At 36.4% G+C, this 71,268-nt stretch overlaps 2 protein-coding genes and 1 non-coding gene across 13 annotated transcripts; all 3 read left to right on the top strand.

Annotated features, from left to right (window-relative positions):
- The first annotated feature begins 29,783 nt into the window (after positions 1 to 29,783).
- LOC142619695 (mediator of RNA polymerase II transcription subunit 19a) lies at positions 29,784 to 44,518 on the top strand. Of its 11 annotated transcripts, none has more exons than XM_075792923.1 (8): positions 29,784 to 30,053; positions 32,895 to 32,961; positions 36,204 to 36,493; positions 36,656 to 36,907; positions 41,681 to 41,735; positions 41,894 to 42,033; positions 43,407 to 43,471; positions 44,142 to 44,518. In XM_075792923.1, exons 2-6 carry the CDS (start codon positions 32,931 to 32,933, stop codon positions 41,896 to 41,898), a joined length of 633 nt encoding a protein of 210 aa, XP_075649038.1. In that variant the 5' UTR covers positions 29,784 to 30,053; positions 32,895 to 32,930; the 3' UTR covers positions 41,899 to 42,033; positions 43,407 to 43,471; positions 44,142 to 44,518. The 11 variants fall into 11 exon arrangements, with proteins under 11 accessions (XP_075649038.1, XP_075649032.1, XP_075649030.1 ...); XM_075792917.1 differs by having other exon boundaries at positions 41,681 to 41,740; positions 43,412 to 43,471; positions 44,142 to 44,272; XM_075792915.1 differs by having other exon boundaries at positions 41,681 to 41,740; positions 44,142 to 44,272.
- On the top strand, positions 33,968 to 34,055 carry LOC142621423 (small nucleolar RNA snoR136). Its single transcript, XR_012841802.1, has one exon. It is a non-coding gene; the product is annotated as a small nucleolar RNA snoR136 (small nucleolar RNA).
- An 18,506-nt stretch (positions 44,519 to 63,024) lies between the features above and the next one.
- LOC142619554 (uncharacterized) lies at positions 63,025 to 68,433 on the top strand. The gene is made up of 4 exons (XM_075792692.1): positions 63,025 to 65,310; positions 65,502 to 65,701; positions 66,660 to 66,904; positions 67,430 to 68,433. Exons 1-4 carry the CDS (start codon positions 63,248 to 63,250, stop codon positions 68,231 to 68,233), a joined length of 3,312 nt encoding a protein of 1,103 aa, XP_075648807.1. The 5' UTR covers positions 63,025 to 63,247; the 3' UTR covers positions 68,234 to 68,433.
- Positions 68,434 to 71,268: the final 2,835 nt, after the last annotated feature.

Genomic DNA, 71,268 nt, shown 5'->3' with positions numbered 1-71,268 from the left:
AAATGGGTAATGAAGCTACATGCCCGGTTATTGGAATTGGTACCACAAAGATGAAGATGTTTGATGGAATTGTGAAAGTTTTTAGTAATGTCAGACATGTTCCAGATCTTAGAAAGAATTTAATTTCTTTAGGAGTATTGGATGATTTGGGCTATTCATACTCATCAAAGGGTGGAATCATGAAGATTACCAAAGGTGCTTTGATGGTGATGAAGGGACAGAAAGTAAGCACGCTTTACAGATTGATTGGGAACACAGTTGTAGTAAGAGTTGCAGTCACCAATCTAGTGGAGTTTAGCACTGACGACACAAAATTATGGCATATGCGACTTGGCCATATTGGTGAACGTGGTATGTTAGAGTTGCACAAAAGAAATTTATTAAAGGGGGTGAAGACATGCAAACTAGACTTCTGCAAGTATTGTATGTATGGGAAGTAGCACAGAGACAGTTTCAAGACAAACTCTCATACAAGTAAGGGTGTTCTTGACTACATTCATTCATATGTTTGGAGTCCAATATCAATTCCTTCTCATAGTGGTGCTCATTATTTCATTTGTTTCATTGATGATTACTCTAGAAAGGTATGGATTTATTTTTTTTAAGCATATTTAAAAAGTGGTGGAGACATAGACAATCTGATGTGTTTGGCATATTTAAAAAGTGGAAAGCACAAGTTGAGAATTAGACTGGCAGGAAAATAAAATACCTTAGAACAAATAATGGACTAGAGTATAGAGATAAAGAATTCATAAGATTTTGTGAATTAGAAGGCATTACTCGTCACTTCACAGTTAAAGGAACTCCACCGTAGAATGGGGTTGCAGAAAGAATGAACAGAACCTTAGCAGAAAGAGCCAGATGCATGAGTTTGAATGCAAGGTTACCTAAGGTGTTCTGGGCAGAGACAGTTAACACAACAAACTTCATTATTAATAGATCTCTATCATCAGTCATAGATTTTAAGATTCTAGAAGAGGTTTGGTCAGGTAGACCAGTTGATTATTCGGGTCTAAAAATTTTTGGTTGTCCAGCTTATGTGCATGTGCAGAGTGGAGAGCGTTCTAAATTGGATTCGAAGTCGAGAAAATGCGTATTTCTTGGTTTTGAAAAAGGTGTTAAAGGCTACAGGCTTTGGGATCCAATCTCAAAGAAAATGGTGATCAGCAGATATGTCATATGTGATGGAGCCTTTATGTTGAAACAGAATGAAGCAAAAACATGTGATGATAGTCCATAGGAGAAATTAACTGTTGAGGTGGAGTTTGACGAGAATAGTTCACTTAGTGATAAGGGTGATGCTGAGATTGATCCACAATAGCAATAAGAAGAGTCTTATTCAATTCCTAAAGGTAGAGAGAAACAGGTTCACAAAGCACCACAGAGATATGGCTTTGAAGATATGGTTAGTTTTGCTCTTGTAACTAGTGGTGGAGATCCATTCACTTTCAAGGAGGCTACAAATAGGAAAGACAATGATAAATGGCCTATAGCAATGTTAGAAGAGATGGAGTCACTACAAAAGAATAAGACTTGGGAATTAGTGCAATTGCCAAAGGAAAGAAGGCTATTGGTTCCAAGTGGATATTCAGCAAGAAAGAAGCATTGTCAGAAAGGGAAGGTGAAAAATTCAAGGCACGATTAGTGGCTAAGGGTTACTCACTGAGAGAAGGAATTGATTATAATGAGATCTTTTTCACTAGTTGTGAAGCACACCTCAATTCGAGTAAGCCTAGGGTTTGTGACAATGCATGACATGGAGTTAGAGCAGTTAGATATGAAGACCGCATTCCTCCATGGAGATTTAGAAGAAGAGATTTACATGCAACAGCCCGAAGGCTTCAAAGAACCTGACAAGGAAGATTATGTTTGTTTGTTGAAGAGATTATTATATGGCTTGAAGCAGTCTCCCAGGCAGTGGTACAAACGGTTTGATTCATTCATGGTCACACATGGGTACATGTGCTGTGAGTATGACTGTTGTATTTATTTTAGAGTACTTGCTGATGGCTTTTATATATTTCTTGCTCTATATGTTGATGATATGTTAGTAGTTGCAAAGAGTAAGCAAGAAATTGTAAAGTTGAAGTCTTTGTTGAGTAGTGAATTTGACGTGAAGGATATTGGAGCTGCCAAGAAGATCCTTGGGATAGAAATTCACCGAGATAGAGGGGCTTGTAAATTATGGTTATCTTAGAAGGGACATCTTAAGAAAGTGTTAGAAAGGTTAAGTATGCTTGATGCAAAACCTGTTAGTACACCACTTTATGCCCATTTTAAATTGTCCTCACAGTTGTGTCCAAGTTCGGATGAGGAATTAAAGTAGATGTCTAAAGTGCCATATGCGAATGCAGTTGGATATCTCATGTATTTGAAGGTGTGTACTAGGCCTAATATTTCTCATGCAGTTAGTGTGGTCAGTAGGTATATGGCAGATCCAGGCAAAGAGCATTAGAATGTAGTAAAGTGGATCTTTAGATATCTTATAGGCACTCGTAATTTCGGTATCCTTTTTTATCAGAGAGCTAGTATAGAAGCTGTGGGTTATGTGGATTCTGACTATGCAGGGGACCTTGATTCTAGGAAGTCCATGACAAGTTATGTGTTTAGGTTTGCTGGTAGCCCAATTTGCTGGAAGTCTACACTACAAAATGTGGTTGCTTTATCCATTACATAAGTAGAATATATGGCGATGACATAGGCAGGAAAAGAAGTCATTTAGCTTAATGGACTGATTAATGAGCTTGGTTTCAAGTAGGATAGCATGGTGCTACATTGTGATAATTAGAGTGCAATTCATTTGACAAAGAATCAGGTATATCATGCAAGAACAAAGCATATTGTTGTGCGGTATCACAAGATCAAAGAATGGGTTTCGTCTGGTGATATTTCTTTTTCGAAGATTCTCACTAGTGAGAATGCCTCTGATATGTTAACAAAGCCAGTTCCAACAGACAAGTTCAAGCACTGCTTGGACTTGATTGGTGTTTCCAGCTTGTAAGCCCTTAAGGGCTAAGGTGGAGGAGATGGAGGAGTTTGCTCGTGTAGCTTCATCAATTCAAGCCAAGGTGGAGATTTGTTGACGTGGGTTCAATTTGTGGCTTGAATTACCACTGAAGCCCACAAGCCCATTGCTTGTATGTCAATCAAGTATGACCGAATACAACTAGGAATATAATTCCTAGTACAATCGACCTATAACACACACACACACACACACACACACATATATATATATATTAGGCTTGTGCTAAACAGCATATATAGAGAATTCCAATAACCGATTAGGCATAGCCGCATAAGAGAAAAATAGAGAAAAAGAGAGGCAATTAGCTTCTATTCTTATTGTTTCTGTGAGAGAGTGCTAGGATGTAATTGAGATTTGGGTTTCTTGAGAATGTTCTTGTGAACTATTGTATCTCATTATTTTTATAGCGAAATTTCTCCGTCGTCACCATGGACGTAAGCAATTTGCCGAACCACGTAAATTCTTGTGCTCTTTGTGTGTGCTCGTTATTTAATTTCCACTTATTTACTGTTATTGATTTGAGTTCTGTGGTGCTACTTGCACAACAATACACACACACACACTAGCCTCTAAACACGCGCATGACACTCTTCTATTTTTTTTCTAAAGGTTTTAATAATTTTCATTTATCATAAGTAGTAATTGTTATATTTTCCAATAACAAAAATATCTAAGGGCATAATGAGATTTGTACAAAAAAATTATTTTACCCACAAACACATAAATCTCATCACACCCCTAGATACTTCTATGATTGGAAAATGTAGAAACTCCGTATTCTGATTTATGGTGAATAAAAATTATTAACCTTTAGAAGATGAAAAATAGAAGAGTCTTTGTTGGGTATACACTTTTAAGTGAAGTCTCACATTGAAGAATATGTTGTTAATATAGCATAGTTAAGCTTATACTCATTGAGTTTAGGCCTTTTGTGTTAAATGTGTTTCTATATATTATATTAACTACTAAAGGAGTCTCTCCTATGGTGTACATTTCCTCAACAATCTCTGTACGGTACATTACTCCTCTGTAAGCCCAATACCCACGAAGCCCATCATAATAATGCCACAATTACAAAGCCCAGAAGCCTTTGGACCTCAAACCCTAAAGTATCGAGCGTGAACACTCTATTGGGCCCCGAGCATGGCCTGGGTGATCCCTCGACACCCCACCAAAAAGCTGGGAATCACTATGAAGCCAATTACAACATGAACCACGACAGTGAAATCTTGCTTGGTCGAGGAATGCAATCTCCCGAGGAGATGAGTCCTAGTGAGCTCAGTGAAGCCTAGGGAATATCGTTGCCAGGCAGTCCATCCAGATGTGGAACCAAGTCCAATGCCACTCTCACCACCTCCCACTCCCAACTAAACACCCACTTAAAGGTAATAGCATTGAACCTTTCCTCCCACTTACCATAAAAGCAATCATAACCCTCCCACTAGCCTTGGGCTATAAATAAGAGATGGAAATTTGAGAAAGGGGGTTGGCAATTGATGAGTAAACACTGAGAAAAGAGAATGGTTATTCTGGAAAAAATAATGAGAACAATTCTGAGAGGACAGGGAACAAGGGTATTTGGATTGCCAAGCATGGGACCGCCCATTGTAGGAAATCCAAAAGCCCACAAAACAAATAGATTGTGAGCCCAAAACAGAGTCGGGTCCAACAGCTCCTTTTGGGCGCACACAATTGGCATCGTCTGTGGGGAACTCCTACGTAGCTGTGGTTCTATTAAAGCACGCACAGGAAAATGTCTGGAAGTCGACTAGGAAGTTATGCTGAAAGTGGCTCTAGAGGGTCATCGTCGGGGTCTACATGGCGAGAAAGAAGGCAGAAAAGGCAGGAAGACAGGTGGCATGAGAAAGTAGAAGAGTCCAAGCTCGGAAAGGGATCGTTTCAAACTCTCTAGATAGTATTTGACGCCTCAAGGCGCAACCGCTTCGACAGAAGAGACCAGGATCTTGAACGGAGGGATCAGGAGCTCGAGCGTCTACGCGGGATGGAAGCAAGGGGCAGACGTCAAAGAAGGGACCATGGGGAGCGAAGAGAAAGGTCAGCTAGTGTAGGGAACCACCGTGCGGCAGGGTCCCATTAATCCCGGTCTCATCGGCACCGCGATCGTTCACGGGAGTATGCAGATCGCGATTCAACTTCCTCGGAAAAGGGACGACCTCGAAATGTGGCCATGGACGCAATGAGCCGGGTGTTATGCCAAGCTACCCGATCGCCATTTTGAGATATTGAAGGCGCACTCGGCCGCCGTTCAACTCCTATAATGGAAAGATAGACCCAGTAGAACACATAAGCCACTACATTTAAATGATGTCCTTGCACGCTCAAAATGACGCGTTGATGTGTAAAGTCTTCCCTTCGAGCCTCAACCCCACTACTTTGAGATGGTTCAATGGATTAAGGAATGGCTCAATCCACAGTTTTTCCGAATTAATCCAAGAATTTGGTGTACGATTCATGACTTGCAGCCGAGTTCCGCAGACCATGGACGCGTTATTGTCAATGAAAGTGGGGGCTGGGGAGACCCTTTGCAACTATGCTAACCGGTATTAGGAGCTGTATAACGAGATCGTCAGGGGCAATGAAAAGATTGCGGCGAGTACTTTTAGAATGGGGTTGCCCAAGGAATCTGGACTGAGAAAATCACTGACGAGAAGGCCTCCCGAGGATATGAGGTAGTTGATGAGGCGTATCGAGGAGTATAAGCAGTTGGAAGATGATTGGTTGCAAAGAAGGGGAAGGTTCCGGTCATAAATCATCCTCGGAATATCAATTTCCAACCCAGACCCTAGAAGGATCTGAGGATTCAAGAGCCAGGGTTGGGAATGAGAGAAGTGAATGTAACCTTCAAGGAACTGGTACACAGGATTGTCGATCGAATGAAAAACGAGTCGTACTTTAGGTGGCTGAACAAGATGGGGGCGACCCATCGAGAAGAAACTAGAATTTGTTTTGTACATACCACAAAGATAGAGGGCACACCACCGAGCAGTGTAGGGTATTGAAAGAACATCTGGAACAGTTGGTGAAAGCGGGGCATCTGAAAGAGTTCGTGGCGGCAACGAGGAATCAAGAGTCTGGGCAAGCAGATCGGTTGCACGAGAATCCTCTCCCACCCCCTTTAGGAGTGATAGAAGTCATCCATGCAGTTCCAAAGGGCACTCCAGCATTTAGGACAAGGGGGATATTGGCCGTGGTACCGATAGAAAGTTGCGCGGGTGAGCATTCTCCAGGGAAGAAATTGAGGTACACTAAACAACCCATTGCTTTTGATGATGACAATATGGAAGGCACCATTCAGCCGCACGGCGATGCTTTGGAAGTCACGGCCCGCATAAGAGGTTTCGTAGTAAAAAGGATAATGATAAATCGGGGGAGCGGTGCAGATGTGATGTACCCCAACTTGTACAGAGGTCTCGGGCTGAAGAAGAAAGACTTATCCAAGTATGATATACCATTGATGGGGTTTTACGGCCATATGATAATTCCAGAAGGGCAGATTTCACTTCCCGTCAGTATAGAGGGTAAGGAGGTAAATGTAATGTTCATAGTGGTCGCTTCTTTCTCACTGTACACTGCGATCCTCGGAAGGCCATGGATTCATGACATAGGGGTTGTACCTTCCACCCTGCATGTAAATGTCAAGTTTTGCACCGAGGATGGAATCGCAGTGATAAGGGGCAATCAACAGGTAGCTAGACAATGCCTAATGGCTGCAGCTAGCTAAGAAACCGTGCAAAAGGAGCCCATCAAGAAAACCCCCTTATAGCAACTACAGCAACCCCAAGAGGAAGTGAGGCCAGCTGTGCCGAGGACCTGGTGAAAGTGAAGATTCTGTCAGATTGTGAAAGGAGTTTTCTGATAAGGGCAAGCTTGAAGGACGAAGAGAAGGTGGAGTTGTTGCTTTTTCTTGTACAAAACGTGGACGTATTCACTTGGAGTCCATACGAGGTGCCCGGAGTTAACCCCGAATTTATAGTTCACAAGCTTAATGTGAATCCTTTATATCATCCTAAGAAGCAAAGGCTGAAGAGATCGGCTAAAGAACATGTCGAAACTGTCAGACAAGAGGTTGGGAAGTTGAAGGAAACTGGGGCCATAAAAGAAACGTTCTTTCCAGAATGGCTTGTGAACACCGTGGTAGTAAGGAAGAAGAACGGTAAATGGAGGGTCTGTGTTGACTTTATTGATTTAAATCGAGCATGCCCAAAGGATCCGTTCCCATTGCCGAAGATTGATCAATTGGTAGATGCAACGAACGGGCAACCAAGGATGAGCTTTCTGGATGCTTTATAGGGTTATCACCAAATTGCCATAGTCGCCGAGGATCAAGAAAAGACTGTATTCATAACGCCTGATACTAACTATCATTACATCGTGATGCCGTTCGGATTGAAAAACGCGGGAGCCACATATCAACAAATGATGACGAGGATGTTTAGGGATAAGATTGGGCATACAGTCGAGGTATACATTGATGACATGGTGGTAAAAAGCAAGCAGGCAGGGCAACATATTGACAACCTTAAAGAAGTGTTTGAAATACTTCGGCGACACCAACTGCATCTCAATGCCAATAAATGCGCTTTCGGCGTAGGGGCTGGCAAGTTCTTGGGCTATTTAATCACCAAACAGGGAATTGAGATTAAACCCGACCAAATTGAAGCCGTGAAACATCTTAAACTGCCAAGCATTCTGAAAGAGGTTCAAAAACTGACCGGTATGCTAGCTACTCTTAACTAATTTATTTCCAAGTTCGCTAATTGGTGCCGACCATTTTATCAACTTTTGAAGAAGTGGAAGGGTTCTAGTGGGACAAAGAATGTGATAAGGCCTTCCAAGACCTTAAGGACTATCTTGGGCGGGCACCAATGTTAACAGCCCCAGAACCCGGAGAAGATTTGTATATGTATCTTGTTAGGACATATGTGGTTCACTTGTTAAAAACATATGCCATTCTTTTATGTAATTGGCTAATCCTTTGACAAAACGCACTTTACTTGTATTTTGGTAGATCTAGGATGTTTTAATACGTCAAGAAACAAAGTTTCAAGATCAAGTGTTAAAGCCATGCAAGTTTGTCCAATAAACAAGTTAAAGAAGTGTCTGTCATTAAAGCTCGACAGCTACATCTATCGAGCTTTAAGAAGTTGTTTCAGCCCTGAGGCTCGACAGTTGCTCGATAGCATCTCGACACCTCTAGCTGTTGAGGTTTAAGAAAAACAGTTTTTTAGATCTATTTTGAATCCAATCTGTGAATATGTCTTTGGGCCTTCTTTTCTCATAACCATAGACATATAAAAGGATTATTTAAGGACCGTCAACTTAGACACAAGTTGCACAAGTATTGAGCAAAGTCTATTCAAGCAATTTGTGACCAGAGACAAAGTTTGCCCTAGTTCATCTCTTTGTGAAGAAGCTGTTATGTCTTTGCACCATAGGGTTTTGTAACCCAGCATCTTTTTGTTCTTCATTGTGAGGATGAACTGAAGAACATTGCAACCAACATCTTTCTCAAGTTGGTGGTTGAAGTCACATACTGGGATCCACGCAATTGGTTAGTCACGTACTTGGAGCCGTGCATTGAAAATGAGAGATTGTCACTACAGAACAAGTCCAATTGGGTATTGGGGTAAGGGTTCAACTGTAAGTTAGTATAAGGTACTGAGATTCCTTTACTTGTAACCGCTTGTTGTGATAAAAGTGGATTCTCGGGAGTGGTGACCTTAAAATCACTTGGTGGGGTTTTTGCCTTAGAGGTTTTCCCCATTCGTAAACAAATCACTGTGTCAATTTATTTTTCGCTGCACTTTAGTTTATTGGTGATTTTTTTTGTGCTACCACGCGTTTGCATGTTAATTTGATTAATTAATAAATTTGGCTAATTAATCAACTTAATCCATTACAATGGGTCAATACGTTTTTGGCTTATCATATCTCTTGGTATCCGAGCATGCCGCGAGTGCAGTGTTGCTGAAGGATAATGGTGTACAGCTACCAATTTACTATATAAGCAAAACATTTGTTGACGCAGAGACGGGGTATTTGCCACTGGAGAAATTGGTGCTAGCACTTGTGCACTCTACCCGAAAATTGCCCCATTATTTTCAGGCTCACATCGTCCACATTCTGACTCTGTATCCTCTGCAGTCATTATTGAGGAGATCTAACTTTACGGGGAGGATAGCTAAGTGGGGGACTCGGCTGGGTTCTTTTGACATTAGATACAGGTCGAGGAACTCGCAGACTTCATTGCTGAGTTTTCACCGAAAAGTATGGAGATGGTTTGCCTTGTAGAAGTTAACCCGTGGAAGGTATTCGTGGATGGCACATCCAATGCGGCAGGGGCAGGAGCTGGAATTGTGGTCATCACCCCGAAAGGAATAAAACTGGAGCATTAATTCAGATTAGGCTTTAGAGCCTCTAATAATGAGGCCGAGTATGAGGCTGTGCTGGCCGGACTGAGAGTTGTCTTAGACTTGGGAGCCAAGGAGGTGGAAATCTACTCGAATTCCCAGCTGGTAGTTAACCAAGTGCAAGGGAGTTTCGAGGCCAAGGATCCCCGGATGGTTGAGTATCTACAGATAGTGAAGCAGACTATGGGCTACTTCTCAAGTGTGAAAATGGAACAAGTTGCCAGAGGGCAGAACCGTCACGCCGATTCCCTGGCTACGTTAGCATCATCAATAGCTCATGATGTGCCTCGATTAATCAGGGTGGAATTGGTGGCTGAACCGAGCATCAACGCTAGGACGGGAGTTTCACAAGTCACCACTGCCGGGAAGTGTTGGATGGATCCTATAGTTAAATTTTTAGCCGAGAACCAAGTACCGGAGGATGAAAAGGAAGAGGCCAGAGTGCGACGGAATGCTTCTCGGTACTGGCTATCTATAAGATCAGAAGTTATATCGAAGGTCTTTTGAGGGCCCGTACCTACAATATTTGCACCCTAGTATGACTGAAGAACTGCTGGCCGAACTGTATGAAGGCGCGTGTGGCAATCACGTTGGTGGACGTTCATTGGCTCATCGAGCAATGACTTAAGGATTTTGGTGGCCACAAATGCGGAGGGACACCATCGAATATGCACGGAGATGCGAGCAATGTCAAAGGCACGCTCTAACGATCCACCAACCTGCTAGGAACCTAAATCCTGTTAGTAGCCCGTGACCCTTTGCTCAGTGGGGGTTGGACATAGTTGGACCTTTTCCTCGGGTAACGGGCAACCGAAGATTTGTATTGGTAGCAGTGGATTACTTCACAAAGTGGGCAGAAGTGGAGGCGCTGGCAAACATCCGAGATGTTGATGTCAAGAAGTTTGTATGAAAAAGCATTATAACGAGATTTGGGGTGCCAGAGTCCCTCATATCGGACAATGGGATGCAATTCGATAGCAAAGCTTTCCGCGAATTCTGTAGCAACCGAGGCATCAGGAACCAGTATTCTAACCCGGCATACCTGCAAAGTAACGGCCAAGCTGAAGCCACTAATAAAGCCATCGTTAACGGATTGAAGAAAAGGTTGGAGGGCGCCAAAAGTAAATGGGCCGAGGAACTGCCAAGCGTCCTATGGGCATACCGGACAACCCCGAGGAGATCCACGGGAGAGACACCATTTTTTCTAACTTTTAGAGCAGAGGCTGTCATTCCAGCTGAGGTAAACCTGTGCAGCGCCCGAGTCGCAGGGTTCGCTCCAGTCAAGAATGAAAAATTGATGTTCGGACAGCTAAATTTGTTGGAGGAGCACCGTGAAGCGGTGACCATTCGGCTAGCAGAGTATCAGCAAAAGCTTGCCCAAAGATACAACAGAAGCGTGAGGAGAAGGGAGTTTACCGCGGGAGATCTAGTGCTTCGTAAGGTTGTTGGGAATACACGAGACATCAATGTAGGGAAACTAGCCCCATCCTGGGAAGGGCCTTCTAGAGTGACTGCCATTGGAGGTGCAGGAGCATACTACTTGGAAGATTTGGAGGAAAAACCGCTTTCTCGGCCATGGAACATTCACAACTTAAAGAAATTTTATCACTGACCGGCTGTACACCAGGGTGCAAATTGAATGTAATTGTGCATATATATTTTACGTGTTAATATGATGGTATTTATTCATGCAGGTGCATTTAACTCCATTGCTCTTAATTTTTTATTGCTGGTCAACAAATACGGAGAAAGTTGAGTAGGCTAAGGCAACTCGTTCTATTCTAAGGACAGAAACCTGTCCTCGGTTCGATCTTCATCATCGAGCAAGTGGAAACCTTAAGCTATTATATTCCAAGGACAGAAACCTGTCCTCGGTTCAATCTTCATCACCGAGCAGGTGAAAACCTTGAGCTATTATATTCTAAGGACATAAACTTGTCCTCGATTCGATCTTCATCACCGAGTGGGTGGAAACCTTACGCTATAATATTCCAAGGACAGAAACCGATCATCGGTTAGATCTTCATCACCGAGTAGGTGGAAACCTTAAGCTATAATATTCTAAGGACAAAAACCTATCCTCGGTTAGATCTTCATCACCGAGCAGGTGGAAATCTTAAGCTATAATATTCTATGGACAGAAACCTGTCCGGTCTTCATCACGGAGCAAGTGGAAACCTTAAGAAACTTCTCATCGGGTCAATCTTCATCACCAAACAGATAAAAACCCTAAGTCGGAATATCCTAAGGACAGAAAACTGCTCACGGTACAATCCTTATTACCATACAGGTGGGTTTTATGAATGGAACAGGGCAAAATCCAATACGGGTTCCCAGCCACCATGAGTGAGAGAGTAAGGTATGATGAGCAACTTAACTGTAATCATGTGTAAACTCAGCAGTCATTAAGCAAGCATGGATGCATTTAAAGGCAGGGAGAGGGGAGAAGGAGTAAAAACACACAAGTTTCCATCTCAATAAGATTAATTAAAACCATCAAAAGGTTAAAGAAATTGTTTTATCGCCACAACCCAATGATCTAGGCCTACCAAGCATAAAACCAGCAAAATAATAAATAAAAATTTAAAAAAAAAGTTAAAAAGAACTAAAAGTCTTCACGCAGTAGGGTCGGTAGGTGGACTCTGAGTAGCATGTTGCCCGGGTATATCCTTGGTTGACTGAGCTGTAGGGGGGGTCTGGTTTTGAACATCCCCGACTCCAATATGAATATTACTTGTGACCTCTAGGTCGACCATTTCTACATGGGAATCAATCGCCCGCACAAGATCCCTCATGCTTGGCGTATCCTCCTTATCTTCAGCACCAGCTTGACTCTGAACGGGAGGAGGAGGGGCCGGATAGGGAATCTGCTTGGGATTCCATAGTAGAGAATCCTCAACCACTCCCATTGCTTGAAGGACGACCAACCACCCTTCCCCAAACCCATGATGCCGGGCTTGATGGATAATAGGCTCCACAGAATTTTTCGCCTCCGTGAAGCCTACGTTATACCATTTATCCTCGCAGGCCTCAAAATCATCTTTTAAGCCAGCAATCTGGTCAACTTGGGCCAAATTTAAGCTATTTACCATTGCTAGTTTGAGCTCGGTCTCTCCCAGTTTGGTCATCATAGCTGTTAGCTTCTTCTCTGCCGCCAATTGGGCTTTCTCAGCATCTATTACTTTTCTTTCAGAAGCATCGGCAGCTTCGCCCTTCTCCTTGGCCGTAGTCTCGGCAACAGCCTTCAGCGCCTTCTCCCGATCAATGACCTCGGCCGCCTCTTTTAGTGTCCCATCAATGACGTAAGTCAATTGCGTGGCCTGAGGACATAACAATAATAGGGCGATGAGACAAAAAAAATACCTAAGTATTACAACTCATGAAAAAAAGGAGACAAGAAATTACCGCGATGGTGTGCTATTGCAACTGCCTAGTAAGCGACTCGTTGTCACCGTCCGAGAAGAAGTGAGCATCCTCGGGCAGATTGAGGCCTTACGCCAGACTCTAAGCAACCCGCCCTCCTTCGGCCTGTGCCCATAACCGAATGGTGGCGGTCGCCAGCAAAGGTTTATCGCCCAATCTAAAGACGAGTTGCCAACCAACCTCGGGCTGGGAAGAAGATGCCACATTGGTCTCGATCTGGGCCGCTAGTTGAATAACGGCCGTTGTCTCTTAAGTCTTAGGACCACCTTTTGCACGGGGCGGGGTCTTCGGTGGAGCGTCACCTGGGACGGGAGTGGTTTTCTTGGCAGCTTGCTTTCTCTTTTTGTTTTCACCAGCGGGAAGAGCCTGCCCCTTTCCTTGGGGGGATTGAGGTTGAGCCACGAGGCTGGCCCCGGGAAAAAACCAAGTGAGGGTCATCGTTCTCTGCTTCACCATTTTCTCAGCTAGGCCGGATTTGGCGCTCGAAATGCCGATCGGCTCAACTACTTCTACTTCGGCTGCCTAGACTTGGGCTTCGTTCCCCTCAACGGGAATGTGTCCCTGCTTTCTGAGAGCCCAGGAAACTCGTTCGGCTGACTCATCCCTCACCGGGGCAAGGTCTTCAGCAGTTATGTAGCGAGGACCAAGATCTCGGGCTTCGTTGGTAGTCAACGAGGGGGGGAGGAAGTTGGCGAGTCGAACGTCGATATAAGACAACAACAGGCTATCTACTAAAAGGGCTTGGCTGAAAGATTGCCAAGTCTTGTACACGAGGGTGCAGCCGAGTATAAGGTGCAATGCCTAGAGCTGCCTATTGGTGTGAACATATATCTCGGACCTTAGCACAAAAATTAGGTATTTTATATTCACCACTTTGAGATACGGGGTAAATACTTTACCGTCTGCAATAAAGAGATACAGTGAGTTAATATCTAGATTAAAAAAAAAAAAAAAAAGAAGAAGAAGAGGGAAGAAAGGAAACACGAATTAGTAATCGATATGAACCAACTTCGCAACGCGAGAGGGGGCAAGGGATGTCACCGGCAAACCAGTTGTCGCGCACCCGAACGAACTCCCCGGCGGAATTCTTGTTAGAATCAAGCAGGCATAAAATTAGCCATACCTGCGTATCTTTGACTTTCAAATAATAATTGGTGTCCTTATTCCCACACAGACTGTACATATAGTTTATATCGTGATGGTTCAATTTTAGACCGTATATTTGATTCAACCTACTGACGCAATTAACTACCTGGTAAAAATTGGGAGGGAGTTGGTCTGGGCACAAACCATAAAACCTTAGGGTATCGAGTAAGAAAGCATCCACGGGGAACCTAACCCCACCTTCAAAGATTGACATTAAAGGGAAAAAAGCGGTGTTAGAATCTCTATAGAGAGCAATTTCGCTCTCATGACAGTACGCCACATTCATATCCTCAGAAATGTTGAATGTTTGCCTAAAGGTGGCTAAGGACGCCTCAGTGTTTAGAAGGTGAGCATAACCCATCCTAGACTCCAAGATCGAAGAAAGAAACTAAAGTAAAGTAGAGAGGTAGAAGACTTACTTTGGGCTCTAAGAGAGAGGGGTATTCTAGGCTGAAGGATTAACGCGTAGGTGAATGCTCGACAGAGAGGAAACACAGAGAATGGGGATTGTAAAAGTGAAAGAAGGATTCAAAGTGACTTATTTATAGGAGCCAAGAGGGGAAAGGTTAACGCTGATTAATAAATGAGAAACGGGAAACCCTGCGAATCCCCACATCAACTGCCACGTGTGTGTCGCCTCGGTTCACGAACCATCAAGCAATGATGACAGCTGAGCCAGCGGTCACGTACCACATGCCTTTTTAGGAGTGCATTAATGAGTCTTCTAAACCACCCTATGCTTGTCCATTGAGTCTCTTGGATAGCGCTTGACTCTAATCCTTGACTCATGCCCGGGGGCTAGGCATGAGTCATGGGGGGGCTATTGTACGGTACATTACTCCTCTGTATGCCCAATACCCACGAAGCCCATCATAATAATGCCACAATTACAGAGCCCAGAACTCTTTGGACCTCAAACCCTAAAGTATCAAAGCGCGAATACACACTCTATTGGGCCACGAACATGGCCCGGGTGATCCTTGGCACCCCACCAAAAAGCCGAGAATCACTATGAAGCCAATTACAACATGAACCACGGCGGTGAAATCCTACTTGGTCCGGGAATGCAATCTCCCAAGGAGATGAGTCCCAGTGAGCTCGGTGAAGCTTAGGGAGAATTGCTGCCGGGCAGTCCATCCAACGTTGGAACCAGTTCCAATGCCACTCTCACCAACTCCCACTCCCAACTAAACACCTACTTAAGGGTAATAGCATTGGACCTCTCCTCCCACTTACCCTGAAAGCAATCATAACCCTCCCACTAGTCTTGGGCTATAAATAAGAGATGGGAATTTGAGAAAGGGGGTTGGCAATTGATGAGTAAACACTGAGAAAAGAGAGTGATTATTCTGGAAAAAATAGGGAGAACAATTTTGAGAGGACAAGGAACAAGGGTATTTAGGTTGCCGAGCATAGGACCGCCCATTGTAGGAAATCCAAAAGCCCACAAAACAAATAGATTGTAAGCCCAAAACAGAGTCGGGTCCAATAGCTCCTTTTGGGTGCACACAATCTCTAAGTCTAGTTTGTTATAATTATCATCCATTTTTTGCAATTTTTTTAATGTGATAATCAATGTTTTAAGTGATTGGAATATGATACTATAATTTGATATTAACTATTAGAAAAAAAAAAATAATAGAAGAGCATCTTAAAATTTTACATAAAGTAAAAATACATAATAAAATTGTAACTATAAAACTAATTAAAATTGCATGTGAAAATATTTATGAAAGCTATTATGAATAAGTTGATGGATCAATGTAAAAACTTGAAATTTTTACATCAAGTAAAATTATAAAATAATAAACTGTGTTAGTAACATAGAACAAGTCATCTTATTAAAATTATACAGGCTATGGTGGAGAAGTTGGTGGAATAATGTTTTTGGGCCGTTTGGTAAGAGATTTATAGTAATGTTGTTGTTGTTTTATGGAAATATGTGTGTGTAAAAATACATGTAATGTTGTTTAAATACTGAAAACTGTTGTTTAAACAACAATACCAAACACCCCCAAATTTGTGTTCTCCTTTCTAATTGCTTTCCAACAACATTTGCCATTAACATATTTTCAAACTAATAAATGTGCTATTTGTTTTTGTTTAAAACTAACAAATGTGCTACTTGTTTCTAAAAAAAAAAAGTGCTACTTTTGTGCTATTAATAAACAATTTCATATATCAAGATTTATTAGGATAGGTTTGTACAACTGCCCTTTTTTTTTTTTTGCTAAATAAAAATCCTAATTTTTTGACTTTATTGTGCAAACTTTTTTTATTTTTTTTTTAACACGATGGAGTTTTTTTTATTTTTTATTTTTATCATATACTATGATGGAGCTTAACTCTAAGAATTTGTGAACAAAACATTTAGAACAGTTTCAAATAACATTTTTTTTTTCACTTTTTTATTCTTTATTAGAAAAACCAATTGAATTCAAAGCTAGAATGATTCTAAGATCCCATTAAAGATGGACATCAAAACACATAATCTGTGAGAATAATATAGAAACAGATTAGCATGGAAGTCTTTTATTTCTTTGTTTTTTGAGATAGACACACTTTATTTTCTCTACCCCTTTTTTGTCTTTTCACTCCTCATTTCTTCATGCTTGTAAAAAATAGATTAGAATTAGGATAATAACTATCTGACTCTATTATGAAAGAGTCAATGACTATCATCCTATCTCATACTAAACAAAGAGCCTCAGAGCACGCATGAAGTATGTGCGATGAGGCTAGTTGTCATTTATTACATTTGGTTGGATCCTATGCACGAAGTTGAATAATGTATACAGAATCCATATGGACCGACCTTCATCTAATTGAGTTTTTCTAGGACAACATATTTAGCTACACACTTTATCACAACTTTCATAGATGTCAATTTGTGATTGGATTACACCACTCTAAGCCGTGACAAAGTGTGTTGTAAAGTGTATGTCCTTAAACTCTTTGTATCCAACTTGGCCTAAACTTGTCTGCTGTTTCGTTAGTAGAACCTTGTTCTTATTTTTTCAAGAATAGGAGAAGAAGGTAGCATTTAAACTCATGATTTATATTTTCAGCCATTGTTGCATCTTTATGGTTTATCCCATAAAATGTCGAAATGTTCAAGATATATTCTTCTTTAACAAAATATCTCCACACAAAATGACATTGATAACTAAATATGACTTTATTGAAATAAAAGTACAAAATAACAGTTTGTAACTTTGAAATTGTTAAAAGAAATTAGTAGCCAACCACTTCATTTGAAAAACTCCTATAGGCCAACATCATGAAGCTAACCACGAATTCAACCAAATTTAATAATAAAAAAATACAATGTAAACTAATAAGTTAAAAGAATTGACAATGTTAACTATAATAACACGTAATAGTGAAAATATGCATTGCCCTTTTTGTGACTAGAAAGCATAAAATGGTTAAGAATCTTTTAATTTGAAGGATCAAATTTAAAAGGTTTTTGAATAGAATATTTCAAAACTTGTTTTCGTGCTCCTTAAATAAAAATTTGGGTTGCAAATTTGCAATGCTCTCTTCTATAAGGTTTCAATCAATATTGCCATGTTACTTTGTTGGGACCTAAAAACAATGAAAATTAAACTCAAAATTCAAAAAACTAACAAAAAACAAATGATAATTAAAACAAAACCATAAATTTGTGCAAGTAGCTTCTCAACTTCATGGTCAATGGAAGCCAAGTTTATAATACCGTAAAAGTTTACACTTTACATGCAATCTTGAATAGAGGTGAGAATTTAGGATAAATATTAAAGTGGAAAAAGAGTTACCGTTATTTTTCAATCCAAAACGTAGCAAAGACTGAGACCATGCAAGAGAGAGAGGCAAAGAAAAAGAATAAACATGGTATATTAGGAGAAAAAACAAGAACTTAACCAATATATCTTTGAAGTTATTAACCCAACCAAATTATGGAAGGAGGAAAAACCCATATATATTGCACAGAGTGAGCAATTTGAGAGAGCCTAGCTTTGTATTTATATATTTGTGAAGTTGAGAGGAATTAAATCCTTCACCCTTCATAGAAGATCAAGCATTGAACAATGTTTGGTTTGAAAGGCTTGCGTGCCTCTACTCAATGTACATGAGATCAATGGAAGGAAATTAATGGTTGAAAGATTCAAATAGTTTTAAACTTCGGAAGTGGCTGGATAAACTATTCCCAAATAGATTGAATTTGGCCTTTTGTTTTTTGTTTAATTTTTGGATTTTTTATTGAACATGGGTGGAGAGATTATAATTGATAACTGTATTTGGGCTTTTGTTTTTTCAATCACAAAATTACTTAGGGGTGTGATGAGTGTTATGCGTTTATGAGTGAAATAATTTTTGGGTAAATTACAAAGTTGGTCCTTATTCTTTACATCATATTTCAATTTGATCCCTAACTTTTTTAATTTGGTCAATTTAGTCTCTAATCTTTTCAATGCCGTGTTAATTTAGTCTCTGCCGTTATCTTTTGAATAGAAAAAGCTGATGTGTCAAATAAAACAATAAAAAATTATTTTTCATACCACATTAGTTGCCAACTATATTGCGACATCAGATTAAAAAACAACCACATCAACAACCACGTGTCCTTATTTATTTAAAAACAAAAACAAAAGACTGACTTTTCTCCCCCAAATCTGAAACCTCTCCCTCCCAATCTCTTTGGCCGACGCACCTTCATCCTCTCCAAGCCCTTTCCTTCCTCTGCTCCCTATTCTTAATAAAACAATGTCCTATTCTTAATAATAAAACCATAATGAGAGCACTAACGGTAATGAAGCCAAAAAAAAACCCACAATCACAAAAATAGAATATCGATCTACATCATATGAAGGTTCTAACCCAAATCTGCAGTGGAAATAAAAAGATACAAACTTTTTCTAAAAAAAAAAGAAAAGAAAAGATCCAATCTTTAGTTGGGATTGGGAGAGAATAGTCTGCCAGCACACCCATTGTGTGATCTTCTGGCTGGTTTTTCCTCTTAAACTGCAGCTCTAAAAAGTTACCCTGATTGTAATTTGTAAAAATTTGTCATATTCGCCTCCAAATCCTTTATCACAAACATATGCAGCAACTACTTGATTGTTTACGTCGACTGTCCAGATTCATGGAGCAGGACCCTAATCATCGTCAAACAAGCAAGGCTGTTACAACTTACAACCATTGATATTCATGGTACAATGTTCACAAGTGATACCAATTAGACAAATGCTATTATTTAAACCTCTGATTTCTTTTTATTTATTTATTTAAATAAATTAAGGACGTGTGGCTATTGATGTGCTAGCTCAATTGGCAAAAATATTAATATTTTAATATCACCGTTAGCCACGTTAGTATTTTCCATCCGTTATCTAACAACATGGACTATTTTGACACAATAGCAAAAGCTTAAGGACTAAACTGACACATTTGAAACGTTAGGACTAAATTGACATATAGTGTAAAGGATAGAGACCAAATATGTAATTTACCCATAATTTTTTTTATCACATCCCTATGTATTTTTATGATTGAAAAATGTAATAATCTCAAATTATAATTAATACAAATTATTAACCTTTACCAAAAAAATATAAAATCGTGTGTAGTTTTGGATAAAGTTTCTTCTAAAATTGTGTAATTATCTTAAATATTGAAAAGTTGAGTGTGCTAAAAACTTGGGGAGTTAGTTGTTTTAAGTTTTGCTAAAAAATATATAATTAACATTTAAAGAATTGGACATTTTAGTGTAATTTCCCAAAAAAATTGGTGCTATAAAATTTTGGTGAGAGAATATGGTTTTTCCAATTAAAAGACTAGAAAAGAATGATAGTTGTACACGTGTTATTGGGATGTAAACTCCCTAAGCAATTGTGGGTTAGTGGGGCGGTTAAAGTTTAGGGGTTTTATTTTAGATATTTATCTCTCATTAGTTGAAAACTTGTAAGTAAGCAGGATGATAATATTTTGGGCATTCAAAAGTAAGAGTCTAAATAAGAGAAGCCCCCTTAAATTGCAATAAAGAAGTATAGATTTTTTTTTTTTGGAGAAACTTATAGATATATTTTTAGAATCCACATAAAATATGAAGTATTGTTCATCTATCTATACTACTATTTAAGGGGTTTTTCCTGTTTGGATCGGATTTTTTTTGTTAAAAATACCCCTACAACTTACCTTTAAGCAGGGGCAAAACTTGAGGATAATATTGTAAAAATATATCTCTAACTCTGGATAAACATTAGGATGTTTAACTATACGTGGGGTTATTTAACTTTTTATTCATTTATTTATTGTGTTTAAATGTCTGATTCTTATTTGTATTTGTTATTTATTTGAATTCAAATACTTCATTTATCTTTAAAAAAAATTCAAAATTACTTCTTCCAAAAAAATTTTAAAAGAATAATATTATCTCACGTACAAAAAAAAAAATCCTAAATTTTAGATAAATTTGAAAACATATTTCTTACAAAATAGGAACACTCCTACTAACCCACTTATTCTAAACGACCGTACCTTTTTTTTTTCTTTAAAACAAAATTAGAAAAACAAGTTAAATAACACACGTTTCCTCTCTTCTCTTCCACTAATCCATTTATCTTATATGTTTTTTTTTCCCTTTTCACCCCGTTATCATCACATGTCTCACCATTCTTAATTGAAATTTAAAATTTAAAATTAACCAAAACTACTCAAGGATAACTTCAGCAAATTGAAGATTTATCCCATAAAAAAGTCACCAACCCCACACACATTGATCTATTTCTTTTTTGTTTTATATGGACATCTTTTCTCTTTCTGTACAAAGAACCGCCTACAAATATACTTATGGGGCTTACATCTCCAATCCAGGTTGATACCTTCAAAAAATAAAAATAAAAATGATTATTCACTTTCTCCTCTGATATGAAGTTGGTGTTTATTTGAATCTCTTTCAGTGGTTTTCAATGATGAATTTCATTTGGTTTGGTGGAAAGGCTGTGATCGAAGACAGCAGTTTGCAACCAGTATCACATCTCTTTCTTTCTCTCTCACACACTCTTTCTTTTACTTTTTCGTTCCTGTACAAGATAAAATTCTCACTCTCAATATCCGTAGGGGCATTGGGCCCAGTAATTTACCAAGGATGACCCAACAAAGTCTTTTGGGTTAAAAACCCAAATCCGAGGACATCAAATGATCTAGGAGTACATGAATGTACCTCATATAGAAAATGCCAAGTAAAGATATGATAAACGAGTGACCAATTACGTCCGAGGAATAGATTTGTCCTCGGGTTTTTAAGCCGAGGTCATAAGAAGAGAGGTTTAGTGTCCCCGGGCTATGTTATAAGAAATCTTATGACTATGAGAAGACACGGTACACGTGGAGGAAAATAGGAAGAGCAGTGGAATATCTAAGGTAAAGCTGCTATCACCGCCCATACATTAAAAGCTTTGTAATTGATATACTGACTGCATAGATGAAAAGATGGGATATGGGCATGAGGTTTGGAACTTGGTCCCTGACCCCAGCGAACTTTGGGGAAGAATTGATGGGACAAGTATCCCAAGCCAGTGTTACAACCATGAGGTGGAAGATGATAAAGAGAAGAAGAGGAAGTATAAATAAAGAGAAAGACTTTCGGATCAAGGGGAGGGCTTTTTTCTGTAAAGGAGAAAGACAATAGTATATGATAATTTACAATTGTAACCAACCTTAGGAAGCAATATTATAAACTATCCTCGGATTGTGTCCGAGGAGGAGCTTTTAGTTATACTCTTACAAATAACTCTTTATTTCGTGCCATTGGGCCCGGAGCCCGTTATTTTCTATGTTATTTAAAACCATCTTTGAGAACTAGATTACAAACCCACTCTTTACAAATTTATTGTAAAAGGGTCTTTCAAGCCCATTTCCAACCTTAGATTGAGAGTTTGAATTGTGTTCTTACAATTGGCGTCGTCTGTGGGAATTTAGTCATTGAGGAAGTTTAGAACATCATGGTGGGCTCAAGACCACAACGCAGTGCGAAGTCCGTAGGCTCCCAACATGAGGATCACTCCTTGCATCCTAATCACGGAGAGAACTGGGAAGGTAGTGTACATACTACGCACACTATCAGAAATACGAGTCATTCACAAGGAGGAAGTAGAGGTCCTTACGAGAGGAATACCAAGGCCATACAGAAAGAGATTGACGGCCTGAAAAGAAAGTTACGTCACGAAAGGCGAAGGCGAACTCTTTCGGTCTCCGACCCCTCTTCGGAGGGATCCGAGGATGACAATTACAGGCAAAGGTCCAGGACTCCCTTGGGTGAATCTTTTTCTTTCGAGGAGGACAACCTGCATGGGAGGCATGGCAGGGACTTCTCCTCTAAGGGCTTGGGAAATGATGCGATGGGTAGGGCGTTGCACCAAATCTCCAAGTCACCCTTCATGCGCAGACTGGAGGAAGGGAGGTTACCTCGGTGCTTCACACAACCGGCCTTCACTATTTACAATGGCCGGATGGATCCTGTGGAGCACGTGAGCCATTTCAGCCAAAGAATGGCAGTACATTCCAAGAATGAGACCTTGATATGCAAGATCTTCCCCTCTAGCCTGGGGCATGTGGCCATGAGATGGTTTGATGGCTTGAGGGCAGGCTCTATTAGCTCTTTCAAAGAGCTTACTAGAGCATTTGGTTCTCGCTTCATCACATGTAGTAGAGTTCCTCGGCCATTGGATTCATTATTATCCATGGCCATGAGGGATGGGGAAACCCTAAGAACGTATTCGGATAGGTATTGGGAGATGTTCAATGAAATTGACGGGGACTTCGATGATGTGGCGATAAGGACCTTCAAGGTCGGCCTACCGACGGAGCATGACTTAAGGAAGTCTTTGACAAAAAAGCCTGTCAGAAGCGTGCACCGGCTCATGGATAGCATCGGCGAGTACAAAAGGGTTGAGAAAGATCAGCAGCTGGGAAAGGGTAAGGCGAAGGTTATCCCACAGGAAAGGAGGGATTTTAGGTCGGACAAATACAACAATAATAGGCCTGCAAGAGATTTTTCCAGACAAGCTAGTCATATGCCCCCACAGGTGGTCAACACCGTTTTCAAAGAACCAGTGCAGTAGCTGTTGGAGAAAATCAGGCATGAGCCTTTCTTCAAATGGCCAAATAAGATGGCAGGGGACCCTCTGACAGTAGGTTTAGTCTTTCAATGAGTGTTATGCATGGAGAAATGCATGGAGAAAATGAGTGTTATGCGTGGAGAAATGCATAACATCCATCACACTCCTAGATTTTTTTGTGATTGAAAAATGTGTAGTAATCCCAATTTATAATGGACGAAAATTATTAACATTTACCCAAAATAAAAATAGAAGAGCCTTTTGAGCATGCGCGTGTTCAAAGGCTAGTGTTCCTCTACAAATTACTTGTTCCATTCTATTTCTTTTTGGACTCCCAAACGAAGTATAAAAGTTAATAATTTTCATCCATCATAATTCGGAGTTACAATATTTACTAATCACAAAAATACTTAGGGGTGTGATGAGATGTTTGAGTTAGTGGGTAAAATAACTTTTTCATATATATCTCATCACACCTCTAGGTATTTTTGCGATTGAAAAACATAGCAACCTTGAATTAAGATAAATAGGAAGTGTTAACCTCTAAAAAAATTTGAAGAGTCTCTAAGCACACGAAATAATCTTATAAACTTTAATATGTATTTTATTTTATTTTTCAAACCTTCTATAAAAAAAAGTTTTATATTTGAAATTTCAAATGAAAAAGAAGGTCCAAGAATTAATTTGAGTAGCAAAACAAACTTTCACAAACTCACTATCTTAGCACCATGCACTATATCAACATCCATTATAAACATCTTCAACACTATGCACTATCCCTCCATCATATCCAGAATTGACGACAATAACATCAAGAAGTTGAATGCCCACCACCATAGAGTGTGATTTGGTGATAGGAGTTCTTGTATCATTTGACGTAATACTTGGCAAAAATTGAGCGATTAGAGTAGTACTTCAATGAATGTGTTGTGCTTACAATGATAGCTCCATCAAGTCCAAATGGTATACATGGTATTACTCATTGTTGTCATGCAGCATGAGGTTGATGAGTCCACACCAAAGACCCTCTTTTTATTCAGGAAAAAAGAAAAGAAAAAATCGAATGCCCAATTGTTTCACTAAATGACATTTGAATGTCTGTACATGGCCATATCTTAGTAGTTACAAAGTTTGCTTATAGTTGCAGGATTAATTGGACCGACCTAACAAAAATTGATTTTAGTTTATAATTACTTGACCAATTAGATTAATCAATCCAAATAGCTTCAAATCTGAATCATCTAAGACTAAGGGTCTGTTCGGTTGGAGGAATGGAAAAATGGGAGGATGGAAAATTGTGAGATGATGGAAAAGTGGGAAGATGAAAAATATTTAGTTTTCTCTCTTGTGTGTTCGGTTGGAGAGGTGGAAAAGTGGGAAGATGAAAAATGTAATTTATATAAATTGACTATTATACCTTTATTACATGTAAGATGTTGAAAAAAAAAACGTTCAGATATTGAAAAAAATAAAACTTTCAGACAATAACGTTGAAAAAAAAAAGAAAAAAAGAAAAGAAAAGAAAAGAAAAGAAAAGAAAAGAAAGTTCTCAATAACGTTGAAAAAAAAAAACGTTTAGGTAGTAACGTTGAAAAAAAAAAAAAACGTTCTTAGTAACGTTGAAAAAAGAAAAAAGAACACGTCAGGTGGGATGGGGGTTTTTTAGTAAAAGCCCTCATCCCAATGTTTTCTCCCACCATTTTCCTCCCAAATTGGGAGGAAAATTTTCCTCCCGGTTTTCCACCCTCCATTTCTTTTCTCTCCAAACGAACAGTGAAAAATGCCTTTTTTCCTCCTTTAGTTTTCCATCCTCCGTATTTTCACTCCAAATGGACGGGGCGTAAGTGTACGTTTGGATAGTGTTTTGCGCATCCAAATGTCCAGTGTTTCCCTAGTTTTTTTTTTAAAATTTTTATATATATTGAGAAGCGCTCCATTACGTGGGTTTTGTCTGTTAGTGGGTCCCGTGCACAGTGCACGAGACCCACTACCTCTTTGACCACAAAATTTACATTGGAATTGCACTGTTCAGTAGGTCCTGTGCACTATTTACGGGACCCACAAACTTCTTATTTCACCAAAACTTTCATTAAAAGTGGATCCCACAGCACTATTTACACATTTACAAATAATTTTGCTATAGTGTTTTCAGTTTTTAGCAAAATAAGCGGTATTCAAATACACCCTGAGAGAAATGAAAAGGCAAATATGTCTGCATTCAATCAAAAATAACTTATATATATATATATATATATCATAAAAATTTCTTGTCAAACCAAGTGTGGTTCTACAACTTGACAAACGCATCATTGTTTTTGACTAAAATGTTTTTCTATTTCCATATCCTTCTAGTTAAAGAAAATAGGATAAACAATTACACAATTTTATACAAAAAAATGATAATATTGATGCAAAACGGCCATCTAGATTACTACTTGCATATTTCCAAAAACCACTCACAATACTTCCATTCTACTAACATTTACATTAATTAATTAATCAATAAATTAGCCCAACAACCCCACTCCAAAAAATAAAAAAAGAAATTAAATTTTTGAAAAACTAAACCACATCTTGCCTTTATAAACAATATGATTTCCACGCCTAGCTTCAGTGGTTTGTTGTTTTTCCTAGTCTTTCGATCCTTTTCTTAGGAGTCGGGTTATGCGGCTTTGCATACATTGATGAATTGCTAGAGATAATCGAGATACATCACCTCTGTTCTCGAGGATGCCACACTTAATAGTCCTTGCTTCATAAACAAAATATTAGATACATTTATCTATTAGTTTACAAAGTAGAAGAAACTATTCAAGAATTAAAGGAAAAAAAAAACTCAAAACAGATTAGATTTACTTTTTCAAGTGTGGTATAGATAAAGTAAAAAAAAAAAAACCAAAACATATGAAATTTCACATCTTCATCTATTTTTTTTTATATATGATTTATTAAACCCATAAAAGAAAGTTAGACCTAATAGCAGCTTTGGACCTTTGGTTATGATCGGACAACGCAAGAAATTACAGCGGTGCCATCTATTGGAAATTCCCTTTGAATTATGAAAGCCAAGTTTTTTCCTACGTATTGGCTAAAAAATATATGAACCCCTAAATTGGTATTAAAAAATTAAAGAAGATCTACTGTAAAAAAAAAAAAAAAAAAAAAAAAATATATATATATATATATATATATATATATATATATATATATATATATATATATATATATATATCAAATGAGTATAAAGTATATGTTAATGCAATTCAATAATTAGAAGGAAGAAATGGATTTAGGGCAACATACCATTGGACAAAGAAACAAAAGGAATCCAAAGATGATTCCTAAACACAACACTTCTAAAACCAACATTGTACTATGGTTCATTCATTGTGTTTGAAACGTGATTTAAGTATTTTAGTAATCGAATTTGAAAGAGTTATAGCAATTTAAATCTCTAATAGATATCAAGTTGAGTTTGAAAACCACCAGGATAGTTGTCCTATTTTGTAGGCCATGCTTCAGGTGGGAGTTAAAGGTGTATTATTACCATGTTATCCTCAAATTTTGTTTTTGATAAATTTTAGGGTAGAGGGGTCTTTTTGGAACAAAAAAAATTATGTCCAAACAGGGGAAGCCCCTAAAATAATAGTATAAATAATTTGATCTTTTGAAAAATGGTTTAAAATCACATAGCTTTGGTTCAATGTGAGATATTCTTAAAAAAAACAAAAACAAAAACAAAAAAAGAGAAGAAAAGAAGAAGAAGATAAAGTTACCATTGAATGTGAGTTACCAAGTTGTTGTCAATGCTTGTCAAAAGTGACAAACAAATGTAAAAATTAAAAAAAAAAAAAAAAGGTTAGCATGTGACATTACAGAGTAGAGGATTAATATATAACTGCCACCTTATCACATTGCCTATGCCCATGAGTGTTTTGGTTTAAAGGGACATGACTAGGAAAGTAGTTGAGTTAAAGTGGCATGAAGACGAAGGGAAGATGTATGGTAGATTATAGATTTCATGCTTGCCCTAGTGGGATTCATGAGCACTCTAAGAGTATGGCATGAAGGTTGCTACATTACCATGTTCGTAGGGATGAATTTGGTTTTGAGTTTGTTAAACTCATAAGGGATTAAGTGATGCCCGATCATACATGACTACTTACATTATTCAAGTTTTTATGGAGCTTAGACATAGCATCCCTACCTTGCAGGTTTGGTGTAACGGTTACACAAACCCTTTCCTATTCTATGCAAAAAACAAAGAAAAATATTATGTTTATAATATTTTCACAACTCTTTCATAACAAATTTTATGTGGCAAATTGTTACTAGTGGACAAAAAAGTAATTTCAATGATGGATTCAAATTAAAAAATTGTAACAACTTGTCAATTAAGATTTGTTTTGAAAATATTATGAATGTAGCACTTTTCAAAAACAAATGGATGACGCAAATGAGAGAGACATGGTTTAGATGACATGCCTACTATAAGTGAGTGGGTATGTTGGCATTGGACTAGACATGTTGAGCTTGCCTTGATCTAAATGAAGCATATGTGATTTGGGCAACCTGTAAATTAAGATGAAAACCTTAAGCCTATGGTTGTATGCATGGGAGATAAATTATACTTTTTGAAGAAAAACACTGAAAATTTTAGCCTCCCTATCAACCAACCACTTTATAGTTTGAAACCCTATTGTCTCCCTATTCGTGTGTTTTCCAATGAAAAACCTTGGGATTTGGGGATTTGGTATGTGGACAATTGTAGGTGCTTGGTTTTTATGGTTCCTCTGCATTGGCAAGTGGTTAGAGCTTGTGAAGGTCATGCTAGTCCCTCTGGTTCGTTCATCATTTGTTGCATGTGCTAGAAAAAAAAAAGGCTTAGCTTTTGTGCGAAACAAGGAATGTGGCTTTACTTATTATATAAATAATTAAAATTTTCAATAAAATTGAGAGCGTATAAAGAAAAAAATAGCAAACTAACACTGTGTTTGGTTGCAAATGGAGGAAGAGAAAATAAAAGAAAGGAAAATGTTTCTGGGTCTGTTTGGATACTGTTTATTTTGCTGAAAACACTGTAGCAAAATAATTTTTAAAACAAAAATACTGTAGCAAACTTTTTTTTTTTTACCAGAAAAAAGTAGAATAGGTACATTTAAATGAACAAAAGGTGCAGGCCAGTTGTATGGCTTAGGACACTGTAGCAAATTTTAATAGTACGTTTTTTCACAAGTTATGGCTTCGTGAACAGTACTATGGGGGCCACTAAAAAACGCAAATGCAGACGCACATATATTCATCGCAATCCAAATGTTCACTTTGTATATGTATGGAAGTAGGGATGGGAAGGGAAAAGAAAAAAATTATGTTTGTCTGGTTTCAAGAACAGAGAAATGAAAAGAAGAAAATGTATTATTTACTTTAATATCCTCATTAATTGGAGAAGTGAGTAAAAGGCAAAATAGGTAAAATAGTAATTTTGAAAGAAAAAAAAAAGTAAAAAAATGTGGCTACATTTCCCCATTCCACCTTCCTCTCCATTTTTGCCCAATTTGGGCGGATTGGAAAAGGTGAGCCCAGAAGGATCTCATATTCTTTGTTTTCTTTTCTCTCCAGCCAACCAAACAGCAGAAATACAATCCCTTCCCTCCATTTTCTTTTTCTTTTTCCTCCTCTTCCTGCCATTCCAAACACAGTGTAAACCAAACAGTCAAACACTACCTTCCTAAGGTTTATAAGTCAATCTTCTTCTTCTTTTTTTTTTTTTTTTTTTAAAAGAACTTTACTCAAACTATGATCGAAATGATACTACCCTCAAGTTCATAAAACTTAAAAAGTAAGTAGGATTTATTATTATTATTATTTTAAAATGAAACATTCCCTTAGGAAGATCATAGTAAGGTTATTTTGTAAAATATAAAGTAAGGTTACTCCAATATGTATTTATTAATAGGGTATAATATTAATGTACAAAGGGTCAAACTTGAGAAAAATTATTTTAGGTATTGTATTTAAGGTTTTTAGATTAAATTTAATAGCAGGGTTATATTGACTAATCCTTAATATATGGAGGAGTCCTCAGCCTCCATAGCAATACTTCTTAGCAATTAAGCATCACTATTACATTCTTAGGAACAACATGAAATGAACATTTGCTAAAACACACATTAAGCTCATGTTCTGTAGTTAATACAACACCAATCTCGAGCACACTTAGCTTACTTTATTTATCAATTCATTCATATGGTTGAATTAAAAAACTCTTAACAAACCCAAATAAAATAAACATGAGTAGGAGTTAATTAAAACGTGAGAACTTTATTCATACACAGAAAAAGTGTGAGATTTAAAATAAGAAAATAGTCGAGCAATTCTCTCTTTTCTTATGAGATTTATGAAATTCAGAGTTGAAAACTCTTTTAGCAAATATTTTAGCTCACTCGCAATTCTGATGAGATTTATGAAATTCAAAGTTCAAAACTTTTAGCCAAATATTTTAGTTAACCCGCAGTTGAATAAAAAATAAATATTTCTCGAAGAACTTTGGTCAACCTTGTTAGTAAAATAAAAAAAAAACAAAAACAAAAACAAAAAAAAACCTAAGAAAAACAGTGAGATCTATTAGAAGAAAGTGGTACTTATAATATCGTTGGTTTCTTTTTATTCACTCTCTCTCTGTCTCTCTCTCTTTCGCTCTCGCTCTGTCTATGCTATTCTTCTTGCCACGCTCGAGCCTCGAGTTTTGACCCAAACCGCTACCCACACGCCTCTTTCTTTCTCTCTCATTCACTCACTCAGTCAGTTGGCCGGCCGGCCGCCACTTCCAGCAACCTCCGGCAATTCTCTTCCGGCCAGTCGCCGGAATATTCAACGAAGGCCCCCCCGAACTCTTATTGGCTTGGCATCTACTGGAAAGTCACGGTAAATAATAATGATACTCTGAAAAAAGAAAACAACTTTTGGTTTTAGTTCTTGATTTAAATACTTGGGTTATGACCAATTCTTGATTTTTATGTATTAATATGCGAAACCCATGAAGGTTTCATTTTGTTGAAGTTGGTAGGGCCCCCAAGTCCCCATTTTGATTTTTGATTTTTTTTGGGTTTTTGGATATGTGCAAAAATCATGGAAATTTGAACAAGATAAAAGCCTTGAAATGCCCTTTGTCTTTTTCTGGGTTTTCTTAGGAATTATGGGATTGAACTTTTTTTTTTTTGGTGATAAATATATGTAATTTGATAATGGAGACATTGATTTTTAGGTTTGTTTTCATGGGCTTGTAAGGATTTGGAAAATTTTAAACCTTGTTGGGGTTTATGGACCCTAATTTTAAAAAGAAGTTGTATTGCATTAAATTACTTAGTCAAGTTGGAATTGGGGTGCATTAAAGTTTGATTTTACTAAATCAACTCTAGGGCTTTTAGTGCTGGAACTTTGATTTACTCAAGTTTAGCAACTGGTCATGGAAAGGGCATCTGTGACCGAGACTAAGTAGATTAATTTGGACTTTCTGTGCCAGAAACTGGCACTTGGGGCTGTTTAGTGTTTCGTGTTTGGTGATGCATGTGGAATCTGGTTTCGCACTGTTAGGGATTGATAAAGCTCGAGTGGGATTAGTTTGCAAAACTGATCTATGTTTTCATTGGGATAGCTATGTAGTTGAGATATTATAGTTTTTGGCGGGCTTTAAGTGGAACTTGGGGACTGCCCTTTACTGGTTTAGGGTCGGCCTTGACCGTTTGGAAGGCTTAGGCCGTGATTGTGGACATTGGACCCTATGTGAACTAAGGGGTTCAAGCTGTGACATCCGTTATTTGCTTCATGAATATCTTGGAAATATGATTTCTAGGGTTTACTTTTCTAGTGCTCTATTCTTGTTTTCGATTCCCATTTTGATAATCGTGCACTTTATGAGAAGGATTAATGCAATCGTTGAGATTATCACTAGAAATGGAAAGCCAAATGAAAAGAGTTAGTGAATATTGGCCCACTAGTGTATGTTGCTGAAAATAGATTTGTGCCAGCAAACTCTTTTTGCTTGATCTTGGTGTTGGGGCGTTTTGGACTGTTCTTCCATCATAAAGTTCCTTTTTTCTCTTAGAATAGTCTCTTGATTTTTGTCTTTCTGTGGTATGTTGCTGTTTTCCTTTTGTGTTCATCATCGTGAACGCCTTGTACTTTTCTTTTTTCCTTTATCAATAATATCACTCTTATTACCTATCAAAAAAACAATGTTGATGAAAATCTTGTGTTTTAAACACTCAATTAGAGTGAGTCAAAAGCCTTATCATTTTAAAATTTGGCTTTTATTTTTCGTCATTTCTTTTTAGTTTCCTTAAAATAAGTTGGAACTCAAACCTTAAGGAAAGATGCCCTCAAGGAACTAGATTCATAGTTGCCTGAGGTGCTAGGCGGCTATAGGGTGCTTGTGCAAGCTAAGAAATTCACCAATTTCTTAGCTTGTGCAAGCTAAGAAATTCACCAATATCCGAAGTAGTTGATACACATGAAAGTACATTAAAAATCAATATATGGAAATTTATACCACATGCACTTTATGTTAGATCTCTCCCTCTACCCCATTCTCATTCAGAGGAGTAAGTGCTATTTGAGCCAAAGTTCATCGACTTATAACTAGAATATAGTCTAGTGAACTTTAACTTAATATGAACATATTAATCATTACTACCATTATTTGGAAGTTAGAAGTACAATATAATCTAATGAACTTTAACTTACAATAGGTATATTTATGCCAATGAGATCTAGTTCATATGACACCTCCTCTCTTTGTAAAAGTAAGGTGAGGTAGTGGGTTAAAGACTCATTGGGTGCATGTGTGTAATTACCGACAAAAATAATAAATTAAGCACATTATCATCCTTAACACCATTCTTTTCATTTTGCATTATATTGAAATGAACTGGGAAAAAATGTATTCCCTGGGAATTGAATCAATTAAAAGAGAGATTCTTATGATTTGTAGGACACAGCTTTATTATTGAGACCCCCATGTGACACATAGAGAAGCACAACAATATCTTTCGTAAATTTTAAGTTTTGAGTGAGGGCTTACGTTGTTATGGACAGGCTTAAATTATGTGGGCTTTATTGTTAATTTTCCCTTTTTTTAGAAAGGAGATACTTGATTATCAGAACCCTGGTTTAGTTTAAGTGGGGTGTAGGACTGCTTGAAATTTATGATTAAAGTACCTTTAACAACAGGTTATTTTAATGAGCTGCTTGCTAGCAGCCTAGCTACTGTTGCCTGAACCATAGCACTCATTTCAGTCAGAAGGTCAGTGTGGAGTGCACCGTTAAAGTTATCCATCCTGTTGGCCTCGCCCAGGTACCTAGGCAAGTGCCAGCCTTGCTTTTAACTACATTGAACATATTTGTTGACAAAGTAGTAATTAGCAAACAGTGATGTCAATATTTAAAGTGTGGATGGGAGAATGGAGATTGAAAAAAGTCTTTGATAGGCGATTTTTCTCTCTCCATTTTGAAAGTTTGTGTAGTATGACTGGTGGACATCTAATAGTACTTAAAGTAATAGGTGACCATGGACATGTACACCGAGAATTCCATGTCTAACACATAAGAAAAGACAAGTTTCGAGTTCCCTTATGACGGAAATAGACCATTTAATGTATATGCTTAGTTTCTGTTATAGTATTGTAGAGACTCGAGACCTATTCATGTTCTTTCTACAATTTTTAGAGTAGAGATTCTATTGATTTTGATGGTTGTGGCAAACTGCAGTTGATAATGGTCCACTGTTTTGTGAAACATTGACACATGGATCCTGAAGGCAAGAATTTTGGAAGAGGTAAAGATTTATTATATATGTTTTCTTTGTTGTTTGTCTTAATCTGTTTTATTTCCTTGAAACACTTGTTTGACTGAATCTGGATTTGGTATCGTATTTGTTAATTTGGTCTTGTGTATAGGAAAACTCTGTATGTGGACATTGCAATATCTACACTTAGCAATTATTTTTCTGCTTATGACCTCTTATCTTGCATAGTGCACTCAGTGTTAGATGACCACCCTTCATTTAATTATTATAGGGTTACTCATAGAAGTCAAGAATTATTAACAGAACTAAGCATGTTATTTCTTATGTGTTAATGTACTTATAAAAAATATTCTTGTGTGTTAATGTAATATATCTTATTTCTCATTTTGTGTTGGTAATATGCATTTTGCATGTGCACTTGTGCTAACATATAAAGTATTTATTCATTGCAATTTGATTCACTTGGAAACTGTTTGACTTAACTAATTCTACAATGAACATTAATGAATAGTGAAGAAGGGCTATCTGCAATTTTGTTTAAACTTGATGTTAGATTATTTGTATAATTTTGAGCCTTTTCTTCTTTATGGGGTGTTGGCCTTCCTTACCCAAACGCCCACCCAGACACTGATGCAGAATGGGTTTGCAGAACTAAAAAATAGATGAAAAAAGAAAGAAAGAAAGAAAGAAAGAAAGAAAGAAAACACTCGGCTTCACCACCTGAGGATACTTGTCATCACCACCAAGCTGTAGAGAAAACTCTAATACCAAGATTTCTATTCAAAATGTACTGCGCAAAACTATTTTTGGAGTCTCTTATAAATAGGCTTCAAGGAGTACATCAAGCTACAATTACATCCCATAAAATCCTCAGTAACGATAAAGCCCAAATTCAAAAAGCAAAAATAAAAAAATCAAATATGAGATCAGGTATCTTCCTGTATCAGTCACAGAAGCATGCATATGCCCACATATACACAGTTTAAACAGGGTGAATAAGGAAGAAGAAAAAAAGAGAGAAATTTGTACATGATCCATGGATTTTAATTGAAGCCTAGATATGCGTTCTCCTCACTATCCGGTGCAACCTTTATGTTGTATTTGGACGTTGGAGAACTACATTCTTTGTTTTAATAATATTGTAAAAAAAAAAAAAAAATATGGAGCATAATGGTGGAGCCAAGAGGGTTGAGGGTGGCAATTGCCCCCTGGCCCCACCAAAAATTCCTCTTTTATACTTTATTTTCTATATTTTTCATGCATTTTTTATATGCCTTTGAAAAAAAAGAAGAAAATCTTTCATATTTTATTAATTTTTTTTTAAGGTTCAAAAGTAAAAGAAGGATATGGGGAAAAAGAGAAGCGGCAGCAAAATATAGAATAAAAATTTATAACAGGAGAAAAAAAAATTATCATTATTTATCAAGTGTTAAAGATCTTAAATTATTTATGTAATAATTTGTTATTTTTATGGGTTTTCTAACAATATAATTCTGTTTAGTATTCAGTTGAGTGGCATTTTACAAATTGGTCTTAAGTGTTCTATATATAATGTGTGTTGTGCTAGTGCACAATATCCATCTATGTATGTCTGTGGGAGTATGAAGATATATGTATGTTAGTTATAAATTTTGCCTGCCCCTCTCCCTGCAAATCCTGGCTCCGCCAATGGTAGAGAGCCTTGTGACATTTTTAGAACTGTCTTGGTGTGGTAATACATGCAAGACAAGGATTGGGCCAGGGATATTATCTTTTTCCTCTAGAGGTAGGTTTGGAAACATTACACATGTGCCTTTGGTGGCATCATGCATGGAAAAGCTTGCCTATTTACGTGTGTTTCTGCATCTGTGTATATTCGTGTCCATTAGGCAGGACTTCACAGGGTTTTGCACTTTTGCTTAATTGTTAAATTGTGAGACTTGCATGATACTTGGTTTGTTGGGATCTAGTATGGAGACAGTTTGTGTTGCTTGAACCTAATACCAACTATATGATTTTGTTTCTTGGGAACATGTTTATTCTCTGTCTCTCTCTGTCTCTGTCTCTCTCTCTCTCACACACACACACACACACACACACAAACACACACTTACAGATACATTAAAACATTATTCTATTGATTAACACAGTTGCTTACCTAGCAAAAAAAAAAAAAAATCAAGTAACTTCTAAGTAATTTAACTAATTAACTGAATTAAACTTTTGAAGGAAATGCATTGCACCTTCAGGTATTGGTTGACAAATGTTGCTGCAATTACTAATGGTTGAAAGTTATTAACTTTATGAATTATAAGATTTTAGTAAAAACCTGTTTTCTCTCTCTAAAAAAAGGGAAATATGCTGCTATGTATAACATGGAAAATTCTAGATAAGTTGATTCTTTAGTGCATTTGCTTAAAGTGCCGGAGGGTTGGAACAGAAGATACTAGATATAAAAATTTGGTGCTGCCTGGGTATCCTGTAAATAGTTGGGATGGTTCAGGACAGTGGGATTTTCTTTTTTTTTCTTTAACATGCAGGAAAAGTTTAATGTGGTGTAAATTTGGATTATAAGATGGCTTAAACTATCTGGTCATGCTTTTCAGCTTCATATACCTTGCCTTTGGGCTCTGTTTTTTTCAACATCAAACGTATTCCTAGCAGAAATGGTTTCATTATAAAATATTTCCTTGTAATTGTTTTATCTTCCAGTAATTGGTATCCTGAAAATAATTTTCTAGTGTTTTTTTTTTTTTTTGGTACCAAAAATCTGGAACTCTAGCTTAAAGGGCACCTCATTCCCTTGTAAGAGCATTGTGGAAGGTGAGGTTATGGGTTTAATGCCCATTAAGTTCATGTGTAACTTACCATTACTTCAAAAAAAAAAAAAACAGAAGCCCACAAAAAGTTGGTAGGTAGTGGTGGTTAGAGCGGGTGGGGGGTGTTAGAGTGGGGAGGGGGCAGGTAATCATAAGCTATTTTTTACTTCTTTGGTTATAGTTTTCTGTTGAATATGCAAAAATTTTCCTTTGATAATCAATTTCAGTTGCATCAAACATAGGAAAATACAGAAAATAAATTTCGTAAAATTGAATTCTGAAACAAAGGAAATCTAATGCATGTATTTGCCTCATCTTTTGGGAACATTTGATTGATGTCAAATGATCCAATTCTGTTTTCAGTTACTTTTTGTCTTTTTTGTTAAGTTTGTTGGCCTTTTCACTTCGCACCTTTTTTTTTTGGGTTCTTTTCCCCCTCCTTTTGGATGACATGCTGTACTATTTGGGCTTTAGGACCAAGGGAACTGACTGGTGCTGTAGATCTCATAAATCACTACAAGTTGTTGCCACACCATGATTTTTTCTGCAAGAGATCACTTCCTTTGTCAATTTCAGACACACATTATCTTCACCATGTTGTGGGAGACACAGATATCAGAAAAGGAGAAGGGATGCAATTGGATCAGCTTATTCAGAACACATCTTATTCCAGAGATACTAATACACGGATACAACCATTTGATCTCGATATTCTGAAAGAAGCCTTTCAATTAAGGGAAACTGCTCCCGTTGATTTGCCCCTTGTAAGAAATCCATTGCCTTGAAATACTTTTGGTGCTTTAAGATAGTTTCTTATATTTGGATGAGAATCCCTGTCATGTGGTTGGTTCCCAGAGTTAATATGGTCCTCTAATGGGTTACATCTGTTTTTTAAATGCTGATCTTATTTCTTTTGCTGTCTTTAGGCAGAGAAGGGGATCCCTACCATTGCAGGGAAATCAAAAAGTGAGTCCAAGGACAAGAAGCATAAAAAGCGTAAAGACAAAGATAAGGATAAGGATAAGGATAAGGATAAGGATAAAGAGCATAAGAGGCACAAGCACCGTCATAAAGAGCGAAGTAAAGATAAAGATAAAGATAAGGATAAGGAGAAGAAGAAGGATAGAAGTGGGCATCATGATTCTAGTGCTGATCACTCAAAGAAACACCACGAAAAGGTTGGTTAAATCTCTCTTGTAACTATGTATTCTTGAACATTTGGGACGATTTGAGAAAAAATGGGAATGCTGTGAAAATCTACTGGGTAAATATAGTCAACAAGTTTTTTTAAACTTTCAAATGGCCTTCTCTTTTTCAGCCTTTAAAGTTAAGCAATCAGCTATAGTTAGGTATAGACTGCTATTTTCTGTCCAATTTAAGGTTAGATAACTAATGCTGGTGGCAACAAGCTCCCATAAGAGTGGACTTTAATATCAAGATTAATCGAAATTAATTTTCTGGGTTCTACATAGAAGTTGAATTGAAGTTGTCAGTTGAAATGTAGTGTTCATGGCATTAGGTTAGAATACATGGTCTAGGGCACTAAGTTTGCTATTTTTTACCCTTGTGAGGGTACACCTGTAATCTACATATCATTATGAGTATAATAGAACTGGTGTTAGGGTTAATCAAATAAACCTAACACGTGATATTTCTCCAAAATTCAATACACTATAGTGGCATTGTTCACAACAGTGCTGAAATTTTGGTTTTTAATTATTTGTGAGTCCAAGTAGTAGGGATTTCTGTCTTTTATTTACATTTTGTTTAGTAATAATGTGCGGTCCAGATTAGTTTGTTTTAAGGTCAAGATTGAGAGTTGTTAGAATTCTACGAGAGGCTTATATAGCTTTGTAATGAGACCTGGGATGCACGGACGCGGCACCGGAGGTGCCGCACCCGCGTCCGACGCGACGGGACTCGCCGACGCGCGAGGGACGCCGCTGCTCGTGCGTCGGTGCGGCGTCCGGCCACGTGGCATCTTATTTTTCCCGCCGACTCGCGCCGACGCGGCTTGAATCGCGCCGACGCGGCGCCGATTCGAGCAGATTCGGGCCGATTCAGCCAGAATTGGCCAGAATCGGGCTGTTTCGGCCGTATAGGGCCGTATCGGCCGGCGACCGAAACGGCCGAAACAGGCCTCGAATCATGCTGCAACAGCCGAAATCGGCTCTAAATGAGACCCAAAAACCCTAAATCTATCATTCCTTAATTTTATTTTGAATATTTGTTGCTTCTTTTGTGTTTTCTTTTTGGTTTTGTGTTGTGTTTTGTGTTTCTTGCTTTTTTCTTTCTTTGTTTTGTGAATCAAAGCATAGTAAATTAGTAATATGTTTTTTAAGAATATTTTAATAGTAAAAATATAAATAAAAATATTTTTAATAATTTTTTAATTGCCGAGTCCCGCCGCACCCGCACCCACTTTTTTCAAAAATTGCTGAGTCCCGCACCCGCATCCGTACCCGCACCCGCACCCGTACCCGCACCCGCACCCGCACCCGCACCCGTGCTTCATAGAATGAGACTCTTATTATCATTGTCATGTAACACGATTTTGACAGCTGGTCTTGATTTTTAACTGAAAGTCTGGAAAACATGGGGCCATCTTCATTAGGAGTGATTCCTAGGAACCTACTCATTTTATGCCAGTAATTATTTTCTTATTTCCACCCTATGTTTCTTATTTTCTAGCAAGTGTGACCAAATCTGTATGCCCTTAATTCCCAAACCATTTTCACCAATTCTTGAATCTTTTTGATAGCTAAGTAAAAAATATTATTAAAACACTAGACTAGAAAATGCATCATCCAGTACACAGGACATCTACTTGAGGGGCACCACAAACCAACAAAAATTACAACATTCAAGAATGTCAAGCGTATTAGAGAATAAATGATCACTTAACAAAGTCATCCACTCATACAGCGAAAATGTAAGATCATCGTAGGTAGTTCAATTCCTTCAAACATCAGTTTATTTCGTTCTCATCAGATGGTTCACGTTATACATAAAGGGATCACTTTCCAAATATCACTGCTATGGTGCCTAGCAAACCACCCCTTCCAACATGTCAATCAACTACCATATCAGGCATAGCCCACTTCATCCCAATAAGCAGAACACTAGGGACCATAATTCTCTGGCAATATCACAATGTAGATTAAATGGTCCATTGTCTCTCCATCCTTCTTACACATGCAATACCAGTCAACAACAATTATGTTTCTTCTTCGTTAGTTATCTAACGTGAGAATTTTCCATAAAGCAGCTTTCCATATAAAGAATAATAAAAAAACCACCTTAGTAGGGACTTTAATATTCCAAATGCTTTCCCATGGAAAAGAATGCACACCTCCAACATAAAAGACTCTATAGTAGGATTTTGATGTGTTTCTTGTTAGCATCCTGCAGATCCATTCTTCAGCCTACCTTCTAATCTTACTGATAAGTGAGGTTGAAGAAATCGGTTAACAAAATCAACTCCCAATGTTGAAAGGCTCTAATAAAAGCAACATCCCACTGAAAGTTGCCTGCATTCCAACACAAGTAGTTCACCAATCTGGAAATGCTTCCTAAAGAACCCTATCCCCACACTACTTGTCTTGCCAAAACTGAACATTAGTACCACTGCCAACCTTTTTCTTTTTTGATAAGTAGTACCACTACCCACCTTAAAATTGATGAATCTGGAAAGTTTTCCCCAACCCTTTCTAATATCCTTCCACAACATACACCGTAATGACCCCAGCTCACCCTCAAGCACCAACCACCCCACTCACAATTATATTTTTTCTCCACTATTTTCCTGCAAAGAGAATCCTTCTCTGTGGCAAAACTCCAAAGCCATTTACCCAATAAATATTGGTTGAAAGACACCAAATCCATCTTTAACAAGCCCTAACAGATTTTCTAAATCATAGAATCTTTGCTGATATCCTGCACGAATTGGTCTGGGTTCTGGTTATGCCACCATGAGATAACTCATCAAACAAACTAGCACAATCAATCATTGATAAATTACCTTGTGAAACCTAACCATCTTATCATAAAGTCTCTCCTGACGTCTGTCTTGAAACAGTTTTTCTCTTTAAAACCATCCTCAACTCTTACAATGCATCACTGTAGCCCGGGCTAAGATCTGGAATTCAAAAGGAGATGTTGACCACGCAATTTTCTGATCTCTAAGAAGGTATTGATACAGCTTTCATGTGGGAAAGAATCATAAGGGTTTTGAGATCTAAGTATCAAGTGAAGGAAGCTGCAGTTTGCAAGCCTAAACAGTGAGCAGGAAAAGCAGCAAAAGAACATAATCAGCAAGTTGAAATGCCTAGGTGACTTTATGATGAAATTTTCAAAAAGGTGAAGCCCCTCAATTGATTGACAAAGATGAGTTTAGACATGAAAGCAAAGAAACAGAGGTCAAACAGGCTGTTGGAGCAAAGGAAACTCATAGTTCAGCCACAGAATATTTCTTTCATGTCAAATACATCTCTACCAATATTCAAGAATTATAGAAGAGGATAAAGTTGAAGCAAAGGAAGACATTTTGTTCAGTTAGAGTTCAGGGTCCAAGATCCTAGATCCTAGATCCAAGATCCTTCTTTCTTGTTGCTATGAAGAGTTGTCAAGAAGAATTAAAAGAGTGATAGATAAAAACAAGAAAAATAAAAGAGTTGGGAAAGCCTATTATAATAGTTTGACCTACACTCCAGGCTAAGAATGTGTAATTTGCAATGTTGGTTCACGTTGTTGATTTTATAATTGCCAGAAATTTCAGTGCTACTATTAAAAAAAGGACGTTCTAGTGTCATCATGGTTTACACCAATAAAGAAAAGAAAGAAAATTTCAGCCCAAAATTTTTATACTGTCAGCGGTGTTGTTCAAGAAGTTTGGAACTCTATTACTTCAAAGCTCAAAAATCTCTCTTTTTTGATAGGTAGTAATAATTTTATTGAAAAAAATTGAACATGTTCACGGTGGTGAACACACTGAACAAGAATCAAAGCTCAAAAATCAAGTTCAAGTTTTATCTAATCAGGGGAGAAAGCGGCATGAAGCTCCCAGAAGAGCAAACTTAAAAATTGAGGTTATCTGAAATTGTGGCCTGGAATCTACATAGGAGCCAAATGGAAATTACTGGCCAAAATTCTTTGTTCAAGGCACTGCTGAAATTTAGATTTTTATTATTTTTGGGTCCAAGTAGTAAGAATTTTGGGGTCTTATATTTATATTTTTTTTAGTAATAAAGGGATTTAGATTAGTTTGTTTTGAGGGTCTAAATTTGGAGTTAGGGTGTGTTTGGATATCGCTTATTTTGTTGAAATTGAAAACTTATTGCTGAAAGGAATGTAGATGAAGGTAAAAGTTAATTAAAATAGTACAGTGAGACTTATGAATAGTACCAAAAAGTACAGTGAGGCCCATGAATAGTAGCAAAAATAAGTTGAATAGTAAAATAATTTTAATTTTCCATCCCAATCCAAATGCACACTTATTAGAATATTTTGGGAGGTGTATATAAGCGTTACAATGGGATTCTTATTTTCTTTAGACATATGTAATCAGAATTTTGATGGCTGGTCTTGAGTTTCTTTCAACCCCTAGGAAAGTGTGACACTTTCTTCGCTAGTGTTGTTTTTAGGAATCAGCTGGTGTGATGCTAGTGGCTATATTTTTTTGCTTTCCACAATATGTTTCTGATTTTCCTGCACATGTAACTAAATCTGTGAGCCCTTAATTCCTAAACCGATTTCACCATTTCCCAAGTCTTCTACAAAGGCTAATCCTAATCTTCTAATTCCTCAATCTTCCATTGACATTCGATATCAACAGCCCTATGGTTTGTGACAAATTTTAAAACTTTTTCCTTGCTTTGTTTATTCATTGAGAAATTAATTTAAGGTTTCGGTATTTTCCCATCATTGAGTCTATTTACTGGATTGTCTCTTAGAAAAGGAAGCATGATGGAGATGAAGACGTTAATGACATTCACCGGCACAAAAAAAGTAAGGTAATATGTATAAACAAGAAACGTTAGCAATTTGGATGATTTTGTTTTTGTTTTACTTTCAATCCTACTTCATTGTTTCTCATATGAATTGAATAATTTTGGCCATTATTCGGCGATAATTAAGTTTTGTGTATTAACACTAATTTGTTGCAGCATAAAAGCTCAAAAATTGATGAAATGGGTGCGATAAAGGTAGCTGGCTGAAGGTGGCATAGAATAATTTACTTGTTCTCAATGGTTCTTGTTAGAGAGTTTGGGGGGGTCTTTGGCTTAATGATGTCCAATTGCTTGAGGTAAAACACCATGACATAATATTTAATATTAATTCTGATGAACACTTGCCCAGCAGCATACTACACAATTATGATTCCTCATCTCCCTTGTGGTATTCATGATAAACCTCAACTTTATGTTTTAGTAATGGTAATTAGCCTTGTAATCAACCACACTATTCTCCTCCCCTTAGGCCTAAACGCACATACACAATCCCAGATTTCCAATAATCAAAGTTAGTTTGGATCCTTATCTGTTGCAGCTAGCTCTCATCCCAGCTAGTCCATCCTTAATATCCCGCTTATCTGTTAAAACATAGCCCAGACTCAAGAGAGTCAGAAGTGTTGTTAATCCCTCGTTTGTTTAATAGCAAGTTAAATTTGCATTGTTTCTTCATATTTTTTTGTGGCCTTGCATTACTCTTTCTCTCTCTGCATGTTTTGGTTTTCTTCATTTGTGTTCAGATTACTTGGGTCTTAATGGTACTATTATTTTGGCAAAAATGCAAATTCCACTTCTATTAACTCGTTACTGCTAAGTGTCCAATTTTAAATTAATTTTTTTTTATTTAATTCAAAATTTCAAAAAATAATAAAAATAATTTTTTGAAAAGAAAAAAAAAAGGAAAAAAAAAAAAAACCAGATCTGGGTGGCGTGGAAGAAGCAACAAGATTGGGAAAAGATTTTCTTGTTTTACTTACATAGAAAAGACCCAAGTGGAATTGAGAACCAGTACTTTTGATATTTTGCTTATACCTATACCTATTTGTTTATTTGCCACAATGATGGAAGCGAAATCCTTGAAATAAAAAATAACCCAAATTGGCTCCTGGGGTTGGGTTAATGTTACGGGGGGGCATGTTTTGTGCAAATGGGTATTCCCTTTTTAGAATTTACTCCAGTTTAATTGCTCATGGGTGCTCTTTGTACAAAAACAGCCTGGGCATCACCATGCTACAGTTTATCTTGCTTTTATTTTGGTTTTGGTTATGGGGTTGTACTTGGTTCCTGATCCTGATGCTTGCCTAAATCTGTTTTTTTTTTTTTCCTATTCAAAAAATTATTTTTAATATTTTTTGGATTTTTTTTGAATAAAGAAACTATATAAAACTAAAATCAAAATTAGACACTTAATAACAACCACTTAACAGAAGTGGATGGGAGGCCTTAATTGATCAAATTTTCAACTTAGGGGACTCGATTGAACAAAAGTAAAGTCAAATATCTGAACTTAAAGAGTATAATTTGCATTTTTTACTATTATTTTCTTATGCATTCTGCCTTTAGCAGCAACTGTAATCTGTAATCTTCTCTACATGGTAGACCAAACCTAGAAATATCTGTGTATACTACAGTCATTACTTACATTACATTTTTTTTTTTTTTAATACAGAACAGCTTGTGAACTGACTAAAGATTGTGAAGATAAATTAGCCTAATGATGGCATCTGATGTAAGGTAAAAATTGCTAAAAATGAACTCTTTTGTATGATAACAGTGGTCTAATATTATTGGTAGTAATGTGCAAGACTCTTTACTTTTTTTTCTTCTCAGTTTCTGTGGCGCATTGGATTTCTCAGCGTGTATACATTATTATAATCTTTCTCCTGTTTAGAGTTTTAAGCTGACATTAATGATAAGCTTAAATTAGAGTTTCCAGCTTTTGAGTTTTAGGAAGACTAGATTGAGAAGGGGATTGTGTACATATTCCCTCATCTGTTGTAGCAATGACTAGCATGTCTGGTTATCCAAAATGATTGTAAGGGCTAAGGCTATGTTCTCACATTAATCCTCAATTCATTTAATTAATGTATTCTTTGTATATACAGTAAACTTAATGACTGGGTCATCGAGGGAATCATTATTGCTGTTGGTTGATATTTTGAGGCTCAGAATGATTCTTTTCTTCATTGTTTGTCAGTGATGGGGGCTTAACATTTTTGCATAATTAACATTCATGTCTGGGAGTAGCAATTACCAAAACCAGGGATTCTACTGTGCGAATGGATGATTCGCAGTTATTTGCTATCAGCATTAATAAACCTGGATGATTCATAGTTACTTGAAATTGTCATTAATTAACCATTGGTCTTTATTGCCAAAGTGAGATATCTCTTGTTTTTTATAGGGAGAGGTCTACATGATATGGAGATTTTAGTAGATGTAAGCCAGTCGCCTATTTGTATATCTCCGTACAGCTACTCATTCACTTGTTCAAGATCAAGCTATTTTGGGTTTGTGGCTATGGAGGGAGAGGCGAGGATAGGAGAGTAGAGGAGAGTGGAAGGTAGTTGGAATGTACTAACTGTGGTGGATGAATTCTTGCGTACGAGAAATCATGCGAGGGGGGATGATTGACGGTCCAGATTGCTTAATTTGAGTGTTACTGTAAGACAAAGAAAACCTATTTTTGTGAGATAGGCCTGGTTGAAACCACTCTGATGGTTAAGTCAATGTTCAAAAATTTGAAAGAATGAGTAATCAAATTTTCATGAGTTTTTCCTATTACCTTTATCAGAGTATGAGATCCCTTCGTATAGCTGGGGACCTTGCCTTTTTCCTGCCTAAACCGTCCCATGGATTCAGGCTTTTAAGGGGATATGGTGCTTGTCACTTTGGGCCAATTGAATGGGGAGCCTTCTAGGGCAGCTCACCTTAGGCTGACCAAAGGGTGACAGGCTCCACCACGTTTAATGCGATGTGAGGTTGTTGGTGGCACAATAAAAATGCTGGTTAACGATTGTTGGATTGTGGGTGACACATCTTTTGAGATGGTGGCTCCAGTTTGGCCTGGCAACTGGTGATTCACTGAGGCAATGCTTGTGGATGTAGTAATGCCTGGTCTGAACTTTCTCATTAGACTTTGGTTGCATTTGTTCGGTCACATAACTCCTTACTCAAGAAACTCATGACTGCAATGTCTGGTCCAAATCTGGTGTATTCTAACTATCAAAATATAGGGTTATTGGTTAACAGCAATCGGCTCTCCTTGTCTGGTTAAATTGGAAGCTTTCCTTCTTCCCTTTGGCTACTCTCCCTTAAAGTTCTCTGAAGTAGTTCTTTTATCATGTTAAATGGTAAGATGGTTTGCTCCTCCTGGTTTCATGATAACCCAAATTTCGAGTTAATTTTGACTTGGCTATAGGTCCCATGTTTCCAAATGAGGCTCATTTGATGCTGCTGAATGATTTAGCAGTGCCACAAATCTGTTGTTTCATCTGTTTCAGGGTGAACCATGGAAAGTATGGTATAAAGTCTTTTGCAAATGACCTCTTCTCCAACTGGGAAATGAAGGGGCTTGGACTATACGTGAAATCTAGGCTTCTGAACAACTAAACAAACAATTTACTTGATTGGTTCTGTTTGTTACGAGCCTATTGAGTATTAGCCGAAGCAACCCCAGACTCCATTTTTCAGTTGAGATGCCCCAAGCCTTGGTTTATTCACTATGAAAGTTCTGGCCGTCTCATTGGCTGCCCAAAATTAATGGGCTATCTTGTTAAGTTTCACAATAACACGTCCAAAAAGGAGTTTGGACACCTGTCCTGCAGTGATCCCCCCCACCCCCCTCCCCCCTCCTCGTTTATTTTTTGATGAACAAAAAATGGCTCATAGCGCGGTATTATTGCCTTGGCTCACTTAAACCCCAATTCTATGGTATGGGACTAGGGATGGCAATTTTTTCCCGCCCTGCTTGACTCGCTCCTCCCCGCTTCGACCCGTGCGAGTTTTCCCCACCCCACAAAGGTAATGGGGAGGGGATGGGGCGAGATTTAAGACCCGCACCACGGGGTGGGGCGGGGATGGGTTTACACTTTCTAGACCCACCTCACCCCATCCCGCGTTAATAAGGATTAAGTTGTAATTTTTTCATACTCTAAAATCCTACTATTTAAACAAAAATATCATCAGCTTATTTTATTCTACCTAACGTGGTTCTACCTTTTTTTTCTCTCAAGCAAAGTTAGAAATAAGGTACCAATTTTAACTCTTTTTTTTTTGTATTTTCATTCATGATTCATATGCCTTTCTCAACTTACTTTTCATCATTAACATAATATGAGATTTTTGTTGTGACATTGTCTTGTTAAATATTTAGATAATATTATTTAGTTTTTGCTAAAAATTAGTTTGATTTGATAGGATAAATTTATTTATAATTTCAAATATATTTTTAATATTAAAACATGTCATTTTATTTGAAAAAATAGTAATAGTTATAGGGAAAATTAACAAGAAATAAAGTTTTACGGTGTAGGGCGGGGTTTCGCGGGTTTTCGCGGGGCTTTAAGGGGCGGAGATGGGGCAAGAAATTTTTCCCGTCATGCGGGGCATGGAGCAAGAAAAATCTATACGGGGCGGGAGCGAAGATACCATTCTTCAGCCCCGCCCTGCCCCATTGCCATCCCTATTTGTGACCATTGAAGCTACTTGGGACAATTCATGTGGGCACAACATTTAAACTGAAGCGCCACTACTCGAACCACAACTCTCAGACTCGCAAGAGAGATGGTTCAAAGGACTCCTGCCATTAAGCTGCCACACCCTTCAGTGGTCTGCAGTGATTTCCCTTGCAATAATTCATCCAACTCTTGGTTATAAGATAGGACAAGAATGCAGAACTCTTACTGCCCAAAAAAAAAAAACTATTGCACCTTGCACATTACTTGTGTATTACTGCTTCTAATCCCTGAATTGGTTGCTTATAGAATTGTGTGCACTTTATTTTAAAAGTACTTTCTTTAGGGAAAGAGGAACCAAGCCCTCAAAAATGATTCCAATGATGCATGTAATGACAAACTTGATATGGCACCACGTAAGTAAAGAGAGCCTCGGCGTTCTCTGTGGAGAGAGTTTGGGCCAAAAAGAAGGGCAATGAAAGCTCATCATTGTTGTTTGATAGTGATTATAAAACTGTCAAACAAATAATCATATAGAGGTAAGGGGTCAATTGAAGACTCAACCGTTAAATGTATCAAATAATTGGTATCCAACCCCATTACCATTTACTTTGGATTTACCTAGTTGCACCAATTATGATCAGTAAGACCTAATAAAACGCCATTGATTAAACTTCAGTTGCAACAACTACATGGTCCCAAAAACAAAAAGAATCAAACTAGATAAATCATTAATTGTAGCCAAGGGCGTGGGGGCTAGCCCAGCTAAATTATGTCCATCCAGAAGACCCAGTTAGTAGTAGTTACTCAAAACTTTATTCTGCAAAAAATGACTCACGTGTAATTATTTTTTGAACTAAGCCACATTGGTAATAATGTTTGTTGTTAAAATGTAATGACAGTAACTTTACCTATTTTTAGATACTCTCTTTGGATGTAATCACCTTTGAAATTAAATCTTTTTTTTTGGTTTTAAGAAATGAATGTTAAGGAAGGATAATGATATAGCCTATAGTACATTAAAATCATTCCACTTTAGTTTTCTTTCTCTTTTCCTTTATTTCCTTTTATCTTTTTGTGGGTATCCTAAAAAGATTGTTACTTTGTCCCTTCGAAAGTAAAATAGGCTCTGCATTGGGAAATCTAAGATGCTACCTTCGTAAAAGCAAGAAGGTTGCACCAAAATTTGATGATGATAGGGCTGTGCATGCCAGTAGATTCTAAGCAAGGAAGTAGCATAATGTGGTACACATTTGAAAGTAACAGACCATAAATTATCCTGAAAGGGGAAAGGTAATGTTTTTTTTTGCTATGAACATGGGATTATGTTTAATAAAAGAATCAAGCATAGTTACAAAGTTCAAATAAAAAGCTTAAAAAGCAAACAAGAGAAGTGGAAAGAGCCAAACATGTCCTAAAGTCAGCACATTGTAGCTTTCTCTAATATATGTTTTAAGTCTTACCATCTATGGCCTCGCTAGAAGGTTTTTCGAATTTAGAATCAAGTTAATCAATGTGGGAGCAAAAGGCAAAGTATCAGATTTCAACCAATTAATAATAGCTAATGCCTAATAAAAAGTCAAGTCTCTAAAGAAATAAATGGAAAACCCTGCCACCGTAAAAGTTGGAAGGCCTAGCTAGGTAGGTATGTCCCAAAGCTCATCTAGTCAATAGTCATCTCTTGCACTAAAGTGATCCCTAAGAATTTTAGGGAAACCCCACTATTCTCTGCCCTCATCAAGGCATTTTGTCATATTCATGTACATTATATAAATAGTGTATATTTTGGGTATGGTTTTCTTATTTATTAAGTTTGCATATTTATTCCTTTGTGCAGTTGAGCTATAAGTATAAACTGCCAAAAAAGAGTCTTGAGTACTGAATATTTTGCAGAACCCAGAAGTTATGATTTTGATATAAAGTAATGCTACAAATTACAAGGGAAAAGATGACAAAAAAACAATAGGATGTACTGAAAAAGAGCTTATCCCTCTATCATTCCTCATTCTTTCCATTCTTCACAATGAATAAATATTATAAAATATTATTTCTTTTTTCTTCTCAATATATTAAGAATAGGGTGGGATCCCCTGTTATTTGAAATTTCCAGCTACTTTTATGTTTTGGAGTGTATCAAACCCATGTCATCTAGTGCGGGATTATAAACTTTTCAATGGTGTAACGACTAATTTATATGTCTTGTGCTATTGTGTGAGTAAGGGGAAAAAAAAATCACTTGCTGGGTCTTTTCCAATGACAAGTGTCAGCTTGAAATGATAACAAGACAAACAAAAGGTGACATTGTTTCCTGCACTACAACTAATTTCAATCTCATCAAACCAAGCACTATTAAATTCACATGAAAATTTTTCAATTTTCTTTGTGGAAAATTGTGGTTATCAGATTCACAGATCCTTTTGCTCTTTGTGGAAAATTTTTCTCTTTTTTTTTTTTTTGAAGAGGAAATTAGTTTTCTCTTGAGAAATTTATTTATAACCGAGTAAAAACTAAAAACCCAATAAGTTAATTGACTTTCACACTTTTCTTTGAGCAACCTAATATGAATATTTTACTAGCTAGTAAAAAAACAGAGCGTAAATGCAAATATATGAATAACCCTCAATACTTTCTATCTCATCGAGCACAAGAAAAATGCAAAAAAGTACTTTCCACACAAATGAACGGCATTAATAAATAATGACAGGAAATCTAGAAATAATTACAATATTTAATGCAAACATGTCAAAATTAAAAATTTTTTTTTTTTCCATAAAAGCTTCCTTTAAATGTATTGTTAAAACCATTATCCTAAGAGCATTTATTAGCATTTATCGTTAAGGTATATTATATACATGTAATATTGTTGTCAATAAATTATGATAGGAAATAGGACTGGAGCTAAACTTTTTTATTTAACAATTATATTAATTAAGGGCAACTGAATTTTAAATTTTAGGGGTCAAAATTGTTTTACTTCTCCTTCTCTCTTTCCGCACTAGACCATGACTGACTAATAAGGGAGGAGGTCATTTGGATGACAAGTTTTTGCATAGGGACCATTTTTAAGATAAGCAAAGAAATAAAGTCATCATTTTTTACTATCTAATTTATCATTCAATTTTAACATATTAGTATTTTTTTATTAAAAAAAAAGTATTCCTACATTACACTAGCATAGTACTAATCTCTCTTATAATTTACATATACCTCTATTTTTTTTAAAAAACTTTAGGGGATGTAACTGCAGCCATTCACTTGTATGTGACTCTTACCATATATTGATATCATCTATTTATGAATTCAATAATTTACTTTTTCCTTGTAGAGGCCAGACATTAGATCCTCCCTCATGGCTTTTAATTCTGTTGCAATGTCTCATGTTCTTTGAGTTGTGAACAATTTAACTCATTTCTTATGATATATTTGGAATAGAGGGAGATAAAAGGAGAGGTAAGGGGAAGGTGATAGAGAAAAAATAAATTAAATTTTGACCTATTCCCCTCTCTTCTCCCTCCATCCAAACATAAGGTTAACCTCTTCCAACTATAATTTTATGGGGTTTGTCCCCCATTTTTTATAAGCAAGGAGAGAAAGAGCACAAAATATTGCAAAACAAAAGAAACATAAATTGAGTTACTTGTTTAGAAAACACACATGTAGGACTTAGAGGCCACTACTAAAGCCAGCGGGGAGGAGCTTTGGAATGTTATAATCCAACAATCTAGTTCCTTGGACTATTTTATAGTTGCAACAATTTAATTCATTTCTCATGGCATGTTTGGAACAAAGGAAGAAGAGAGGGGAAAGTGGCCGTAATATATTAAAAGGTGGGATTTTTCCCCATCTTCGATAGGCAAGGAGAGAGAGTCCAAAGTAAACTTATTACTAGTCCAAAAAATAAAAACATGCAGAGCTTAGAAGACAATAAAGCAAGCCAGCCCTGATGAATGAGGGCTATAAAAATGGAATGTTCTTGTCCAACATTCTAGTTCCTTGGACCATTATTTCTTTAGCACAGTTGTATGTAGCACTTCAATTCATGTAAACAATGAAAAGGATGCTCGTGCTTCATGCTTCCCACCAAGCTGGCCCTTGTCTTCTTTTCTGGCATTTGGTTTTTGTCCTCACTCCTTAGTCCCTTCTTAAACACTTAAATATTTTTTTGACATCAGAACAAAACAAAGTCCAACTTAATAGTAAATAAGTATACACACTAAACACTACTACTAGTGTCACTAATATACTAATTTCCATCTTTTGCTCAATCAAAGCTTCCTTGTTTCCCGGATTTCTTTCTGCTATATATGTTTGGACAGGTATGACTTGGAGCAGGAAGTAGTAGAACACAGTAACACACACACACATAAAGTAGTAATCACCATAATATATAACACAATGCAATATTAAACTAATGGATATAAATGACATTTTTTAACTTTTGGCTTCAGTTGAATGTTCTTGGGATAGTGTATTTATAAAATTTTGCACATCACCAAACATGCTTGAACATAAACTGAGTTTTGGGTTTTCAAATCGAATAGAACTCACAGTCTAATTTAATAATAACAATTCAGTGACCTAATCCATTTAGACTTGCAAGACTAAGCTAGTGGAAAAAAAATGTTCTATTCTGGAAAATGTAATTTGAATATATACTTTGGGATGATTGAAATTTTTTATTTTTGGTAACATTTAAAATATGGGATAATCTAATAAATAGCATATATATGAAACAAAAACAAGATGAGTTTTATTTTCGATATTGCAATAAGTTTGTCTTAATAATGAATTTTCAAAGAAAACAATTTTGTAAATATGTTCCCAAAGCAGTTTTAACAATGTTTTCTTTTTCCTGTGCATGGCTTTGAAAAGGGGGGTAGGAATCAAATTATAGATAATACACAATAGAAGCAATCGTGCCCTTAATCCATCAAGTCATGCCTAACCGTTGCCCTTAAGATATAGAACATCGAATCCTTAGAAAGATGATAAGATTTGGCTGATTCCCAAAAGATTAGAGAAAAAGAAAAGGGTTAAACAATATATATTATTCCTTACTGTGGCTTTTAAATTCTTGGAACTTTAGTTTAGTGAGGGAAAAGCTCACTTTCAAAAGCTTTTGGTGTTTTCTATGGTTTTTTGCTTCCTCTTTTTTGTACTTCTTTTTAAAAAAAGTAAAAGGAAAAAAAAAAAAAAACTATAGTGTTTAGTAAGTATCCATGGCCTATTGAAGGAGAGAAAAAGTCAATTGATTTGAAAATCAATACTAGAAAAGCTAAAAGAGGGACATAGATCTAATCAATTATCAATTCATGTTAATTATTGCATGGATGCATGCTACGGTATCCATCAGACTAATAACGACCATATTACAAACCACCAAACAATATAGCTGGCGATATTGTTTGCTTAATGATGTAATCCGATGTCAGAATTAAATCTGTCTGAAAGATAAAGTTAATTGATAGTGGAAGTCATTTTCTTTAGACTGTTGAAATAATAATTGTTGAGAGTCTTATGCTTACTAGGGAGAACTGGTTTGAAATTCCCTTATAAAACCAAAACTATTAAAATGATTGTTAATGTTTGTTGCACACATCAATACACATAGACTTGAAAATTGTGTGTTTGAATACATGATTTTAGCTTATGTGATGCATATAAACTGTACTTATCAGTGTACAATTAAGAATGTTCTAAAATGATAAATTGGAATTAATCCTTCAAGAGTATTCTACTCTCAGAATAGAACGTAAAACTAGATAAGGAAGCCTACTTTTTACACCAAAAACCAATTGGTAAAATTGATCGAGGTGCTTTGAAGGTTAAGTCAAATTTAGCATTGTTTAGATAGAATTTTACTAAGTATTAGTTTCTTCATACCTTCATTGGAATTTTGTTCAATCATATATCATTGTCATTAGGACATGATGCAGATTTCCCTTTTTTCTGAATTCAAAGGTTAGGTTAATTATCTCCATGCTGCTTCAAGAAGCTTGAGGAGAGGTGGTTGAAGGACATCACCTTCCCCCTTTCCAGGGTTATAGAACTAATCACTTAGCAGCATTTCACTATTAATTGGTTTTTTAGTCATAAGGATATTAGGAGTATAATGTGATAATAAATATGATTTATAGAATTATGGAAAAACCAACTACAATATTTGAAAATTTCAATTTAAAAAAAAAATGCAAGTAATTCTAAAATGCATATAAATTGTACACTGATCAGTGTACAATTAACAATGTTCTAAAATGATAAATTGGAATTAATCCTTCAAGAGTTTTCTACTCTTAGAATAGAACCTAAAACTAGATAAGGAAGCCTACTTACTCCACCAAGAACCAACCAGTAAAATTAATCGAGGTGCTTTGAAGGTTTAGTCAAATTTAGCATTGTTTAGATAGAATTTTACTAAGTAAAAGTATTAGTTTCTTCATACCTTCGTTGGAATTTTGTTAAATCATACAGGGAAAAATGCCCTCACACCTCTTGAATTTAGAGTAGTGGTCATTACACCCCTAAACTTTTATTTTGGCCAATTTACTCATTGAACTTTACGCATGTGCCAAATCGCTACTTCCATTAGTTTGCTATTAAAATTATAACAGAATATGCACGTGAGACGTGATATTTAAAATACCAAATCTGAAATCTGAACTTAGCGGAAGAAGAGAGAGAAACGTTTTGAGTGAGAGAGAAAATCGGTCAAAATCACTGTAACATCCCTCCCTCTGTCGCTGGAAATCCATCTTGCCATCCTTGGTCTTGCAATGCTGTTCAACAGCATATATGAATCCGCACGACACACCCAAAAAAAAGTCTCAGGAGTTTCTAAAACAAAGTTTTATGCCTCTGAAGGTTATAATGGATCTAGACAGGGGAATTACGCCTCTGAAGCTCCCAGAATTTGTCTCCAAGAACCTTAAATAAAACAAAGTTTTTTTTTTTCAATTTAGTTTTTGATTAAAGGAATTTATATGTAACTTTTTTTACAAAAAAAATATGGGTTTTGATAAATTCAACGTGCGTTGTTGGGATTTGGAATTGGATTGGTGGGTTTTGGTTAGTTTTCTTTCTCTGGTTGGTAAAGATTGTGGGGGACTTGGCTATTTGGGTTAGTAGATTTGGTCTAGTTGTTGATTACAGCTCCCAAGGAATCCATCGTCAAACATCAATGAAGACATCCAACCTAGTAAATCAGACTTCATTTTAGGATAATAGAGTCTCAAAATTGAATCAATTGATGCATCTTGGAAAATATTTGGAACGAAGATTTCAGTAACATGGTGGCTGTTGAACATGAGATGGATATGCAGTTGAACAGCGAGATGAGACCATGGACGGTGGGACAAAACTTCTGGTGCAGAGGGAGGGATGACAAAGTGGTTCTGACTTTTGATCATCATCACTTAGAATGTTTCTTTTCTTCTCAGACTTCAGATTTGGTATGTTAAACATCACATGTGTCTCACGTACATATTCTGTTAAAATTTTTAACAGAGACTAACTAAGGTAGTGATTTGGCACATGTGTGAAGTTTAAGGATTAAATTGGCCAAAATAAAAGTTCAAGGGGTGTAATGGCCACTGCTTTAAAGTTCAGGAGGTATATGAGCATTTTTACCAATCAAATATCATTGTCATGAGGACATGATGCGAATTTTCCTTTTTTCTAAATTCAAAGGTTAGGTTAATTCTCTCCATGCCGCTTCAGGAAGCTCGAGGAGAGGTGGTTGAAGGACATCACCTTCCCCTTTTCCTGGGTTATAAAACTAATCACTTAGCAGCATTTCACTATTAATTGGTTTTTTAGTCATAAGAATATTAGGCATATAATGTAATAATAAATATGATTTATAGAATTATGGAAAAACCAACTACAATATTTGAAATTTTTAATTTTAAAAAAATGCAAGTAATTCTAAAAAGCCACAACTAGGTTTCAAGATAACATAGTAGATGATTTTCTAATGGAATATTTAATTTTATATATTAATGGAGAAATTATTGCAAAATTTTTAGTACTCAATCAATCATGGATAAATGATTTCAGGATTAAAAATGTGCCTAGTTCTGTTTTGATAGATTATTGAGTTGAAATATATAACGAAATAGTTATTCTTTTGTTTTTTTTGTTTTTTTTGTTCATACTATTATTTTGAATAATATATCCTTGTTTTTTTTTTCCATTTAGTTTTAAATTTTAGTATATTTGTTATTCTTAAATAGTGAAATTTTTTATTCATATTTTGAATTTGAACCTTTCCAAAAATAATTTTTTGGTTCTATTCTTGCGTGGCATGATCAATATTATATGAGAGGTGCTACGTCCACAACATTTTTACAACATTTTCACAACAAATCATAGGTGGTTAGTTATTATTGGTTTAAATTTGAACTTATCACTAATATTACTTTTTTGCCCCAACAATAACAACCAGTAACAACCTGCCACTTAAGATTTGTTGTAAAAATGTTGTGGACATATCATTTCTCATATTATATTTATACCAGCTCTCATCAAATTATAAATAAATGATTCAAAATTTGTATTACAGAGAATATGCTAATAGGCGAGTGATTCTTCTTTATATAATCATATTTTGTTGAGAGAGAGAGAGAGAGAGAGAATATATCATCATCATTGCATCATTACCATATATTAATTATTTCTTCTTCTTCTTCTTAAACAATCATTAAGCCATAAAACCATTGATACTCTTATTCCTATGTTTTCATGGATGGGATTGTCTCCCACTTCCTTATCCCGTAGGCCATTTGAAGATAGGCTAATGAGAATTACAATGATTCAATAATCAAAATTGATACCAATAATTTCTTATGAAATTTCTTAAGCTTCCTTATTCTTTGGTAAAATTTTAAAGTTTCACTAAAATAATATCTTGCTAATAGGGTAAGATTTCAGTCCAATACTCATGTGTATTGAATAAGATACAAATTAAACTCATATGTGACAATTTTAGAGCACATACTTGTATTTGTATTGTGTTTTATGCACAAAAACATTGAAGGTAAGCCAAACCTCTTGCTAATATAAATATATTGGCCAATATTTTCCTACACATTATTCAAGATACTTGATATTTTTGCAATACTTTTGATATTTATGATATTTAAATAATATGTATTAACAAATATATCTTTGGATTATATTTCAAAATATTGATCTTAATTTCTGGTGACAAAAACTGATATTCCATGTTTAACGATAATATTATAATTAGGATAAAACTTATATACATTACCTTATGTGTTGTTCTTTAGATTTTCCTCTTAAAATTCTGTCTATGTGGCTACTTAACTAAAAAAATTCACTTCCATTCATGAGAAAAAAGCCACATAGTAAAATCTTAAAAAAATAACCTAAAGAACAGCAACTAAGTATTGTACCTAAATTTTGCTCTTTTAATTAAGCCATATTTTAAGGTGGACAATGGGACAATGGGTCAACATGATAAAATTTGAAAATGACTTAATTATTTTTAATTTACCATGGGAGAGTTGGTAGAGCCAAGCACATGTGATGAAATATATTTAATTAATGTCGGTTCGATCATGCCACTAATGCCATCAAAGCAAAACAACCTTTGTTAAACAGATTGAATTCAATAATATGAATCATTGTCCCTCCATTTTTTTAAATTTTTTTTTTGATAAGCCCTCCATTTCAATTTACTAACATTTTATGAACGATTGAAAACAAATAAGAGTTGCATACTATTTTTCTTTATAAAAAAAAGGGGACAAAGATAAATAAACAAAAAAGAGTCAACATCTTTTGGCAGATCCATGCATATATAAAAATACGAAGAATAAATTAATTAATTAGAGAAACAAAATTTTAATTTTTTTTTCAGGAAAGTGAGGCTGAAAGACGAAAGTAGGTCGTACTTAGTATTCATCCATGGATTTCCTAAATTTGGTAGTTACAAATTTACAATACAATGGCTATTTATGTGTATATATTGAGTATTGACCCATGTACTTGTTGCTTCACTATAGGCAAAGAAAAAGAAATAATAATTAAAATTGTAACGTTGGTGTTGTCGGTGCACCGTAGTCGACACTCCCAAGTAGTCCTCACAAAAATGAAATAATAATAATAGTACCATTCAACGAATGAGTCCGCAATCTGTCAGGAAGGTCCCAGACCAGACCTCCACGACTCGATAGATCGTTTGTCATGTGCCATAGTCCACACGGCCATGTGATCAACGAGTCTCTTTTTGCAAGGCAAGTCAAGTCATGTAATTTTTTTTTTTTTTAAAAGGGTATTAATTTATAGTGTCCGTTCTTATTAATGCTCTTTTTCATCAAACTAATTAAGATATTAATCGAATTTTAGTATAAGTGGAGATTGAATTTTATATCTCTTTTTCAATTAACAAAAACTATACCAATTATCATTTAAATTTATATTTAACAAATCTCAAGTTCAAGTTCACAATTAAACTAAATTATTTATTTTTATATGAGTTTCTCAAGTGTCTCACTCATAAGTTATAATATATGAGTTTCTAAGTCTGTGAGACTAATCAAATATGAAAACAATACTTCATAAGATAGTTTATGAGATATTTTTTAGTGTATGTGTTGTGAACTAAGAAATAAAAGATAATATAGTCAATTCGAGATGACTAATCTAATGAACTTAAACAGAAAATAGACATTTATTTATTAATTTTATGCTTAATTCTCATTAATGTATTTATATAGATAACCTTGCAATTTTGTCAAAACACTTGTTTTCCTAAAGTCATTGTGGAAAGCAATTTTGCTGAACTCGGTGATTTTCTGAATACTAATAGAATCTGCTCTCTTGAGGTTACTTGGATCCTTGAAGATATTAAACCTTTTAGTGATAGTTATTTTTTTTATTTTAATTTTTAGTATACCTTTACGATGTAATCGTGTTTTTCTAGTCTTGGCTAGTGTGGCAAAAAAGAAAGAAAAAGTCATTATTTGGTTAGAAGAATGTCATTCTTTTCTTTTCCTTATTGTACAACATAATTATTTATAAATAATAAAATTTATTATCGTTTCTATTAAAAGAAAAGTACATAAATAACCAAAAATGAGATAACCTCGTCAATAAATTTATCCTAAAATATGGGAATTAATCATATCATGTAAATCATTTTTTTTAATGGAACATAGAGATCAATTTAAATACAAACAAATAACAATACTACCTTATTCAGATAAAAATCTATCACGAAGCTTAAATTTAAATGATTCTAATTCAAATAATAGTTTACCAGCACATTATCTAATAACAGCATGAGAGGTGTGAATCAAATTATGGATGTGCGAAAAACTCACAGTTGAAGATGGAAGTCACTGATTGTCGGCAATTTGATGATTTCTGTGTTTATTGTGCTTTTATACTTCTTGGCTCCCAAACAATTGTGATGTGATGTGATGCAAACCGCAACGGTAACTGTGTCCTCTCTGCTATGACAAGTTACGACCGAACATAAAAGGTATAAAGAATGGTAGGCAGAGGAGAGAGAGATGAGAGATCTCACCACAGTTGGTGTTATCATTATTTTATCCATACATATATTAACAGTGCTCATTAGCACTAGCATTAGCTCACATTTTTTTAATTTGATTTAATTTATGGTTTGGAAATGAAATTATTAACATATAGCTGTTAAGCACATACACATGCAGAGAAAATGGACAAGAACTAGAAGACCGTTTTTCTTGACTTCCAAATCCAATGAGACACTGATCCACACTCCAATCTCATGCGTTATCATCGGGTGCCAAACAAATATAAAAACAGTCTAATCTAATGCCCACTACTTCTTCCACTACTATGTCGCTATCGCCAAAAGTGAAAGAAAAAATTAATTAAATAAAACCTTTTTTTTTTCCCTAGCCGTGTAAAAGAAACAACAGTTCTTCTAAGTTCTAAAAGGTGAGATATTTTGGCAATGATAGATTGGAAAACACAATAGTACAAACAGTAAAATGTTTTGGAACTTGTACGATATTAATGAATTTACTTAGTATTTTTTGCATTAATTAACTTGTACTAGTATACCAAACTTGCATATAGATTATATAAATATAAATTAATTAATACTTGTGAAATGTTTTGGAACTCTCAATGATGGGAGAGAATTCAAAGCCATGCAAGCACACTTCTTGTTTTTCAAAACGCATTGACTTGGGTTAGCAATCTAGCATGGATTTTCCACATTGTGTCTCCACTCTCCTGTCAGTCCCGTGGGCATAAGAGGATGCCTTAACCATATACTCATTCCCTACTATTTTGTTTTTCCTGTTTGAAAAAATCAAATTTTTTTAGGAATATTATTTATTGTCTTGTTTACCTTTTAAAAATGTATAAATTTTCAAAATTACCCTTAAATCAATTTCTTGTTAATTTTCTTTTCAAATAGTTTTGAAAATAAAATAGGGGTATAATAGGAACATTAATATATTAATGACTTTCATTTTTAGAAACAGGACAATATTTTGGGACATCTCAAAATAAAATAGAGGACAAACAAAGTGAGGCAGATGGAGTATATATTAGCCAATAACCTTCCTTGTATTTTAAAACATTTTTATAAGATTTTTTTTAATGATTTATATACAATATTTATTGTGGGGGTAAAAAATGATAAAACCTTAAAAGGAGGTTTTCACGGATCTAATCATCACAATTAATTGGTTAATAAAGGGGTAATCCACAATGAAAAGACTGTACAAGTAAGGTCAAAGATTGAAATGAAACTCTTGTATATTAATATAAAACTTTTGTTGAGATTATAAGCAAGATTAGCCAAAGTAAGAACACTTTCTTTAGACTCTAACTCCCCCCCCCCCTCTCTCTCTCTCTCTCTCTCTCTCTCTCGGTTCCACCTTCAATAAGTGAGAAAAAGGCTTATTATACCCTCCCTTAGATCATCCTTCTTTTTAGTGGAATACCAGGCTGGATGTCAGCAGATCATTGTCTCATTAGGTGTCTCTTTCCTTAATTTCATAATGAAATCGACTATTGGGGTGTCCAGTTCATTATTAAATGCAGCATGCATTAAGTATGAATACTTAATTAATGCGGAGGTGACATTGTTTGAGTGCCAATTTTTCTGGTTCCTTTGTGGCTTTTTAGGTAATTCCTCCATTAGCAACTCTTTAGGTAATTCCTCCATTAGCGACTCTTTGGGTAATTCCTTCCTTGACGAATTTCCGGATCAGAATCATCGGATAGGACCTTACCTTGGTTTAGCAGGTTTTGGTCGTTTTTGCTTGGGTGTAGTGGATCAAGACTAATCAGGTCTTTCCCTTTATCCTCGTCACAAGAACCTTCTGTGGGCCCAATACCTCGGGTTGTGACCTGAGCCCAACATCTTAGGCATTACTTGGGTTATTACATGGGCCCAAAATCTCATGCCTACCTCGGGCTTTACAAGCTCAACATCTTTGATGGACTCCTTTGTGGAGGGGATCATCCTCCCACATTTATTACATATTATAATAATTAACAAATCAAATTCAATTATATTACATGTTATTAGAAAAAGAGAAAATAAAAATGATTAAAAATAAAGTCATATATAACTATTAATATTCTTTTTAATTACCTAGCATAATATTCTTTGTTAAAGGAGGTTTTCGCGGATCTAATCGTCACAATTAATTTGTTAATAAGGGGGTAATCCATAATGAAAAGACTGAACAAGTAAGATCAAGGATTGAAAGGAAACTCTTGTATATTAATTTAACGTAATTGAACTTTTGCCGAGATTACAAGCAAAATTAATCAAAGTAAGAACACTTTCTTTAGACTCTCTCTCTCTCTCTCTCTCTCTCTCTCTCTCTCTCTCTCTCTCTCTCTCTCTCTCTCTCTCTCTCTCTCTCTCTCTCTATTTTTGTTCCACCTTTAGTAACTAAGTGAGAAAAGGCTTATTAATACACTCCCTCAGTTCATCCTTCTCCTCAACGGATTACCAGGTTGGATGTTAGCAAATTCTTGTCCCATTAGGTGTCTCTTCCCTTAATTTTATGATGAAAATGAACTTTTGGGGTGTCCAATTTAGGCCGGTCATTCATTATTAAATGCGGCATGCATTAGGTAGGAACATCTAATTAACGCGGATATGACTATTACTTGGATTGGGTGCCACTTTTCTTGGTTCCTTGGCAGCTTTCTGGGTAATTCCTCCATTGGCGAATTTTTGGATCAAGAATCATTGAATAGGACTTTACCTTGGTTTAGCAGGTTTTTGCCTTCTTTGCTTAGGTGTAGTGGAGCCAAACTAATCAGGTTTTTTTCCCTTTATCCTCGTCACAAGAACTTTTTGTGGGCACAATACCTCAGGCCATGACCTGAGCCTGACATCTCAAGGATTACTTGGGTTGTTATATGGGTCTAAAATCTCATGCTTACCCCAGGCTTTACATGCTCAACATCTTTGGCTTAACTCCTCGGTGGAGGGGATCATCTTCGCATATTTATTACATGTTATAATAATTAGACAATTGAATTCAATTATGTTACATTTTTTTTTTATACAAGATAGAATTTCTACTCTAGCCAAATCTAAGTATATATGTGTATGAAGTTCTCTCTTGGAGACTTAAAACCCGACCCTTACTCCTCACACTCCACAAGCATTTATACTTGTAGAGTGACCACCGCTCCCCTTTAGTGCGGTGGTATGTTACATGTGTGGGGAGTAAAAAGATCTTGATAGGGATATGGGCCGTTGGGCCTTGCTAAGGAAGGCCGACCTACTCTTGGGTTTAGGGCTTGTTGATACTTTAGGTCGGCCCATACGCCGAGGATCCGAGGACCGAGCCGAGGATGTTTTCCCCTCGGACTTACATCAGAGAACCCGGGACTTCATGGTACAGGTTAGGGAATGGCACGGTCAAGACCAATGGTTAAAGGGGGTGAACCCTTGAATGTCCTAGAAGCACCGATGTTGAGAAAGTGTCAAAAGTAAAGGCTGCTACCTCCACATTAAAGACCCTGCACCTACCACCCTGGCCGCATTAATGGGGAGGTGACACTTGAACAGTGGAAGGGAAACTTCTAGTTACTGTTCAAAGGCACTAAGAAAAGAAATATCTAGGCTAAGGGAGGAGTTGGGGCAACACGTGTATAAAGTATTAAAAAGAAGAGTATTTAAGGAGAGATCTAGAACAGAAAGGGGGATGAAAACTTTTTGTAACCTAAAAAGAAAAAAGACAAAGAGAGAGATAATATAAGGATAGCTCTCGGCTTACGTCCGAGGAGACCTATTTACATTACTTCTTGCTGTTTCCAAGTACTGGCAATCTTTAGTTTGTCATTTAATCCTCACTTACTTCTAACCTGGGTTTCAAGCCCACACTCTACAAATTCTTATTGTTTAAGGCTCATTGGGCCTGAGCCCATAACTGTTCTTGGGTCCAGGTGCAATTGTGCACTTACAACATGTTATTAGAAAAAGAGAAAATAAAAATAATTAAAAATAAAGACATTTATAACTATTAATATATTTTTTAACTACCTATCACAATTTTTTTTTTTTGAGAATCTACGTAACACATATTTAGGCTAATATATATATATATATATATATAAAATATTTCATGTCATTGAAAGGAATTAACACCCTAAATCATATTTAATGCCATTTGACTAGTAATTTAATTAATAATCTAAAAAGGATGGAAGGGGTGTTGTCCTCGACTCACTAATACTCGATCTTGCTTTGGGGCAAGTGACTTAACCCCTAACTTCAAGTAGAACTAGAATTCTAATTATATCCGCAAGGAACATCTTACCAATATATAGACTTATTTTTAAGAAAAATTATGAAAAATTAGGAGCTCGCAATCTTTAGAAAATTTTTATCATCACAATTGTCTGACTTAATCTTTGGAATATCTCTTACCAATCGCTTAGGTGTAGTAAGTAGGTTTTTTGAAACATTATTGTGGGGTGTAGTTTGGTGGTTGGAATCTTTGTATTGTTTTATATGGCGTTTGGTAAAAGTTGAGCAATTCAAGTAATTTTACATTTTTACTTTAGTGAATGTGTTGTGCTCATGATGATAGTCTCATCAAGACCTCGATAGTACACATGAGATACTGTCATTACGTGGTATGTAATCAATGAGTTGGAACCCACATTTTTTTCATTTTAAAAAAAAGTTTCTTGAAACAAGTCTACACAATGATCATCTATCATTCATTGTTCTATACCCAAAATCCTTATATCCAATTGGAAACTCACAAGTGATTTTGATTTCACCATTTTGCATTTTATTTTTCACAAAAGATAAATGCAGCAATTTATTAACAGTGTGCTTATCTTTTTTTTCTTTCTTTTTTGAAATAACAGTGAGCTTATCTAGTTTTTAGAAAATCATAAAATTTAAGTGGCACTGTGGCAGTAGTAAATATTTACTTCTTTCAGAAAGGAAAAAGAAAAGGAAAAAAAAGAAAAAGAAAAAAGATGAGCACGGTTGAAGGGAAAAGTCCCAGCAGAATCTTAGCTGGATGCATAGCAGCTCGCACCTAATTTCCTCCATACCTTTTCCCACTCTGATTCTTACCTTTTCACACTCTCTTCATCCAGCTTCACCTTCACCACCGTCTCCATCTTCACGCACATTCACCACCACCTCTCTCTCTCTCTCTCTCTCTCTCTCTCTCATCTGCAAACGGCAAATGAAACACATTCACACTCACACTCACACTCACACTCTCACTCTTCAGTCTCTGAAAATTTAGTCCACATTCCCACAAATCAACCATAGCCCTCTCTGTCTCTATCTACTTCATCTGAGCCAGCAGTGTTGATGTGGAAATACTACAAGTACAACACAATGCCCACCATTTCCATCACCATCTTCATCCTCTTACTACTCTTATCTTTCATATCCTGCACCCACATTCACACTCACAACCGCAGAATCCTCCACGAACCCTTCTTCCCACAAGACTCTCTCCCTCCTTCACAACCCCCCACCGCCACTCCTCCTCCTTCTCGGCCCGCTACCACCACCACCCCAAAATACCCATTTTCCAGTTCTACCCCTAACCCATCTCCATTTTTCCCAACCTACCCTTCTCCACCGTCACCTCCTCCGCCACCTTCAACCTCCACCTTCGCTTCCTTCCCAGCCAACATCTCCTCTCTCATCCTCCCCCACACCTCTCCTACCAAACAAAAATCTTCCAAAGTAGTCGCCGCCGCCGTCTCCTCCGTGGTTATCCTCCTCGCCATTGCCGTTTTCTTCTCGTTCTTCCACTGGAGACGCAGGAGGATCCGCGGTCTCGACGACGAAGACGACAAGACGTACCTGTCGTCGGAGGTCCAAACAAATGCAGAGGAAACAAGGCCCACCGCTGTGAGTGCGAGCAAGAGAGTGAGAGGAGCCTCGACTTCGGCTAGTTCTGAGTTTCTGTATCTGGGTACTTTGGTGAACCCTCGTGGAGGAGCTAGGATTGATGATCATGGCGGTTTGGATACTCGGAAAATGGACTCGCCGGAGCTACACCCACTTCCGCCACTTACTGGTGGTGCTAGACAAGCCGAGGAAGAGGATGAAGACGAAGAGTTTTACTCGCCGAGAGGGTCATTGGGTGGGAGTGTGAGTGGAACTGGATCTGGGTCTCGACGAGCTTTCGCTGCAGTGGGGAAAATCAGTGATTCGAGTTCGAATTCGTATTCGTCTTCGTCATCGGAATCGGGATCTCCTGCTCGTTCTCACTCTATTAGTCTCTCTCCGCCTGTCAGTTGGAGCCCCAAACCCAAGTCCAGAGAAGAAAACCAAAGCCAAAGCCAAAGCCATAACCAAGCTTCGGCTTCAGCCTTGAATGAACCAGCATTGAATGCAGAGAGAGCTCTGGGTTCATCTCCTACAAGAATATCGAATGCCTCGGATCGAGTTAGGTACTCACCTACACTGCCTGCTTTATCATTGAAGGAGGGTTTGGGTTTGAAGGAGCAAAACCCAGATGCAGCTTCTTCTTATTCATCATCACCAACATTATCCAATGCTTCTGAGCCAAAAAGACAGTCTTTTTCACCGAGAGACGCAGACCCAGTTGCTGAATCTCCAATAATATCCATGGCTTCTTCTTGTTCTTCATCACCATTATCCAATGCTTCCAATCCAAAAAGGCAGTCTTTTTCACAGAGAGAGCCAGAACCAGTTGCTCAATCTCCAACAATATCCAATGCTTCTTCTTCTTCTTCATCGCCCCGATTATCAGTGTTGAAATTGCAGTCTCTTTCTCCACAACAACAATCTGAGAAAGGTTCAGTTGGAAGATATTCGCAGAAAGAGGCAGGCTCAGGTTCTGGATCACCAACAATGTCCAATGCTTCTTCTTATTCTTCATCGCCACGATTATCCAACGGTTCCCAGCCAAAAAGGAAGTCTTTGTCACAGAGAGACGCAGACCCAGTTGTTGAATCAGCGACAATATCCAGTGCTTCTTCTTGTTCTTCTTCGCCAGCGCGTTATTTGGAGCAAAATACAGTTGGATTATCCAATGTTTGGGACTCAAATGCGCAGTCTGTTAAGGTTCACACTCCGCCACCACCACCACCGCCGCCTCCTCCGCCACCGCAGCCTCAGTACAGACATTGGGAAGCTCCGAAACCTTTGACACCAATCTCTAAGCCGCCGCCGACGCTATTGATACCGCCTTCAAGGCCTTTTGTATTGCAAACCCCACCAACAACAAAAACAATAACGGAGGTTTCTCCAATTGAGTTACCACCGGCCTCTTCAACCGTAGAAAACAATGAGGAAACCCCAAAGCCAAAGTTAAAACCTTTACATTGGGATAAAGTCAGAGCCAGTTCTGATCGTGAAATGGTTTGGGATCAACTCAGATGTAGCTCTTTTAAGTATGTTACTCGCTTCTCAAACACTCTTCTCTTTTCTTTTTCTTGCTCTTTCTCTTTTTGTCTTTTCATTGTTATTTTGGGTTTTAATCTACTTTCGGTTTACTTGTTTTTCTTGGCCTAAAACTGTTCAGTTCTATAATTGTTTGTGTTATATTTGTTGACTAATTGTGTATTGAATTGGGGTGCTGCAGATTAAATGAAGAAATGATTGAGACATTGTTTGTGGTGAATGCCCCGAACCAGAAACCTAAAGAAACAACTCCACGATGGGCGGCTCCCTCACCAAATCAAGAGAACAGAGTCCTTGATCCGAAAAAGTCACAGAATATCGCAATTTCATTAAGGGCGCTTAATGTGACCATGGAGGAAGTCTGTGATGCCCTTTTAGAAGGTATCTATAGTCTATCTTGTCTTCTCATTTAATTTTCATGGTGACTTCTTGTTTCTGGGAAAATTGTTGTTTCTCTTATGCAAATGTTATGATTAGAACATATTAACTGTCACATGCTTTAATAATGAAAAATCAGGTTGCTTTTCTTAACAGTTTTTATTCTGAATATAAATTCCTACATTTTATTGCTACTTTTGTGTTTACTTGTATTTGTATGAGAATGGCCTTCTCCAGGGTATTGCACAGTTGAAGTCTGTAAGTGAAGCAGAAGTTCGTTAGGCAGGCCTCATTAGAGTTAATCAACAAGCACTTGACTTCTGTCCTCTCTGTTGTCTCTCTCTCTACTTCTGTAGTGCATGCCCATGTGCAGACATTTTAGCTTGCAGACAAACAATTTGTGGAAAGTTACAATTATGGTTAGGATTGCATTGTTGTAACGTCTTTCAGTGTGATTATGAGTGGTGGGACTTGATACTCGTAGGTGCAGGAGCTGATGTAGAAGTGGCAGTTAAATAAACTAGCACTTCAGGATCAGGAGTGCCTACTTCTATAGAACTTATTGTCGATCTTTTTCCTGTGCATTTTCATTTTGTTATGTACACTTTCATCATCTACTGCTTTGTGAAAAGCTAATTTTCTGTAATCCTCTTTAACACAACGCATTAATGGAATGCTAACAACAGATGATGCTTAATATATAGCAAAAGCAAACTCCAGAAATTTATCTTCAAAACTAAGACATTTTTTTGTTCCACGAGAAGATTAAATAATTGGTAGGGTGCTGCATGAAAAATATGTACATCTTCCTATATCTATTCAGATTACAGTAAAGAAAATGGAGCCCTAGAGGTCCTTGTGTAGATATCCATAACTGATGGGCTCTTTTCCCCTTATTATTGAGATACTGAACTTGTTACTAAAGTGAATTTCTTTTCTTTTCTAAACTAAAAAAATGCAGGTAATGCGGATACACTTGGTACCGAACTACTTGAAAGTTTATTGAAGATGGCTCCAACTAAAGAAGAAGAACGTAAACTGAAGGAGTACAAAGATGATTCACCAATCAAGCTTGGTCCAGCTGAGAAATTTCTGAAGGCAGTGCTTGATGTGCCTTTTGCGTTTAAAAGGGTGGATGCGATGCTTTACATATCTAATTTTGACTCCGAGGTTGAGTACCTGAAAAAATCTTTTGAAACTCTAGAGGTAATTCAAGTTATTTTATGTCTTTCTCCCTCTCCCTGCTTTCCCCTGTTGGTTGCTTTATTTTTTGAATATTACCAAATGGTAATGTTCCGTGATACATCTTCCTTAGAACTTGGAATTTTCCGGACGCCCAATACCACGATATGTTGACTATTCAAATCCTTTGTTACAGTTCTTTCTGAACATGGATCATATGTTGAATGGCCCAGGTTTTTAGGCCAGCTTCCATGAGCATCACTATGCTTGCCTACTAGGTTCAGTGTGTGTGTGGACACACTCACCTTCGAGTCAACAAAAAAAAAAAAAGGAAGTCAAGGGTGAACTCTAGTGAAGACTTGTTATCCAATGTTCATCTATGCCAATGCAACTTATGTTGTGCTGTATGAATATTTTGCATCCTCCCTGTAAAAAAATCTTACTCCACATAATAGATTCCTGCAATAGTCCATTGTTCATTGTTGGATAAAGATTGTAGTTTTGTGGGTTTTATACTTTTATTGAATCTAATTGGTTTTCCTTCTACAGGTTGCTTGTGAAGAACTGAGAAACAGTAGAATGTTTTTGAAGCTTCTAGAAGCAGTGTTGAAGACTGGGAATCGCATGAATGTTGGGACAAACCGAGGTGATGCCCATGCCTTCAAGCTTGACACGCTTCTCAAGCTTGCTGATGTCAAGGCTGCTGATGGAAAAACCACACTGTTGCATTTTGTTGTACAAGAAATTATAAGAACTGAAGGTGCTAGACTTTCAGGAACCAACCAAACTCCAAACTCCACTTTGAATGAAGATGCGAAGTATAGGAAGCTTGGCCTGCAAGTTGTTTCAAGTCTTAGTTCAGAGCTCACCAATGTGAAGAAAGCTGCTGCAATGGACTCCGATGTGCTTTGCAGTGAAGTTGCCAAGCTTTCAAGTGAGCTTGGGAACATTAGAGAGGCGGTGAAATTAAATGAGACAGTAGGATTGGATGAAAGCACCCATAAATTTTCAGAGTCAATGAACAGGTTCGTGAAAATGGCTGATGAGGAGATCATAAAAATTAAAGTTCAAGAAAATGTTGCTTTGTCTCTAGTGAAGGAGATTACAGAGTACTTCCACGGGAACTCAGCTAAGGAAGAAGCTCACCCGTTCAGAATCTTTATGGTGGTGAGGGACTTTCTTATGGTACTTGATCGGGTCTGCAAGGAAGTTAGTTTGATAAATGAGCGAACAATAGTTAGTTCTGCCCATAAATTTCCAGTTCCAGTGAATCCGATGATGCCACAAGTTCTTCCTGGATTCCCTATTAGGAGGCCGTCCAGTTCCTCTGATGATGAGACTGCATCCCCTTAGTTTTATGGTCTGAATCAGGATGACCTTTTAGCTGCATGTAGCCAAAAACTGCCTGGAATTGGTGGGGTTATGATTTGGAGCTTGTATGGTCTGGCCCTGTTGTAATTTTATTTTATTTTTTCCTTTTAGTCTGTATAAAACCATGTAAAAGATTTTGAGTTCATCCTATAGATAATATACAGAAGAATTTTGTTCAAAAAGAAGAATAAGCTAGTACGCTGAATTTTTTTGGATATGTATTGTAAGCCTATGAACATAAGTTGATTTCAGGTGGTACAAATGCTGTTCAATTACTTAAATAAAAATTCTGCTCATTTAGAAATATAGCGCCCTCGGTTGTAGGGATTTTTCCTCTTATAGCAATAAACTATGTTCCAACTTCCAACTGAATTTCAGCATTGTATAAAAGTGGACGTGATTTGTAGGACAAAGGATTTCTAGTTTAAAAAAAAAAAGGAAAAAAAATTCCGATTCTCCATCCTTTTTTACTTCAAAGTAGGTTTGGTTCTATAGAATCGTTGGAAAGTGATAACGTTCGATTACATTGAAGATGCATCTATATTGACTAGTATTATAATAACCTTACGAGCCTATTCTGGGTACCGCTTGATTTCCCATTTCTGACTAGTGTTTTCATATATCAAAATTTGAGCCTGAGCCTACTTGAATTCCCAGTCGAAGTTCCTTTAAGGTAGTTTATGAGGTCAACTAATGATACTTTAGTCTGAGGCATCTTTCAGAGTAATTCTGATTCTGTTCATTTAATTTTTTGGATGGAGAATTCTAGTAAATTTAGTCCACAGGAAAGATGAGTTTTTCATAGCCATTAATACTGGATAAAATAAATAAAGTGCAGCTTTTGCTTGTGTACTTAAAAAACTGCGAGTCTTTTGGCTAAATATTGCAAAAAAGTGAGTTTATTTGTGATATAGGAATTGTTAAAAGTAATTTGGGAAAATGAGGAACGAAGCAAATTTCGGCAACATAATTGCCGACATTCTAACAAAAAATATGAGAGAGGAGAGAGAAATGATGTGATGGTTGGAGTGAGAAAAAATTTGAATTTCAGTAAAAAGGTTATTGAAATTTGTGCTGCCCAAAATCTACTGCCCATATGAAGTGCTCGAAGAAGAGAAGTGCTTGAAAGGAAAAAAACAATTGTGGCAACCAACTTGCCGAAATTGTAGGGAAGTGAGGAGAGAAAAAAAAAAAAAAGAGGAATTGTGGCAACTAAGTTGCAAAAAAAAAAAGGGAGGAAAAAGAAAAGAAAAGAATTGTGGCAACTAAGTTGCTGAAATTGTAGGGAAGGAGAGAATTTAATAGGAATTTTGGCAACAAAGTTGCCGAAAATGGGAGAAAAAAAAAAGAATTATGGTAACCAACTTGCCAAAATTTTAGGGGAGGAGAGAGAAAAATTTAATAGGAATTTTGGCATGCTAAAAATGGAGGGAAAAAAAAAGAGAATTGTGGCAATGGAGTTGTTGAAAATTAGAGGAGTCAATCACTAATTCTTATTCTCCCCGATTCTTATTCTCCAAAGACCTAAGTACATAGAATATATTCTTTATTCATTCCCAATAAAACTAATTGATATCACACATAGAATCTATGTCATGTATAGATTCTTTTTTGTCTTTTTATTTCTCCTCCTCGTTATAAAAGGCAACATTAGTTTTTGCATCTTCTCATAGAAAGTGTTAACATTTTTCGTATTGTTTCACTTATTTCTGATTGTTTATTGCTTTATTACTCTTCTGCTTTGCTCCAGTGTGCACAACTAAGGATTGTAAGTTTTGGGTTGATGTGAGTTTTTTGCTTTACTTTATTAACTTACAGCTCTAGAAATTAACAGATTTATTATTATTGTATAAATATATGCTTTGTAAATATTAGAAGCTAATACATTGTAAAATATTATGTATTTTTGTATTAGAGTTAATATTGTTTGTATGACTATGATTATGATTATGATTATGATTATGATTATTGTTGTTGTTGTTCAAATTTTAGATTAATGAATTCTTTATGGTTAGGACTACAAGAATTTTAAGTTATATTTGAAATTTACCATAATAAATTGTAATAGTCACCATATATGAATTTCATTATTTTGTAGTTGATAGCATATAATCAGCCAATGACTTAGGTGCTTCTCAAAAAAAGAAAAAGAAAAAAGAAGACTATGCTTTAGGCTAGGAATACTTTATTTTCAAATATCTTTTAATTGATGTCCATAACTTCAGCATAGATTGTTGCCTTTAACTTAGGCTAGGAACAGTATATTTTGAAATTCAAATATTTTTCACTCATTGCAGAATATTGCCTTGTATAGCAAATCTCAAGTATGTTGTTGATATCATTATAAATACAATATCTTGAACTCTTTTAAGAGTCAAAGTGATTCACATAAACTTTTCAGTATTGTTGTTATTTTGTGTTTATTTATTATTATCTGATTATGTTTTTTTTTTTTTGGTTGTTGTTGCAAGTATCACTCTATAATTCTCACTCTTTCAGTTGGTATCATAATTGTGGTCAGCATCTCGACTCTCTAATTAAATTTATATATGTGTTTTGTTAATTTTGAAATTATTTAATATTATTTATTGTTATTATTATTATATGACCATAAAAATTGTATTATTGTGATCTTTTTATAATCATTTTTACTTTGTTATTATCAATTATTACATCTACTACTTGGACAAAATATATTGCATAATATGTTTGTTGGTTTATAATAAAAATATATATGTGTATTATTATTATTATTATTATTATTTAGTGCAATAAATCGTACATTTGTGTTTCTTTTGATTTCATTAAAGATTAGTTGGTATAAAGATGTATTAAGTTTCTTGAATCTTTACGTTTTAGGGTGGTTATAGGTTGGGAAATAAAATTAATTATATGCTTTATAAATATTATACGCTAATATATTGTAAATATTATATATGGTTATATTATAATTAATACTAATTATTGTGTGTATGATTATTTTTGCTAAAACTATAATTATTATTATTATTAAAAAA

Source organism: Castanea sativa, chromosome 12 (genome assembly GCF_040712315.1).
Source record: "Castanea sativa cultivar Marrone di Chiusa Pesio chromosome 12, ASM4071231v1".
Classification (NCBI taxonomy): domain Eukaryota; kingdom Viridiplantae; phylum Streptophyta; class Magnoliopsida; order Fagales; family Fagaceae; genus Castanea; species Castanea sativa.
The sequence above is the reverse complement of the archived record's forward strand: the minus strand, read 5'-3'. Positions and strand labels throughout refer to the sequence as shown.

Bases quoted from the DNA above. Each gene is read 5' to 3' on its own strand.
- LOC142619695 (XM_075792917.1), top strand. From the start codon at position 32,931: ATGGATCCTGAAGGCAAGAATTTTGGAAGAG. The intron at 36,494-36,655 runs GTAAGAAATCCA...TGCTGTCTTTAG, and splicing joins CTCCCGTTGATTTGCCCCTT to GCAGAGAAGGGGATCCCTAC. The intron at 41,741-41,893 runs GTAATATGTATA...AATTTGTTGCAG, and splicing joins ACCGGCACAAAAAAAGTAAG to CATAAAAGCTCAAAAATTGA.
- LOC142619554 (XM_075792692.1), top strand. From the start codon at position 63,248: ATGTGGAAATACTACAAGTACAACACAATGCCCACCATTTCCATCACC. The intron at 65,311-65,501 runs GTATGTTACTCG...GGGGTGCTGCAG, and splicing joins CTCAGATGTAGCTCTTTTAA to ATTAAATGAAGAAATGATTG. The intron at 65,702-66,659 runs GTATCTATAGTC...AAAAAAATGCAG, and splicing joins CTGTGATGCCCTTTTAGAAG to GTAATGCGGATACACTTGGT.